The sequence below is a fragment of the Squalius cephalus genome, assembly GCF_949319135.1.
Source record: "Squalius cephalus genome assembly, chromosome: 5".
Classification (NCBI taxonomy): Eukaryota; Metazoa; Chordata; class Actinopteri; order Cypriniformes; family Leuciscidae; genus Squalius; species Squalius cephalus.
Window position 1 is genome coordinate 39,650,760 of NC_137126.1, and position 72,089 is coordinate 39,722,848.

The following is a 72,089-nucleotide window of genomic DNA, read 5'->3' on the forward strand; positions in this document are numbered from 1 at the left end:
CTAATATGAAGTTTTGCTCCACTGTTTTTAGTGCCAAAGATTGTGAAATTCAATGGCACTTTAGTGGTTTACTAATCCCAATTATAAACCATATTGCATACCTCTTAAATATTTGTGCATAAAAGTCTCACATGCTGTGCATCTTTTCAGTGTTTGAGGGAAAATGTTGAACAGTGACTTGGAGTGAAATTGGACTGACAAGCAGTGATTACAACAGGTTGCATGCTGTACTTGTCAAATCAATGTTGTTAACCTCATAAATATGCAAATAAGGATCTTAAACCAGGTTTTGCAGTATGAAGTCTCAAAAATTGACTATTCAAGACTAATTACAAACCCAGGGTAAAGTTTTAACTAAGGATTAAGTTAACCTAGGGTTAAAAAAGTACTTTGGGTTCAATTGTGAGAAACTCATTAGCAGATGCGCATTTAGTAGATGTACTGTATCCATTCAGTTACAAGCAGTGTACAAGCAGCATTGTCCAAGCAAAGTTACTTTTAAAAGTAATGCATTACAATATTGCGTTACTCCCTAAAAAAGTAACTACTGGCGTTACTTTTTATGGAAAGTAATGCATTATGTTACTTTTTCTCACCTGGGCTGGGCTTGCTTGTTTTTTGCTAACAAAAAAGTTCTATTTTTTGGCAAATGTAAAGGCTCTTTCACACAAAAAAAATTATAAATTAAAATGAAAAAGCCTCAGGCTGAAGGAAATGCAAATCCACACCTGTACAGTGGAGGGCGCAGTTCAAACAAACCTTTCAGCTGTGCTGCCATTCTGGATTGCAGAAGAATGGACACAGGAGATTGCAGCAAGAAAAAAAAAGAAACAAATGTTTATCAAATTATTTTTGCTTATTGGTATGGTTGAATTGGACCATCGAGGGTCAGCAGAAAAGACATTGGTTAATAAAATGAGATAAAATAAAGTATATTTGTGTAATTTAACATTTCATTACTGCATTACTACATTTTATTACTGAATTTCACTCTTTTTATTCATTTTAGGGAATACTGAATCTGTTTTTGTGCAAGTGAGATGAGTAAATGCCTGCTCACATTTAGTCTAGAACAGGGGTGCCCAATCCTGCTCCTGCCGATCGACTGTCCTGCACAGTTCATCTCCAACCCTAATCAAACACACCTGCCTTTAATTTTCAAGTGATACTGAAGACCTTAATTGGTTGCTTCAGGTGTGTTTGATTAGGGTTGGAGATGAACTGTGCAGGACAGTCGATCGGCAGGAGCAGGATTGGGCACCCCTGTTCTAGAACTACAATAACCAGCATATTTACACAGTGCACACAACGCCTCGGCACTTACAGTACTTCTGATTTCTTTAAACGTGGACAGGAGAGGTGTCAGTCGATAAATGGGAAAACAAAGTAACTTGCATTACTTATTTGAAAAAGTAACCCAGATATTTTGTTGGAAATTTAAAAGTAACACATTACTTTACTAGTTACCTTTAAAAATTAATCTGATTACGTAACTCCTGTTACTTATAATGCGTTACCCCCAACACTGATTACAAGGAAATTCCTTTTTCAGCTCACAAACTGCTTCAGTTTGTACATGACAATTTTCAAGTTTGTCATACAGACAAGGTCGAAGCAAAGACATGGGTTTCTCAATAAATTCTTGAAATCATTTTATTTTGCACCTCAAAACAAGAAGGGAATGAGTATGTGGTACATTGGGAATGTAGACACAGCTGTAGTTTTACATTTTCTTTTTTTTTGGTGTAAGCTCAGAGAAAACAAAATTGTTAATACAGTCATAATAATTGCACTTCATAAATCTAGACTGTAGCCAGTTTTTTTGCCTCCGCCAGAAACACCCCTGCCTCTCTCTCGAGTTTCTAAATTCAATTTACCAATGAAATTTGACTGACAAAAGAAATGCTAATTTAACGCCAGGGACCGCTGTGCCCATCCAATTTTTCTTTATTTCCCCCCTCTCTGTCCCACAAGGCATTAGTCTTCTCAGTAATCTAAGTGCAGTACATTCACAGGAAAGTCACAGTCGGAATAAATATTTCAGTGTTGAGACAAAGCTTACGAGCGGCCTCAACCTGGCTCGAAACCGCTAGCACAGAGCTGAGAAAAACACTCGTCCCCTCTCCTTCTACCTCAGTTCGAGAGAGGCACCACAATGATTGTTTTTATCGTTTCAAAAAGAGGAATGGTCAAGCGACACCTCTGATAGGTTAACTCCCCTCAGGTCTTCGTTTAATGGAGTCACTTGTACTTCTAAACTTCAAAGCCATGAGGGAAAAGTAATTTGATCCCTAACCAATCAAGAACAACATTACCAACAACAGACAGCTCATTTTCACAATTCCAAATCAGATTCATTTTGGCATGTCAGAATGTGTTTATTTGATGTTTCTTTTCAACAAGACCTGATCGGTCTAAACTTGTTAATGAGGGTGGTCTCATTTCAGAGCTTTCCAACAACCGATTCCTTTTATATATGCTTATTTGGAGATTTGATTCCAGTGTAGGTAAATAAATGAGCGTTCTGTTGTATAGTTCTCGAGGTGAATACACCGTGAGAACAGTAGAAACTTAAACTGCAGCCAAAGGAGAATAAAATCAAAAGAAATGACCCTTAACAAAACATTAAAAAACCTAAGCATTTTACACTCTTACTCCCTTAGCAGCCAATGCATATTATATACTACAAATATATATAAAATAAAACAACAAAAATAGGTTCAAGTCTTCAAGTTCTTTAAATACATTATATTCAAACGTCTAATTTCCAACCTGCCAAGACTTTCACACATTTTTACACCCCAAGCAGTGCAATTTCTATGAAAAATTACCATTTTCTCGATTAACGTCACCTAAAAGCACTCATCTAGTTGCCTTTTTGGTCTTTGAAATGTTGTAATGTGCGAATACCGTTACCTCTTACAGTGTTTTGTCAGCACAGGTTCAACCGTATATTTTATAGACAACCGTGGTGCTTAAAGACCATCATTCTTCATCAAGTTAATCCAATCAGTTACTTGCAGTGTGGGGAGGAGAAGAGGCCATATTTACTTCATTTAAACCATTGACTCTCACCAAAAAAATTATTAGTCTGATAAAATAATTCAAAAAGAAAAAAGATAAGCAATTGGAAAACAACCAAAAAAAATCCCTCTTAGTAAAAAAGAGAGAAAAGAAAAGAATCACAGAATCCACATTTAGGAACATTCCAATTCCCAGCCAGCAATTCTCTCCCAGCTCTGAGCTGAGGCGCACCGATTAGCTTTCCAGCATTCACCCAACCATGTTTGGATCCAGATCTCCCCCAGTCTGCTTTGAGCAGAATCACAAAACTCCACTGCAAATCTAGGCAATGGCAACAACTGCAGTTTGTGATTAAAGATTTTCCAGTCGCTCTTTATATTGGTCAACCCGGCTCTTCTTATCTGTAAACAGGGAGGCGGATATGTGCATGCTGGTGGTCCAATAGTCTCGGCACAGACACAGTCTCATATCCCTTCCCCAACATCTGCTCCTTGATGCAGGGAGGATGGATGTCATTGATCAGGTATTCCAGGGACTGCAGACTGCTGCTCAACACTGATGTATTACATAGACTCTTACTGGGCAAACTGCAACACAGACCACCCGTGCTGTCTATGGGGTGGTGGTGGTGGGGATGATGATGGTGGTGGTGGTGATGATGATGAGGGTGTTGGTGATGGTGGGGAAAACCCAGTTCCCTGTGCCCTGTCACCGGTCCAGCTGTGGTGGTAGCTCCCGGGAGCTCTTGTGGGTTGTAGCAGTCGCTGTCTGGCGTCACCAGAACGCTGTTCCACGGAGGCGCAAAATACTGGCCGACAGAAAAATTCCCATGCATCCCCACACAGTTCAAAGGGGAAGAGCTGACCTTGTCCAGTCCACCACTCGTACTGGCCGTCATCGGATAACCTCTGGAGGAGGATACCTGTGCCCCTCCGAGCATGATGGACCCTCCCAGGGCACAGGTTTCGGGTGACTTGCTAATGGCACCTCCTCCTCCACTCCCCCCGCTGTACATCCTCAAAACAGCCTGCTGCTGCTGCTGTTGTTTCTGCCACAACAGGTAGTCTATACCTTCGGGATACACCCCAGCCTTCATCGCCTCCCCATTCTGCCCTGGTAGCACCGTCCCTGAATAGGCCATGTTTCCCTGCGGAGCCACACTAGTGACGTAAGTCCCCCCTGAGGAGTTAGCGGTGCCCTGTTTGGATGGGCTGGGGTTCAGAGATCCTGTAGATGCCCCATTCTGACACACCTGCTGCAGAGCCTGGGCTTGGCAGTGCTGGTTAATCTGGTAAATGATGCTCTGGATGGAGGGAAGATTTGACTGAGGAGGGAGGTTCAGTCCTCGGCCCCCTGCCACAGGGATCACAGAACTGGCCACAGTGACATTAGGGGGGACCGACAGAGTGGTGGCCTCTGTCGGTTTGGGAGGCCCTGTGTGGTACACAATCTGTCCATGGCAATGACCTAAAGTGCTGCTGTTGGGAGGTGGATAAGGAGCCACTGCTATCTGCGCCGGAGACAACTTAGTCCTCCTGCCTTCTGAGTTTTTGAGGACGCCCTTTGTGGAGGGTAAGAAAGATGATGAGGATGATGAGGATGATGATGAGACTTTGACGATCGCTAACAGACCATGGTAGCCCCCAGTGTGGAGTTGGGGATAGGGGCTGTAGCGCTGTCCAGTGGTGTCATATCCATTCACAGTCCGGTTAAGGTGCTTGTGTTGGGGGACCCTGATGTTGGTGGGGAATATCTTGATAGACAGAGGGTTGTTGGCTGTCTTCTGTGCGTAGGCATCCAGCTCTGCTGCGCTGGGGTAGCGCGGGGAAGGCATGGGGACAGTCAGCTCACCTGGAAGACAAAAATAAAAGAATATCTTTAGTCAGACTTTGAAAGACTTGGAACACGAGTGTAGACTATATAGTAACTTTATGTAATGTTTGATAATAATGGAGCTATCAGTCAGAAAGCAACAGCCTGGACATTCTTTTAAAGAAGTCTTTGGCACTCTATAATACTGTACTTCTGTGCAAATCCCAATCCATTTTAGTAGGGACAAGTATGCCAAGCTTCCAGTAAAGACCTCCATCCCTGGTTGAAGGTCACACAGTCGTTGCCTTCAGGTGTGTAACAACTTTTGGCATCAACCTAAATGGTCTGCTCTTTTTGGTGGATCACATTACAACAGCAGTTCTGCCCTTTCCACAACAAAGAAAACAAGGCCCTTCCTCAACTTACATACATGATTTGTATGTTCTCAGCTACCCATCTAGTATTTGCCATTGACATTATATGTGTACTTTCTTAATTACAATCTTCATTGGTAAGAAAATGTCTGCTAAGAACAAAAAAGATGTAATTGTACAAGCCACAGATACATAATTCACAAATTATGTGAATACGGAATGTTTTAAATTCAGCCTCTCTATAGAAACTATATTTTTTTCTTCACCCAGTTCTCTCTCACTTTATATTCCAGTAGAGGTTTATCCCTGGATAAATAGCTTTTTAACTTGAAATCAGGCACCTAAGGCATTATTAAACCAGTGCTTTGTGAAATTAATTTGGCCTTTCTATTGTTCAAAATTGGGTTACCCTTGGAGACGGAAAGGAGAGCGAGCAGGAAGTAAGGAGGATAAAAGACTTGTTTAATTGCACTGACACATTTGAGATTTATAAGTAGCACCAGTAGGTCTTAGCCTTGGCCAGGCCAATTTCTCAATTATTCAATCAGACCATCTCCAAATGAAGAGACAGACCTACATTACCCCTCCCACGAACCCCAGAAAACTCTACCCACTGGGAACTCGTAACCGGGTTTTTTTCAGCCTGTACAGAAAAACTGTGAGACAAAATGTACTGCCCGAGCTTCGTCATAAAACATGATTGAGATATCCATTAAAAGCTGTGCTGCAAAACTCACTGACTCACTCCTATTAAAACACGAAGACCCACATGTTGGGCAGGGCAGGGCAGGAAATGATAAAAAAAACCAATAAGCCTTAATGTCTAATAGTACTCAGACAGTAAGACAAAGTGTCCTTGTAGTTGGACTCGGTTTTGGCTTGATCAGGGTTTTGAATCAGGCGTTTTCAGAGAAACCTCTGGCTTTTGGGATTCTGAGAAAAACGAGTTGGGGAAACAAGGAAAAAGAGCTGCGAGAGGCAGTGCAGAGGATGAGCGGAGGTGAAGGGCCGTGGTGAGATTGGATTTAAACGACATTATTCAGGCAATTTCATGGCTACTTAGTTCAGTGCTACAAAAAGGCAGAGCAGGAGCAGGCAAAGCACTCAATTTACAAGTGATAAATCAACTGCCACAAATGACTACCAACCCTCTCAAAAATTATATTTTTAAGAAAAGTGTGCACATTTATTGGTTGTTTTTATCATTCTGACTAAAATTAAACTGCCACAAATGACAGCGTCAGCAAATGTCAGAGTGTTTTTTCCAGAACTCTAGGGATCCAGCTGTGAGAAAGTTGTCACATTTCTGATTGTCACACTTTAAACATCCTTTACGCTCTCGCTTCCATTAAGCTGGCACAAGTCAATCACTCAAGAAGCTAAATCTACACCATCCATGTGCTCTAAGCCCTAAAAATCTAATAGCACATGGTAAAAGTAATTCCCAGGAGATGAGTGATGAAGTTGCATATCTAGGCAGAGTCGGTTTATATTTTATAATTACATTATATATTACATATGAAATACTGTTTTACATTATAATCATATACTGTAAAAAAAACCTATACTGTATAGAATATTTTGCACTGTAAGATTAAAATATTGTCTCATAAACAATTTCATCTTTACATAACTTTTTGTTTACATCTAAAAAAAAACATAAGCTTTTAAACAATTAGGCTAATATGATACATGGAAAAAGGATTTCAAAAGAAATGTGAACAATTTTCAAATAAACACTTTCTTTAGCTGCTGCTCAATCTTTTCCAGTGGATAGGACAAATCTGGTCCATTCCTCTACCCAAAACAGTTTTATTTCATGTATATTTATAAGATGTCTTGCTTGAGTGGCCTGCCTCAGACCACAGCATTTCAAATGGAATTGGAACCAAGACTCCAGAGAAGGCCAAAAAATGCAAAATTGCATCTGTTTGTGCTGCTACTGTTGTGGTTGACATACATCATCCTACTTCTTTTGGGTTTTAGACAGACAGACAGACAGACAGACACCTCCATAAATATATTCACAATATAGCATGGCCTTTCATACATTATTGATTTTTTAAAAATTACTTTATTGCTGAGTCACTGTCTGAACTGATCTATACATTTTGTTTTATTTATGACCACCTTTTTATGGATATGGATTTAAAAAAAATACATTGCACACATTGTTTATTAAAACTATCATTATTTATTTTCAGGCTATTTACTTAAGAATGAAAGTTAGGTCATATTTTAGGCCACATCCAAACAAACAACCTCAAACATTCACCGTCTCAGCCTAGCTCTTTTAGATCTAATAAGTCTTTTTAAAGCATTCCTGAGGCTCCAGAGGTCTGCAGAGTGTTTAAAGCGCGTATGTTAGCTGGAATCTTCTTGGGCAGCGGATGAAAGGATGCTCGTCTCTGCGCTGTCACAGTCTAATTGGAGGTGTTCTAAATGGGTCAGATGAAATGGGGGGCTGTCGAGCATCTGTCCAGCCCATGCAGGGCCAGCACATGGGCCGACACTTTCAACCCCCTCGGTGACAGCAGCGCCACGGCGCTTTGATGTTTCCCCGACAGCCAGCACAGAAGGGTGGGTGGGGAGGGTTTGTGCGTGTGTGTATGTGATACAACTAGACTGACAGTTTCCTCACTTCATTGGATCCAAAGAGAGAGAGAAAAAAAAAACTATGGATTTCAAAGAGGCGTCGCTGGTCCATATGCAAATAGACGGGCCAATTTTCTGATCTCCTTTACGTAAGGGGGGGTTGGATCGGGTGACTATCTTTGATCATCACATGGTTTAATTAAGGAGCCATGCTTTGCCATGTCACTCTCCCTTAGCCTTCTATCTCTCTCCTCCCTTCGCTTCATCTCGCTTCGTGATGGGTCCAAAATGTGCTAATTATCATTAAAGCGCAGCTAATGCTGTTGCTGCCATGTGTTTTTGGGTGACAGGTCCATATTTTCCATTCCTAAACTGCTCCGTTGAATCCTCTAGCACAATGGATAAAGCTGCTGTTGCTGTCTTTCTCTCTGTGGCCTGCTCTTGTTTGTCAACAGGCAAAAGCCTCCAGCACCCGACCTGCCATCAAAGGGTTTCACACTTCACAGGCCACGGGGATTAGATGCCTTTCAGACCCATAGAGAGCTGCTCCAACCCACAAAGGCCTCTGGCCATTACTGCAGCTATGAGCACAACGGAGGAGAGAGAAAGAGAGGTTTGAGGTAGCCATCACTGCTTTTCTCTGCTGATTCTTTACTAAACGATTCTAAATTATAATTAAATCCATGTCAAGGTTATAAACAGGCCCATGCGGCGTGGGTGATTCAAATCAAAAGACATACATATTGTCTTCAAAAGAAAACATCTGTTGCAATTAGCACATTCTCTAACAACTTTTTCCTCCGTGGAAATCAAGGATGCTAGAACTGCATGTGGTGACACACCAAAATGAAAAGAACGATCAAAATCACAACATGTTTTCATATTTTTATACAGATGCAGTTTAAAAAGATACTGAAACTGGCTCTAAATTACTTGCCCTGTTTGTCACAACTGTGCTTTAATAACTGAATAATTTCACTGTCACTGAAAAAAAGCATATCTAAAAGGATATATTTTATATATAAATAATTGTATACATACTTAACATACATATACCATTTTAGATTCTATAAATATTATATATTAAATATATTAAATATATTAAATATTATATATATATATATATATATATTTAATATATTTAATATATAATATTTATAGAATACTTATATATATATATATATATATATATATATAGTACTGTGCAAACGTCTTAGGCATGTTAATATCCCCCCCCCCCCCAAAAAAAAAGGTTTTAAGTCAGTTATTTATATCTTTTGCTGTAGTGTGTCAGTAGGAAATATCAGTTTACATTTCCAAACATTCTTTTTGCCATTAATTGTAATAATCCAGTGAGATTTGTGTATGTACAAGGAGTCTGACAACAGTCGGTATGATCTGATCTCACCATCATCGAGTCCGTCTGTGATTACATGAAGAAACAGAAAAAACTGAGACAGACTAAATCCAGAAGAACTGCGGGAATGTCTCCAAGATGCTTGAAGAAACCTTCCTGCAAAGCTACCTGAAAAACTATGCGCAAGTGTATCTGGACAAACGCCGTTTTAAACGCAAAGGGTCGTTACACCATATATTGATTTGAATTAGTTAATAGAAGTTAAATAATAAATAAATTTAATTTGTGATTTTATTTTTGAAAGCATTCTCACTTTACAGCATTTTAACACAAGTGCCAGTACTTTTCACAGTACTGTAGCTTTGCAGGAAGGTTTCTTCAAGCATCTTGGAGACGTTCCTGGCTTCCCGCAGTTCTTCTGGATTTAGTTTGTCTCAGTTTTTTCTGTTTCTTCATATAAATCACAGACAGACTCGATGATGGTGAGATCAGATCATCCTGGCTGTTGTCAGATTCCTTGTGCATACAGAAATCTCACTGGATTATTACAATTAATGACAAAAATAATGTTCGGAAATGTAAACTGATATTTCCTACTGACACACTACAGCAAAAGATATAAATAACTGACTTAAAACCATTTTTTTTTTGGGGGGGGGGGGGGGGGGGTGTGTGTATATTAACATGCACAGTACTATATATATATAAAATAAGTGTCTAGTACCCTTAGTTCCATTTAACACATATTACAAATTAGTATACAGTTGCAATCGAAATTATTCAACCCCCATTGCAAATCAGGTTTATTGCCAAAATGCACAGACTTTCAGCTGTTTACAATGAACAAATCAAACAAAAGTAATGGTCCAAAAAGTTAAGAGAAGGTTTCATCGCCCTTCATGAACAAAGAACAGGATTCAAAAAGATAGCGAAGGCACTAAATGTTCCTAGAGACACCGTTGGAAGCATAGTTCGCAAGTTGAAAGTTAAAGGAACAGTGGTTACACTGCCTGGATGGGGCAGAAAAAGGAAGCTATCAACGGCTGCAACCAGATTTCTGAGATGGCAGGTTCAGAAAAACCCCAGAGTGACTGCAAAAGACCTGCAGCAAAATTTGGTGGCAACAGGCACTGTGGTTTCACTCCACTCCACGACATAAACCACTACTGACCCACAAGCACAAGAAAAGTCGGCTCCAATTTAGTCGGCTCAAATAAGCCACAGAAGTTTTGGGATTCTGTTCTTTGGAGCGATGAAACAAAACTAGAACTTTTCGGCCCTATGAATCTATGTCTGGAGGAAGAAGAATGAAGCATATGCTGAAAAGAACCTCTGTCTACAGTTAAGCATGGTGGGGCTCGGTGATGCTCTGCGGCTGCTTTGCATCCTCTGGCACTGGAAACCTGTGGAAGGCAAGATGGTTTTATTGAAGTATCAGGGAATCCTAGGAGAAACGTCATGCTGTCAGTGAGGAAGCTGAAGCATGGTCGTCATTGGACCTTTCAACAGGACAATGATCCCAAGCATACCTCAAATTCCACCAAGGCTTGGTTTCAGAAAAAGTCCTGGAAGATTCTACAGTGGCCATCACAATCACCTGACTTGAACCCCTTAGAAAATCTCTGGTGGCATTTGAAGAAGGCGGTTGAAGCAGCAAATCCAAGAATATTACTGAACTGGAGTCCATTGCTCATGAGGACTGGGCTAAGATTCCTCAGAAACGCTGCCAGAAGCTGGTGTCTGGTTATACATCCCGTTTGCAGCAGGTCATAACAGCAAAAGGATGTTCTACTTAGTACTAACGATGCTTGCCATGAAGGGGTTGAATAATTTTGAGACTGCAGAAGTCATTAAAATTTTCTGTTGAATTTGGGGAAACCATTTGAAACATTTGTTGTGTTGAGCTATTTCAATTTCTTTTGTTTGATTTGTTCATTGCAAACAGCTGAAAGTCTGTAAATTTTGCCAATAGACCTGATTTGCAATGGGGGTTGAATAATTTTCGATTGCAACTGCATATACAGAGTATATATACAATTTTAAAAAATACATAATTTAAGTTTTAATTTCAAATTTACAAATTTAGATTTTAACTTTAAATATATAAATTATGCAAAACACAGTTTCATGGCTGGCAGAAATTATTTGTGTTTATGTTTATTATTACATTTATCTGAATACATCTCAATGTACTCACTACTGGCAGGCTAGTCAGTTCTAAGTGATTAACATCATGTTTGTTTATCATGATGAAACTTGCTTATAAGAGAGCACCAGATGGGCAAACGTTGAACTTAAAAACATGACTTGTTTGACTTGTTTTCTCACACTTCCCCCTGCCCAGATATTACACTAACATTATCCGACACGTAGGCCATCCCCCGAGTGAGTGCGAGTGTGAGATCTTTCATCAGCTCAGACCTGCGTGACTTATTGGTGCTCAATGTCTCTGATCACGCTTGCGAGCACAGCGCAGATGGCGTCCTGTGATAAACACAGACAATCACACCTAAACGCACGCACCCACACGATAAACTCAATAACAAATCCACACAAGAGACACGTTCGCAGCGTGAACATGCTACAAATGCAAACAAAACATACTCCAGTAAATGGTAGACATGAAACCACACACGCTATCACACACACCGGCTCAGTGGAGTGAAGCGTGTTGTGGTTGCTCCTGTTTGCAGTATGTATGTGTGTGTTGCGTATGCTAATGTGGGGCAGGAGTTCTAACAGGTGTCTGCATGGGCGACAGTCTGCAATGCCTCCTGGGCAAAATGCTTCACACTTGCTTCATCTCGACATGCGACAGCCTTGTACGGATTAATTATTTCCCTTGAGGAAGGAAGCAATCCGTTCTTCGCTAGCTCACAGAACAGGAGCTACCGTGTATGTGTGTGTGTGTGTGTGTGTCTGTACTCAATCCCACAAATACAGCAAGAGCAAGAGAGAGCAAACCGAATTACACAAGCCCTGTCCTGTCCATTTAATGCCGATTATTCCTCTTCACTTTACAGAAATGATCCATCGCGTTTGCTGGCTGTTTTGATGCCGCACTTTTACCAGCAATCTAATATCAGTGCTGTCCTCAGCGAGCATATTCGGTCATGCATTGTGCCTTTTCCCTCTTCTGGCATATGGACAAATGATCCCATCCTGCCAGGCACAAAGCGCTCTGGGAGGACGGGAGGGGAAGATTGCGGGAAACGGGAAGGCAGGGGGATAATTAGCGGAATGACCTCTGTCCTTAATCACTCGCGGCTGGCACTGAGTGCCCGTGTGTCAGAGCGCTAGTTCTCTAAATGCCATCTCTCATTACCGCCAACGCACTCCAACCAGAGAAGCCCTGCGCACACACAAAAAGACAACAGGGCCTGATCTCCGCAATCTCCCTGCCATCCCGCTGCAGTCTCCCATGGCAAACGGACACCTGCAGGCTGAACACTGATGTCCTGTCATGGAGTAGATGGGTCAGGGTGAGCGAGGCTAGGAAAGGCCTGGGTCAGCTTTGGATGCGGGTGGAACGGAAGCCATACGGAGAGCACACGTCCTTCACGGAGCCTGGACCGCCCTTGAGCGAGCAGGCAGTGTGGAGGAGGCATAATCCTAAATACTCAATTAACACTACTCTAATTAGCAGCAAGAGTGTGTGTGTGTGTGCTGGAGGGGGGCATCAGAGGGATACGAGAGAACGTGAGGGGGAAGAAACTACAATTGGAGATTCTAAAAAATGGGAATTGTCTATGTAGGCTGTCTATTTGTTCTTTAAAGCAATGCATCAAGTAAACGGAAGAGAGAAAAAGAGAGCTAGAGGGGCCAGATGTGTGCATGCATCCTCAGGGAGGCGTCTGCAGGAAATGATGCAGAGATGAAAGAGAAGTGGTGACACAAAATAACTGAATATTTTCAGAGTCGCATTTACAATTAACTTCACACGAAGAGCAGCACTCTACAGGAGCACAGATGACGTTGAACACTTCAGCCCAATGAATATGTGAAGCATCTTTAACAGTCGAGAAGTGAAAGAATAAATAAAAGGTTTGAAATGTCCAGCCGCGTCGATCATGTCTTCAGAAGTGGGAGAAAAGGGTTTAACAGCCGCTGGGTTTCAACAGAACAAAGAACACAAAACCACATCAGCTTTGGCTCAACATATATGGGTTGTGGCAAGGCACAGATAAACAGGAACTGATTCTGAGAAAAACACACACATACACTGTCAGATGCAATACAACATCCAGCAGGTTTACAACGTTCCCCCCTCCTCTCAAAGCCTGACTTGTTAAAGCGTAGAAGCGGTCAGACACTTAGACAGGCTTAGACAGGCACAGCCATCATCTTTATGTGCCAGCATGCATGCGTGTGAGACATCTGACCCTGGAAATTTTGGGCCAAGCCCAGTTTCTCTTCCACTGTAGTGGATTTACAATAAATCACACAATTGAGCCCCAGAGGGGCTGAATCCCAATTCACATAGGCTACTTCTAAGTGTGAAAACTGGTGATAGGACAGTATGCGCTTGAGTCTGTAGCAAGAAGGTATATACTTGGACAGACTACAGTAGTAGCATCGAATTTTAATATTAGCCCTTTATTGGGAATCAGCCATAACATCGGTTTATCAGCCAAGATTTTAATATTGGTGCATCTCATGCATTGCTACACTATAGGCATTGGACCTAATTTCCCCTCAAAATTTTGCAGAAGTTTTGCTAATGTGACTGCGACTTTAGCCAGTAAACTGTCGCAAACTAAAACTCTTGCGTACACAAAGGATTGTGGGAAATATTACAGTAAAAAAAAACATGTGTGGATAAATAATAGTAAATCAAAGGTCCTATGAATTTTCAGTGTCTTGGAACGTAGTAATCCAAATATTGCATACTGTATAGTATGCAAACTGGGATTCAGATCTGGCTTGGTTAAACACACAAAACAGTCAAAATACAACTCCAGCATGCACTCCCCAACACAAGCAGGTCTCTCTCTGTCACCCTCTCAGCAAAAAGGTTTCATAAAAGTGGGACAGTGAGAGAGCGAGCGAGCATGAGGGGCTTCTGGTGTCGTTGTATTCTAAACAATACCTGCCTGTTGTTAATGGACGTGTCATCTGCTCTTCTCTCACACTGATTACTCAGCGATTACTAACCCAGGCCCCCAGTCACCGTAACAACCGTTGCCGGCACAATGGAACCCTGAATGTGGCAGCTGTTTGAAGCTCTACAATTAACCCAGCATGCCTCTGTGTGCCTCTCCGGCTCTAATTGAGTGGAGAGCTGAAAGAACGCGGCTGTCCTCCCCCAGACCTCCTGCACCGCAGGCTCGGGTTCAGATCTCTACCCCTCTCAAACACACACGCTAATGACAATAATAGAGCAGGACTGTGAACCTGTCTGTCCAGACCAAGAGTCCTAGAGAGAGAGAGACATCTGAATTTGCATACACTGATAAATATAGGTATGCTAATGATTCACACTAATTGCTAAACGGATAGCACAAGTAAGGGGGGGGAAGAAACAATACCAAGATGGGCTGAACAGAAATTTGGGCAATACTTACAGAATTATGAGTAATAATAACTGATATGATGCAAGCAATGATGTGCTATGCAAGGAAATCTCGGTTTCTTCTGTCACTAAAATCAACAAATACGAGACGGCGGGGTAAGCTGCGCCACTTTTTACTTAAGTTGTCCTCCATGCAATGAGAAATGGTTTAAAGAGGTAAAACTAATACACCTATTAACATTTCAGGATGTCTGTTACGAACTGAAATAGTGATAGAAATATTACTTGTGAAAAAATAGGAAGAAAATGTGGTACATTGACATAGGGATATAAAGAATTAAAAACAAGTGTTGAGCAGACTGGGTCGGTTAAAATGGAAAAGCTGTCCAAAATAAAATCTAATATTTACTTAAGGCCACACTTGGCTCTGATTTGAATCTATTAATTTCCTGCTCCGCTCAGGGTGAACTGGCAAAACATATTCGGGTTACTTAGCTAATTCCCCATAGATACAAGCGAGTACCCAATCAAAGGTGAATCTCAGAGCTAATAAGCGCAGGGGCTCCGAATCAAATTAAAATGCACATGAATAATATGCATGATACTTGAGACCTTCTCAGAGGAAATAACATTTTAGGCAATATCCACCCGAAGACAGCGCGTGAAGTTTTAATTTGCATTACTCTTCAGCGTGACACCATTTAAAAGCCAATTCCAACATTTTAATTCAATGAAACGACACACATTGGAGATGCTCTCTCTGTTTGGTTTCACGCTCACACTCACGCACAACCCATGTCATTTTAAATGTCTGGAAATCTTTTTTCCTCACTCACCGCAATGTACTTGCACTCTGCCTTTCTTTGCAACCGTCCTTCCTCTCCTCTGCTCTTGCACTCTCATCTATCTCTCCATCTCCCTCTCTCTCTTTTTGAGTAAGCGAGTTTCATTGGGGTGCTTGCCGACTGGAATCACCTCAGGGCGAACACTTTATTATCTGCGGTCAAAGCGTCACTACAAATACCATTCTACACACACAAGTGTCACTTTGCATTTGTCTGCTTTCTGCCTGCATCGGTCCAGCAGGACCAGGCTGCCTGTACACACACACTCCAGATCACACACACAGCGTGGGAAAATAGACAACACTGATTCCTCTTCCTACTAGTACAAGTCCTGTCCACATTAATATAATATAATTCTATTAAATAAATGTAATATTAAAAGAATGAAAATATTTTAGGATAAAACAGGAAGCAAGTTTTTAGTGCTTAAAACTGTATTAAATGCAACATCTAAATGTGGACCTTTTTTAATCCTTTGTGGGTTTTGTGGTGCATTTGGGCTTTTTGTGCTGCTGTTGTTGTTATTCAGCACATAACAGCTTTTCTCTGCCCTCCATATCGAGACGTAGAGCACAAGGTACGAGAGATTATAAAGAAAGATGAATAAGAAATTCTCTAAGCTTGTGGCAGCGAGGGGAAGATAACAACCGTTCCTCTCCCAGAGGAGAACCCCACAGACCCCATCCACTCGCTCTCCTCCTAACGCCTCCGAGAGCCCCTCTTCATCATCCACAACAACGGAGACAGCAGGCAGCGAGCGCTGTCCTCTCCGTGCCTGTGTGGAATGCTAACCGTCAGCAGACATGTCAGGGGCATTGTGGGATGAGAACTGGGCGACTTTGTTTTCTCTCACACTTCATGCCACACGGCTCGCTGGCGAATGAAAACAAAGCACAAACAGAAGAACAGAGCAAACTGCAACGGAAAATCTCATACTGCACTTTTGTGTCTTCTAGTGTTTGTCAAAACCAAAGAAATTCTAATTCAAAGAAAGACTCAACAATCCGAAAAGTGTTTCAACTTTATTTATTTATTTATAATTATCTCAATATGAACTCACAAATTTTAGGGCCCGATTTATTGGATGCATTTTCCCATTGGATTATTTAGAGATCAAAAAGGTCCAACAAAGAATCTTCCCAAAAAACAAACAGAGAAGTCGTAGTTACCATGCAAATAGTTCCCATTAAAACATTGCCAGTGGCTTTAAAAGCAATGACTCTTTTATACAGTTTCAGATTCGATTGTTATCAGGGGATGAATAGTTCCTTCATTCAGTGCCCATAATGTTGTCTGCAAAGAGCTTTGAAATGGTACCAAATATTTCAGATTTTCAAATACTTTTTTGCTTTAAATGAAATGTTTAAATATTTGAAATCATTCAGATTAAAATTTCTGAAAGGAAAAAAATACTTTCGAAACCAAGGCCACTGAAAAATGAAAAGTCATTACTGATCAACTAATTCTTGATACCATTTGTTTTGCTGGTATTTGTGTTAACATGTTTCATCTTCATGTTTTTTTTGTCGACACCTGCCTTAAGACAGATTCCTTGTATATCAAAGTTCTTTTTTATCTCATAGTCCTGCTCCTTTCTCTCTAATGTCCTTGGTTCTTATCCTTCCCGCCAACACACATCACGCCCTACTCCTCTCAGTCTCTTCAAATGTTGTTTTGTAGGAGTTTCTCTATGCTGAGGTCTACTGTTAGCCACCCACGAAAAAACAAAACATGAAGCGGTCCATTTCACATTTAAACATCAGACTCGTCTGACTTGAATAAATCCCTCATGTGCGTTAGAATTTCTGGGGTCACAAAATCGACATTGAGGACAGGCTACTGCTCTATCTGAAGATCTTCCTGGGAGAACGAGAGTGAAAGGAGAGTTGTAACGGCAAGTGGCGGATAAAATATTCAGCAGTAGGGGATTTTTTTTTTTAAAGTAATATCCACTTTAAATATAACTTAAGCCCTATTCATTGCATTTGTGGTAGGTATAATTTCAGATTTTTTTTTGTTGACATTTTGTTCTTAGTTACATGTTGACATGTAATACACTTACAGTGGAAGTCTATGGAGCAATTGGTGTACACACAGATGCTGTTGATAGAGCTTTACTGGTATGTAACCTAGAATATTCCTTTTCTCATCGTGTGGTGATAAAAATGTTCTCCGAGTGATAATTAAAAAGAACTGAAAGAACTGAGGAGCAGGACAGGAACACACGCTCCTCCGTCAAATACAATCTTGGAGAACATCACAAGCTGCTTGATGGAGCTAAAGATAATGAAGTGATAACTCATAATGCGAGCGAGGAAATGAAGAAAAAAAAAAAGGTTCATTTTCGCTTGTCTCTGATAAGATGACCTCTTTTCAACTGCAAGATTCGTATCAGGAAAACTTTCAGAAACAATCATTCACACATACACACACACTTTCTAAGATACACGCACAAATGCGCAATGTGTGGTATTCAATAATAGAATATAGAATTCAATTGAGATTAGAAAGACGAATAAGATCTCAAAGGAACAGATAAAAAGAACTAAGGGTGTACAGTATGTGTGTGTGTCCTGACAGGCCGAGGGAGATCTCACAGTGCGAGTCTGCAGGTAAATAGAAAAAGAGGGCTGCCTGCAGCTAGCCTGGAGCAAGTCTCAACCCTTCTGCTCTCTCATTTAGGAAACAAGGTCTCCACAGCTTTAAAATGAATATTAAACACCATACACACACAAGTGCTGGTAAAACCATACTAAGCCATTGACCATTAAGCCACAAATCAGTGTACTAGTAAAAATTTCACAAGACGGCCAAATCACTAAAGGGATCTCATTGGCACGCTACAAACAAGATCTATTTTCATCTCTAACACTTGTTTATTTATATCTAAACACGTCTTTGTTTGCTTTTTGACAATGTGTCTGAGAATATTAGACCACAGAGACGTGTAAGGACAGGAAACAAGAAACCCAATCAAGCACACCGAGTCTTTCATATTAATGCTTGTGATACTAATTTGCAAGAGAGACTGTTAGTGCACATACACTCTTTACCCAGAGGAGAGCGAGTGTGTCAGGCAGGCTATTCTAATTGATGTTAAAGGTCCCAAAGGAGCAACAATGTTAGTTTAGCACGTCATGTACTGTCTTGACTCTCTCTCTCTCTCTCTCTCTCATACACACACACACACACACACACACACACACACAAACCATGTGAATATGATCTGTTCATCTTTCTTCACTAATCTCCTCTTTCAAAACACATTACATGGCTGCTTTTCAACAAGCAAGACAGATAGATGGACAGACAGGCAGGGAGACAGAAAGAGAAATGGACAAGATAGAGAAATATCTTCTTCATATTCTCTATTTATAAAAGAAAGAGAAACGGATAGATTGATAGACAGAGAGAAACAGAGATTAGACAGAGAAATATGTATAGAACAGACAGATAGATAGATAGATAGATAGATAGATAGATAGATAGATAGATAGATAGATAGATAGATAGATACACACTTAGTGTGTGTGTGCGTTCATGTTCTGCATCTTCTAACCTGTCTCCTGGCCCCCAACAGAAGGTCAGTTTCCGAGTGTGATCTCATTTCCTCAACTACTCTAGAAGTCTTGGACCCCCTCCACCTCTTTCTCCCCTTCTCCTGCCCTCCCTACCTCTTTACAACCCATACGTACACCTGGGAGGCCCACGCGCCAGCTTAAAGGGCATCTCGCTTACGTCTGCCAAATCCATGGCAACAGCCGCTAGCATTCCAGGCCCCCTTCTCCACCCTGCTCTGCCCTCTGTGCCAATGGCACCCAAAGCCCCAGGATGGGCACCAAATGAGTAGCAAGGCTAGTGGGTCCCCAGCAGTGCCCGGAAATGAGCCTCTGGGTGTGTCTGCAGGTTGCTGGCAGGGCGATCAGCCAATCGTAACCCTGAGAGGCAAAGAAGACTGCAGGATTGAATACAAACAGCACTAAAAATCCTTTGACTGCCACTGCCTAGTCAGTTATAGATGTTAATATGAATGCTAATTGAGCATCATGGGTAATATAAGCTCTAAAAGTGCAGCAACTGAAATAAACAACTCTTACACACCTCAGAATCATGAAACAGTGGAAAAGTTCACTCAGGATAAATACAAATCCCCGCAAACAGTGGGACCCTTTACCTGCACCTTGCAGTAAATGTGATTTATTTCTTGTACGGTGAACCCTGCTGGACTGGAGGAACATTGCACTTCTGGAACCAAATACATTCTGGCAGAGATCAACATCTCATAACCCTTCCACAAGCCTTTAGCTATTAATGTGAAAACTGAAGGCTCAGTCCAATTCTGATGTCTTATCAGTATGATGCTGACTTCTGCTTCTCACATGGTTCAAATCTTTCCCATCAGGCCTTCGGAGGTGATAATCTCTCTCTACCGGATTGGATGTTGTGACCCTGCAAATGATGTCACAGTGCCATATGTGCATCTGATTGGCTGCCAAAGCCTGCTGTGGCTCAGGGCAGAGGGAGAAGAATGTTGTGATTGGACCTGAATCTCTCACAGACACCTCACACAGGTGAGCGTGTGTAACAGACCAAGCATGCACACATAACACTATGGAGAAAATTAAACTGCAGAGGGAAGGAAGGAAAAAAGAAATGAAAAAGCAAGATAGGAAGAGTGCAAAAAATAAAAATGAGTGAAACAGCCCAGTAAGAAATTTTGCATTTAAAAGACGTCCAATAGCCGTCCAAACACAGCCCAGACGTCTAGCCTAAAACAAGGAAAAATGTGGACTGTCAGTGAAAATTTAATAGACGTCTAAACCATAGCCCAATAATAGACTAGTCATCAATTAGATAACAAAGAAATGAAATGAGTGAATAAATGAAACCAAACCCTTTGTAATCACTGTTTACTTTGCTTACATGATGGAATATCATACATCTCGCAGGTTATTTTGGCAAGACGACATGTAACCAAATTCAAGGTTATTTTGGCTAGAAGTGGGTTGCTCATAGCCGGACTATATCGGGTCTATAGTTAACCTAGAAATGATGAAGTGATGGCTATTGCTTGCTGGGAGAGTGAAAATGAGCAGGAAAAACAATGAAACGGCAAAGGAAAAAAGCAAACAAGAAAAGAAAAGAAGAGCAAAAAAAAAGCAAGGAAAAGAGCAAAAGAGAAAACAAAAGTGCATGACTGAAAGAGAATGAAGGAAAGAGTGAGAGAGAACAATGAAAAACAAAGAAAAGGGCAAGTGATAGAAAGAGAAAGAGGTAGAAAAAGAAAGACTGAGATAAAAAGTGAAAGAGAAATATTGGAAGAGAAAAATAACGTAACAGTAAAAGAAAGAAAGAGAATGAATGAAAAACAAAGGAAAGTAAAAGAGTTGAAAGAAAGAGTGAGGGAAAGAAAGTGTGAAAGAACGAGCTATGAAAGGAAAGTGGGCAGAAAATCCCCCAGAATGCATTGCAGAGGTCAGTGTCGGAGTGTGTGTGATGTGTCCGGCCCCGGTGCTCCAGTCCCCAGGGCGCTCCGTGATGAAGGGGGATCGGCCCTCCGCTCAGACTTTCATGTCTCCATCTAAGCTACTGGCAGACAGACACTGGCGGGGGGCTGGACGACAGCTACAAATGTCACCCAAACAGGGAGATTTAATTAGGAATGACAAGCCCTGACGTGTGAGAGTGCCGCCACATACCCGGAGAATTTAGGCATGCTGAAAGCGAGCGGCTGTGATTTATAATTTAACTAATGCCTGCCGTTTCTTTTTCATTTCTTGGCTAGAAGGGGGAAAACTCAAAAGGCCTCCTCACTGAAGCTAATCTAATACGATATTTTTAAGGGCAGGCGGTCAACGGGCTTCTTAAAAAGCATGTTGCTCGCTCACTCTTTCTTGGTCTCTCGCTACCTCCACTTTGCAACTCGCCCAGCTTTCTCTCTCGTTTTTTTTTTTCAAGCTTTTTTTTCTGCTCAGACAGGGAAAGAGGTGTGATAATGAAAACAACCTTTCCTATCTCCCGTCTCTCTCTCTCTCTCTCTCTCTCTCTCTCTCTCTCTCTCTCTCTCTCTCTCTCTCTCTCTCTCTCTCTCTCTCTCTCTCTCTCTCTCTCGCCCGCTAAGCTCCATGCACTCTGGGGAAATTGATTGTCTGGCGGGCCGATCTGAGCGCTTGCAGCTGATGCTGGAGCCAGTTAAGTCCTTTTTTTATTGAGAGTATGAGATATTTTTAATGGGAGTTGCATCAATGAACTGTGCAGGCGCTCAGCATCTGCATGCAGAGGGGGCTTTTACTTTATAGTTATTTGAATACCCTTTCAAATCCTCTCTCTCATGCTGGATCTGAGAAGAACCACCTCATCATCTTTCAGACATCAGCCCAGAATGTGTCTCAGTCCAAAGCCTGATGACACCTGTCTGTAGCCCCAGACCAGACGGTGTGGTCCATGTGTACTGAAACCACAGCGCAGACACAGATTCTCCAATCAATGACACACACAAAGGTCTTTTACTTATTGTTATGAGCTTGTGCTTTACTGCAGCAATCTCTCAATCAAAAGCAAACTGATGCCAGGAAGAGTGCCTGTGTGTGTGTGAGACAGAGAGAAAGAAACTGTTCTTTCCCATTGATTTCAGCCTCAGACCCCCACTGACTGCTTCTCAATAAGAAGTCTAGAAAGGAAGTGGCTAAATCCTGCTGAAATTGGAGGGAGGGAATCAATTTAAATCAAGCATGGCGGTCTCCATCTCTTCTGCCCTCTCATTCTTCTTTTCTTTTTCTCTCAAACATGCTTTTTCCCCTTTCTTTTCCATGCAAAATCATTGATCTTTGAAACTTCTTATTCATCAGTTCATCCATTTATCAGTCTACTCATTCATCCTGCCATCCATCTACCCATTTGTCCATCTGCTCATTCATCAATCCATCCATCCATCCATCCATTTGCTCATTTATTCATTCATTCATCATCTTCTCATTCATTCATTCATCCATCCATCATCCGCTCATTCATTCATCCATGACTGGATCCGGAAAGGTACCTGAGACTGGATTCAAACTACAAACCTAAAGCGCAACCACGCTACATGTCAGAGCGCTGCCCACGAGGCCATCAGCTCTGACCACTCATTCATTTCAATTATACCAGTGAAGCTCTTTCACTTCTTGTTTTCAAACTTTGCTCTCTCACAAGACATACACACTTCTTAAAACATGAAGAAATGCAGCAGGCACCCATGCTTTCCCAAAAAAGCTTTCCTTTTAACCTTTTCCTGTTTGCCATGAAGGAGAAAGCAGAACGATGCTACGCTGATCAGTGAGCAGCATGAGGACAATGCCATCCTATTACCTTTAAGCTGCTCTGAGCTTAGAGCTGAACCTAAGGGATAGTGGTTAGAAGTTGCATGTTCCTCTGCTCATCTCCTGTCCTCACAGTAATCAGCTTGTGCATATGGAATACTGCCACGGCAACAAAACAGAACTGAATGCATATGGACCGTTCTAAAAGAAGGACAACCCCCTCTTCCTCTCTATTCTTTCCTTTCTTCTCTCCTTCACATTACAGCAAGTGCCCCCTCAGTTTAAGTCTAATCTGAAGCTTTAAGCAGAGCCCTGGGATCTTCTGTCGGAATAAAACAAAAACAGTAGGCTGTGCTTTACTTTCTTTAATCTCGGAGCTTGCCAGAACGAGATTTGTTGGTCTGAACCTTGAACAAACATGGAGATACACATACTAATATACACAATTGTACAGTGTGGCAACCAGAGGACCTGTTCAACATGGGTTACTCGTGCATATGTGTGAAACCGACTTATGGAAAATGAGCAGATTTGTTTCAGCATGTGTATATTTGCATATGGGTAGGTCTGTAAGGACATCCACCACTGCAAATGTTTAGCTAACCTGAAGGCCAGGGTTGAGTAACAAGCCTTGAAGCCAAGCCAGGGAATCTCTGCGGTAAAGTCTTTAAATTCTTGTTGATCCAATGGCTATTGAACAACAAAGACAAGACACTACAAATGTTTCATATAGTCCCAGACATTTCTCACAGAGCAGCACTTAGAGAAGTAGAGGTTATGTAGAGTATAATGGAGTAGGGTAGAGTAGTGTTGTCAAAAATATCGATATTTCGATAAATATCGATACTGAAATATCTGAACGGTACCAATACTAATTTCCCAAAGTATCGATACTAGCCGAGCTGTCACTTTCACTTCTCTCCAAAGGCGCGTTGACCACGCGCACTCGTCTCATTCGCTCTGGTTAAATACCAAAAGTGAAGTGAATGGGGCCGATCACACCTGACGCGTTTTTTGCAGTGAGAGGCGCCTATTTTCAATTTGTTTCCAGTGAGCGTTCTGCGCGCTGTTTATGCGGCTGCTGCGCCTCGCGGGCCTTCCGTTTCAGTGATGAAAGCTAGTTGCTTGAACGCCCGGAGAGTGCGATGATGGAGGATAAACTTGTGGTGCTCTCGCGGGTTACCAGGAGCTTAACGACTTCATGAACCTTAACTACCACAATGTTAACAGAAAGTAAATAAGTTAATAAAAGGCTGATTTGACGTTTACTTGACTGACAGGACAGCTGTTTCAGTGGTTGCCTAGCAACATAAAAAACGCAGCGCACTGCTCGTTCTGTGCACCTCGCGTTTTCGAACCTGAAAAACATGTTAGGTGTGATCGGGGCCTAATATAGTAAAGCACCTGAAAGACCGACACCCGGATCTATATAAATAATTTCGAGAGGTTGGTAACTCTTCTCATTTTAACGTTTCTGAAACATTAACCAAGATGGCCTAGTATTGTTGTTGATATGAGTGTGTGTTGTCTCGTTTTTTCACCGTAATTCTTAAAGTTAATATAATCTGACTGAGGAATCTTAGACAAGTAAATATTTTAACTGTGGTCAAATGTAAATTAACTTGTGCTTATTTAACTTTATTAAAAATTTGCCGTCATTAGCGATTATCATCAATTTGATTACACAGATACTAATTAAACTAAACTGAACTAGACAATGACATCTCTGAATTCAATACTGAAATGCCTTTAACTGAAAATTGAATGTTTAATCTTATTATTATACATTAGGCCTACTGACACTCTATCCTACAATTTGATACTGTTAAGTGATTTGACACAATCTGTATTTTTAAAAGCACTATTTCTTTTGCGTTTAAATCTGTTCATCAAATAACGTTAATGTATTAATCAGCATTTATGCTTTTGAACAAGTGCACTACCTCAGGACATTTTTGTTCATGTAAAATATACCTCATTGTCGTTATATTTAGCTTTAAATAAAAAAAAATACCCCCTTAATATTGTGGTAGTTTTTTTTCTCCGTGGTATCGAAAATGGTATCGAATATCGATATTTTTCAAGGTATCGTATCGAAGTTAGAAATTCTAGTATCGTGACAACACTAGGGTAGAGTTAGAGTAGATTAGGTTGATTAGTTCAGTATAGTAGGGGATTTTAAACTAGGGCCTGAGGGTGTGCTATGATACCTGCAAAACATTTGAGAATTTATGGGTTTTTTTGGGGGGTTTTTTTGTTCCACAAAGATTCAACACAAAGTGCGCACATCCAAAGGGCAAAAAGCTCAATGAGGGTGCTCAACCACAAAAAGGAAGAATAGTTTGGAACACCACAGCTCCAAAAATAGAAAAATATTTATTTATGTTCTTGGCACAGGTTTCTTTTTAGGGCTGTCAAAGTTAATGTATGCAGTTAAGATATTTATTTATTTCACTTTTTTTTTACAGCACATTTGACAATATTACTATTTAAAATAAAAATATTACTGGTAAAAAAAAAAATAATAAAAATTAATTGGTACATGTATTGTTATTATTTTATTCTACTAAGAGCAACAGTATTTAACAGTTTAGAAAAATATCTGCATAGTTAAATAAATATGTATTTTTCAGATAATGTTTAAACAATTTGCTCAGTACAATGACAATATAAAAGTCAATTATTCAATCTGTTTGTTTTTATAATAAATGACACATATTTTTCTCACACAGTATACATCAAAATACCACTACAGTAGAATGGAGTATAAAATACTAAAAGAGAAGAGAATTAAGTACAAGGACCAAAGCCAATAGGACTCGAATCAAGGTTGCGAAAAACAAGATGTTAACTATTCATGTCTACACAATGCCACTGTGAGCAGAGTGAAGCTTCTTGGTGCATGAAATGAATGTGATGTGATTTCAGGGCTCATGAATGTGCTTCATCATACTGACATAAAAAAAGCTCTCTTAATAGAAGAGTGTGAAAGAAAAGTCTATCGTCAAAGTTAATTTAACTCATCCTCACTGTCGTCAGTGCCTAAATACACAGTCACATTTAATTATTCAATCTGAGTGTTCGGTCTCATCATAAGGAAGTAAATCTAATATACTGTGTCAGCAACCAGCAAGCCAAACCAGTTTGCTGTCAACCATTTGTATTTGCCATTTATGATAAATGTAATCTAAAAAAACAAAAAACAGAAATGTAAACTCTGAAACACAGGCTGCTCACATTTGCGGTGGATGTGTTGCGTTGGCTCAAGACTCTTGCTGCTGCTGCAGACGGCCGTGGCGTGCTGGGGTGCAGGGTTCTGCCTCCTCTGCAGACAGGCCAGCATGACTGCGCAAACGCAGGTACGATTCTACAGACACCGGTTTGCCGAGGCCGACCTGTAAAATAAAATTGTTCAAATGCTTAATAAGGTAGTCAGAAGATTAAGCAAGAAATAAAGGAATTACACTCATTTAAATGGGGAAAAACAGTATGATAAAGTGTCATCTGGGAACCAGGGGACATGCTTCTGGCCACATTTATTGTAAATAAAAGTCATAATGTTTTTTTTAAATAAAAAATACAAGTGTAAATATTACAAATATCAATATTTTTCAAAAGAACAAATCATCTAAAAGTGTAAATATTAAAAGTATGAATAAAATAAATATTTATATTTGTTAAGTATAAAAAAATAGAGTAATATAATATAATAAATAAAAATAGGAAAAATATCAGGGAATGCAGCGAGCCAGATTCATACTTGCAAGCACTAGGCCATGGCTCCAACATACCGTGTATGTATTTTTAATTTAGTTCTTTAACTCACACCTGTGATACACAGGAGAAGAACACACAGACAGAAGTGCTGCATCTCATGGGAATCTAGCAGCACCGTCCTTCCTGGCCATCCCACAGCACCCATCCATCAGCAGCCTATCACTTCCCTCAGTCGCAAGAGGAATAAAGCACCCATCACTGCTCACAACACACACGGTAGAAACAAAACCCTGCACTGACCTGCTGCTGACAACACTTTCTAGGTGGGTTTTTTTTTTTTAAATGATGGGGATGTCGAAAAAGAGAGTCTGTCTGCAGATCAGATGGTGACTGAGACGGTATTTTGTCCAAAAAGACCTCGAGGCGATTTCCTGGATTTTCTGCTTGGAGTGTAAATGTCCATATTGTGTGTGGGTGTATGTGTAACATGCTGATGAGTCGGGTGGGGGGCAAATGCCAAGCGCACATCAGGGCCAGTGATGGGCGTAATCAATCTCCCCCCGGGCCATAAATCTCTGGATGCATTCCTGCTCTGCCTCCCTCCATCTTCAGTTCTTTAGCTCCAGAGGAAGAAGAGAAAACGGGGCGCGCTGCCAGACAGCCGACACAGGAAACAGCAGCTCTGTTGGAGAATGCGTAATAGGACCATCTGACTAAGTTTCAGGCAGCACTGCCGCCCACCAGTCGACAACCAGACTAGCAAAGAAAGTGTAATAGTAAGTTACAGGAACAATCCTGCTGGAGTAACTTTAAGTGAAGTGCCTTGCTCAAGGGCACAATCAAGGGTTCAAACCTTCAACCTTTTGGCACAAGCACAGATCTAACCACAAGGCTACCTAGAACAGGACTTTGATTTCAGCACAAATGTGCAAGCATATAGAATATTGAAAATGCTTAACGACTGACAGTCAATAAAGAACAATGACCTCCTGAACTTAATACAGACATTAAGGTTCATTTTCACCTCTGTTTATAATATGGAATATCACGGCTCATATGATTGTGTTTGTTCCAAAACACCTAACTGTGAGGCACATAAAAAATAAAAAAAAAACTATACAAAAACTAAATGAAAACATGTTTTAACTGAAAAAAAACCTTAAATGCATAAAATAAAAATGGACACAAATTAATTTTAGATTTAGTTGAAACCTTTACAACCCACCTACATTAAACATGTAAATACTTCTATAGCAATAATAATTGCAGAAATCGAAACAAATTTTTAAATTATACCATTTAGCGCATTAACTTTGGCAGCCCTAAAATACTATAACCAAAATAAAAACTAAAACTAGAAAACTACGAAACAATTAAATAAATTAAAACTTAACATTGACTGATTGAAGACTGACAATTACTAAAGTTAAAAAATATATTTAAAGACCAATAAAATGGAAATAAAAACTTCTTATAAAAATAAAAATATTCAAAGCCATAATAACCCTGGTGAAACGCTTAACATGGTTTGCCTAAGTAGGTACGACATGTTCCTGGCTGGATCAATATCCTTGTTTGGAACAGCATTCCTGTCGACCAATCAGGTTTTAGGATTAGGCTTATGGCTGGGGTTAGGGGCTTGAACTACATTCTTAATCTATTATCCCTGTGATTGGTTAGGGTCAGGGGTACAACTAGGGCTACAATTTATAGGTATTTTGTTCCAGCACCAACAAAAGATCTAGGAACATGTCCTCCTTGGCTAAATCAAGCCATGCCAGAGGGCAACTATGTAAATTACAGCTCTTTAGATGGCAACATGATTAAACTGATGCAGAAACATCTTGAAGCTTAGTAAGAACGCCTGACAACCCTTTACCACCCATCTTGTCAGTCAGAATTTCTGAGGGAACAAATCCTCAAACTGTGAACAACAACCGAAAACATGCAATCCAAGAGTGTGCTGAATCGCTCTATTTTATTGACATGTGAAATCTGTGTTATTTAAAGACCCAGGCTCATCGGTAAACATCTCTATCTCTCTCTCGCTTTCTGTCTCCTCAATGGCTTTCTGTCACAGCGGGGAAATGGATTAGCCCTTCCTGAGACTGTTTCCGAAAATCTGCATGTGAATGCGAGCAGATGATGAGGAACTGAGCAGAGAATGAGAGTGAGATCGACAAGCGACTCAGGTCTGCCTGTATGTCTGTCAATATTTATTTGTAGTAAACACGCATGCACTTTGAAATTGTGTAGCTATGTCAGCTAACATATGCTTATCGATGTATTTGAGCAAATCAGCTGCAACACCAATAAAATCCCCACCACCATAGACTCATCATTGTCTCCCTTCAGTCAAAAGCAGTACCAGCTCAACACGACGAACAGCAAACGCTGGAAGATTTCTGCAATTGCACTTGTGTGTCTGCTTCCTGAGATACGAGCCACATTACAAATTTGCAAATTCTCTTATCACTGTTTTTTTCATAAAACTAGAGGGTTTATAAGCTGTCATTGGGAACAAACCTCACGCATTCCTGAAAATAGTGAGACATTTTCTAGGAGATATGATTGAACTCTTGCACCACTTCAAAATTAAGAAACAAGTCATGCTTGTATAGCTAAAACCAAGACAGCATGGATTTGGTTTGTTGTTATTTAGCATATGATTTTCATCTTAAGCCCTACAGCCACACCGAATTCATTGATGTCCCTCTAACCTCCTAACAAAGAGCAGAAGGTTTCAGTGCAATAAGATTTTAAAACTAATGCACTTTACAATGAAAAAGAAATTTCACACAATGAATGTTGTTTTAAAAGTTTTTAAAATATATATATTTTATTTAGCATTATATAGGGATGCACATATTTAAATTCTGACAGATACAGATAAATATTTTAATGTAACAGCAATATCAGATAAATGTTAAACCCCAAAAAAAAAAATATATATACCGTCACTTGTTTAATTTTGAGATTTACTAAACTATAGCAAGTGTTATTAACTCTTTCCCAGCCAGCGTTTTTGAGAAAAGTTGCCAGCTACCGCCAAAAATGTCATGCCCCCCAGAATATTTTGTTGTATGAATATCTGGACATGCAATATACCAGAGAACGAACAGACCCTCTGCTTAAAAAAAAAAAAAGCAACATTTTGAGCAAAAAGCTGAGAAGATACGTCTGGATCGGATTCAGAACGAGATCCTGGGTCGACATTTCATACGGTAACCTTAGGCAGTTTTGATTTATATGCTGTTTAATGTTGATGAACTATGGACATCGCTTGTTTCTGCTTCTTCTTCGCCTGTGTTTTGATTAGGAGATTCAGTAATCTTTCAGAATATGACTAACTCTGCCCCCTACTGTATAAAAGTGCAAAAACAGAAAGCCAGAAATTTCCGGCAATAAGCAATAAGCGAGGAAGCGCTGTCTCATAAAAGACGGAAAATTCCATCAATGGTGAGCAAAGAATTCAATTATCATTGTTTTGTTTTTTTTACTGGAAAATTAGGTTCAAAACTTTGAGCGTTAGATGATGGCAAAGGTCATCTGAATCTATTAATAAAAGAACATATAAAAAAAAATCCTAAAAAGACAAATAAGCTGGTAACTAGCGCAGTGTGAATCGTCAAATTTTTTTTGTGTATTACATGTATATAAAAAAATTGATGATTCACACTGCGCTAGTTGCCAGTTTATTAGGGCTGATATCCAATTTAATGTAACTGCAAGTCTATAATGTTCTGGCTGCGACTGGGTGATGCTACGCAGCATTTTTTGCTTTTAATGTGGATAGACAAATTACACTTACAAATTTTTAGAATGAAAACACTCCAACTGTGACATGTAGCTTAAGTCAAAGTAGTCTGTGCAAAAATCAGTCACCGTAATTAAAGTGGTTTTGTATCTGTAACAATATACAGTTTCAGGTAGACACGCACTTAGTTTGTCTGATGCATGCCGAGATCTCTGGCGAGCGAATTAACCTCACGCTGGCCTGAGCCCCCTGAATTCTCTGAAGTGCACTTCTGTGGGGGAGCCGAAAAGATCGATAGGACCGAAAGTGAGGGGAAGGTGAAACGAAAAGGCGTTAGTGAGGATAAAAGAACCTAAGACAAAAACATGTTGGGTAAAAGTTGATTTACTGTCTATAAAATCCTCCATTATGACCAATATAGACTCGGGCTGTAGGGATTCTATGTTTATTGATGTTAAGGAGGGAGAGAGGAAGGAGCGTTTGCGTTTGTCTGCGATATCTGAAGGCTGAGGGGACGGATAGGAGGGGGGATTCTCTTCTTAATTGAATGGTGACCTGCCAGCTCAGTGTGAGTGTGTGTGTGTGTGAATGTCTGTGTGTATGAGACAGAGAGCCCCATGCAGTGCTTTTAAAAGGCCTGTGCGTCTCCCCTCTTAATAAGCCCAAACAAGTTAATCCAATCGACACACCCAGACCCTTTTCTTCAGCTTTAACAAGCAGCCACTACAGTCCCCCATAATCCCTCACACACACCGCACCGCTGAATGGAAAGCAATGAAAGAGCCCATTAGAGGGACAGACAGAGTCCCCGACCCCTTAACTTCACTACAGAGCACACACACACAATCTTAGACACTCAAACACTACTATATAACAACCCCACAGACATGCTGCTGAACATGCTGAGCAGGCGACATTAGAAACAATCAGAATAACTCAGTCACACACACACACACACACGCACACAAATAATGCAACAGGACAAGGACAAACGAGAATGCAAAACACTCACAAACAAACAAACAATCCTTCAGAGGGGACATCTGCAGACGGGCACGCACAAAGGGACATAAATCCGATGACTGCTAACAAGACGCGCACGCATAGGAGACCCGGCGCTTCCTAACAACACATGAATGCAGGAGAGGATGTAAAAGCCATAGAGCGAAAACAGTCCTGCTGACAACAAACAAACAAGCAATATATGCACGTTTTTCCACTATACATACAGTCTCACTCAATAGCTAACAATATTCGCACACAATATCCACATCTGCTAAAGAGTCCGCCTCCATTCCAGGGTTAAACACAGGTCAGCCATTGTTGCAAGCATAAGCAGATGGAAGATGGTTTATTTTGCAGCTCGAAGAATGAACATAAACATATTGCACACATTAAATTCTTGCCTTTTTTTTTTGCTCTCCACACGGCCTGTAAATGTGAGCTGGATGATAATACGATGAAGTCTATCTCTGTCACAGCACGTGAAACCACACGCCTGTTATCTTGAATCACGCTACAATAGCTCACATTAACGCTGTCACGTCGGTGGCTGAAGCACCAGCTAATTGACCGCTGAGACGAGACGCTGACGTGTGTGCACATGGAAGAACTTCCTGTCTAAAGCAGTGCTGATGCATTCACAAAATACATGCATTCACAATAACACAATACAATGACATTTGGACATTTTCAGAGTAGCTTATCCATCAATAGCAATAGGGTGACAATCAATAAACCTGTCGTCGCATCATACTTAGGAAACAATGTTCGACTTTTTTCGTAGTTTGATGCCAAACAAAAATGTCGAGCATTCAAAGTTGCCAATGACAAACCAATATCTTTGCGGTTTAAATAAATGGGATGCACTGATATTACCTTCTGTCTGAAAACGACTATACAGAATATACAGATAGATAATTATTTCCATGTAATGGCCACATAACTGATAAATGACCGATATTACATTTCCACTTTGTCTAAATCAATTAAAGATAAAGAAAAACTAAAATCACGCATTTTAAATGCTACAAGTGAATTTAGGCATCACATGAATATAACGTACAGTATGAAAAATGAATATTCACTGTGAGATTACCTTTTCCATCATCTAACGCTCACTTAAACTTAATCTTTTAATAAAAGTAGCCTTATGATTTCATAAAACTTTCACATCTAAATGCAAAAATAGTAGCAACATAATAGTGAGCATGGACAATTCAATATTTAATACTGGAATAAATAAATAAATATATATTATAAAAATGTGCAGGACTTATTCTCTCTTTACAAAGCATTTAAATACAATGAATTGTAAAAGAAAGATTGCACAGCCCAAGTGTAAAGGTCCCACATCTACATAAAGATGCATCGGAGCAGTTGGTTGAACGTAAAACTGCAACAATCAATAGAAAAGAACAACTAAACTAAAATAAATACTACAAAAATAAAAAAAGCACAGCGCTGGCCATCACCCTGTTTGTCACACATCTGAACTCATTCACATAACACAAGAACACTGTTTAGGATTAACACAAAATGAAAACAATGGCCTATTCTATGCACAACACCCCCACCTCCTGAAGGCATTCATTTGTTAGTGTGAATATTCAAGTGTCTTCTCTTGCTGTATTTTGTTCATTGTTTGTGCTGTTTAAACAACAGCCTGAGGGGCTGAAGTCTGAAAGATGAGCCGTTGTCATTTGAGGGAGGGCGAAAAAGACAAATAATTAAATCATACACGCTAATGTAAAAATGTAATGTACCATCAATAGTTCAAATCGATAGAAAATAATTGAAGTCAAAAAGTTTACACATCCATGTACGGTATCAGTGTTCTCTGAGGACACACTCCAGTATCCCAGAATGCACCTGCAGGCCTGCTGACCTCAATTTCCATTACCACTGAATGAGGAACAATCAATTACTGGGAAAAATACATTTTGCAAGCACAAATAAGTATGCAGTTGGGACTTTTTATTCTCACCATAACAAAACTATAAATGATAAACCAGACTGATGTGAGCGATAAAGATAAAAACTGTGTATATAAAATATAAAACACAATGTCATTCAGTCATGTGGCCCAGCCACCATAAAATCCACTGCCACTTAACCTTCAAAACATAGGCTAAACATATATTTATGTGCAGGGATGTACACACACACACACATTCATGCTTTATCAGACATCTTTCCTCTAAGATTATCAGTTTTCTGTCCAATAATCAGAGAGAGAGTGAGAGAGAGAGAGTGAATAACGGCCCTGCCTGGCCCTTGTGGCAGGAAATATCCGGCACCTTCCATATCACACAGCTGTCCTGATAAAGACCCGCTTTATCATTCCCTTTCCGAGGGACATGAGGTAGTGAAGGTGAGGTGTGTGTAATTCACATGCGCACGTGTATCTATGTGAAGGTGGCCACTAAAGAAGGAAATGTGTGTGGAATGGTAATCTTTTGATAAGTCTCAGATATGTGTATACGCTCACAGGAGCCTTCAAAGAAAGGTATCCAAGTTCATCGCTGCGGAGACATTTGGGCGGCTGTAGTCGGCTGACAAAGCTGCTTTGCAAAATGACATACAAAGCAGATCGCATCCAAACACACGCCAACTCTACCTGAGACGCTCGTGTAATCGCCACTGGTGTCACTGGTGGATGCTTGGGAGTTCACTTAGGTTATTATTAAAAAAATATTATTTAAAAATACACTAAAATAAAAATATTGTATTAAAATAAAAAAATATTTCGGTGTAGTAAAAAAATAAATAAATAAAAATGGCATAATGGGTTCATTAATTTTTTTTTACTGTATACATTTATACTGTCAAATTATAACACATTTATTGACAATATAAATAAATAAAAAAGTGATTCAGAAAAAATATTTGAAAAAGTTAAAATAAATTGACAGCATAAATGAAAAATAAACATAGTTGAAAAATAAATGTTAAAAAACAGGTTTAGAAAAAAATTATAAAAAACGATTTTTTTGTGTGTGCAAAATGTCACAAAGCAGATCACTTCCAAACACACGGCAACTCTGCGCTTGTGTAAATCGCACAACCAGTGACTTCCACATGTGTCTGTCATTTTCTCAAAGAGGGTTTCGTTAAGTCTCCTCCGCTAGTTTTGAAAAACGCTCTAGACAGCGTGACAATCATAAGGTCAAGTGAGGCTTGGGAGATTCATCCGAGACTGAGTTTATGATCCGATGAGGCCAAGAACACTGTTTATCCTGAGGACCATGTCATAAAATCCTAGCACAAAACAAACACCAGGCCTGAAACCCCTCATGCAGGCATTCGAGAATAGGTGCAGTCATGCAAAACCCTGCTTATGACGAGACGTGCCCTCTGACCTCTCTCTCTCTCTCTCTGGCGTGGCGCAAGCGCACACACACGCACACACACACACACACACACACACACACACACACACACACACACACACACACACACACACACACACACACACACACACACACACGTCCCTAAGCAGAGTTCAGCATCTTAAATTACTGCCTGCCCTTTCCCTCTGTGTGTTGCCCTCCTCTCCTGACCCCTCCGCTTCACTGACGGGGAACTGTTCATAATTAAATGTTAATCTAAAAAATAAAAAAAAACCTTCCTTCTTCCTATCTCTCGCTTTCTCTCCTCCACATTTTTGAGAAGAGATCTAGTTAGAGATTGCATTAGCATGAAAAAGCAGGCTGGTAATTGTCTTCACCCAGTGGAGTGATCTGTAGCTCGGTGAGCAGAGAAATCTGAGGATTAGTTTAAAAAAAAAAAAAAAAGCCAGCAGCAGCAGCAGCTCTATCTCTGCTCAGAGCGCAGATGCTGCCCACAGCCACAGAGTCTCCGATTAAATTACACTGCGAAAAGGATGTGACCATTGACTTAAAAAATTAAATAAAATAGACCAGTGGGAGACTAAAGCTCGACCTCCGTTTTAACTGCCAAGCTTATCCACAAACCCCTCGTCTCGCTAATCTATTAATATGCATTTCTGCTGAAAACGAGGGAAGGGATTGGGTCGGTGGTTAAATGTGGTTTCGAGATATGGCATGGTGTATTAAAGGGGTAAGATATCCTAAAATCACGCCTGTAGGCCCTACTGCCCTCCTTTAATCCCGGGTGTCACATTTTAGCTTCTCTGCTTGCCAGATCCACACTTCAAACACACAGATACCTAGAGGGAAAAAAATATTGCTCAGAGGTTGCTCTTTCAAAGCTCAGGAGACTTAATGTTCTCAGTTGTTTTATTCAAAGAAATAGTTCATCCAAAAATGAAAATCATGCCCTCCAGAAGCTCACAAATCTCATTTGCGTATGCGCATATTTCAAACTTGGAAGGACTGTTGCGGCATGTTTGATGTGAATGATAGCAAATGACGCTGGTTGTCACGTGTATTGAGACGCGGCATGTCTAAATATGCAGAACCGCAAATTAGATTTGATCACACTTGACTTTTATGCTGCTTTTGTTTCATTTTTGGAACCAGAAAGTCTCATTTTGTATTCCACAGATGACTAAGTAAATGATGATGACAGATTGATTTTCATTTTTGGATGAACTATTTCTTTGTCTCAGAAGTTTCTCCCAAAACACAAATAAGACATACATAATTATTAACATACAGTAGGAGAATAGAGCTTTGAAATCAACATGGAGAGCATAACCTAGATCAGCGATTTTCACACTTCACAAAAAGGTTCAAAGAATTGTGTAGAACTATGTATTAAACCTCTAATAAAAAAACAAAGTAATGGGTTAAAAAAATGTGTGTATTAAAACGTATTAAAATATTTCAGTATAAGTTTTGTAATTAGAAATAAACAAATGGGTTAAAAAAAAAAAACAGTATTTTCACAGTATAAATGTGTCTTTCTAAATGAAAATCTATAGCTGGAGGAACCTTACAACTGGATAATGTTTAGTGGTCCGTGACATCAAAAAGTTTGAAAACACCTGATCTAGACAATAAACCTAATTATTGGAAGAATTTGGTATGAAATATTTGCATCACTGACTTCTGACTGCAGACAGGTTTTTTGGCAAATCTAAGCAAAGTGTATGATACTGTTAACTACAGTTCTTTTAATGTCATTGCTGTTTTTTTTTCAGCTGAGCTGTGAAAAAGATGTTTCAGTCTTCGGAACCATCCATTCATTTTGGCCTTGCGCCACATGCACATCAGGGATGAGAAAAAGCACTTCCACCTCCAAGGCAAAACTTCAGCCGCCCAATAATCTAATATTTCATAAACTCCTTTATTCCTCCTCACAGACTTCCTTGAGATGAAACATTTGCCCTGCGAGCAGTGCAGAGAGGAGTCTGACTCGCTGTGGGATTAATGGCGTTGTCAGGGTGGAAGTTAAGGACCGACAACTGACCTTCTCCTCTGCCCAGAACTCAACGCGCAATTAGCTACATTCACTGCACCGTGCAAGCCCACAACAGAGCGTCTCGGCTTACAGTTTACATAGGAAATAACAGGGCAAAAGGGCGGTTCACACGTGTCTCGAGCACTTCTGAAGACCTTGAAAAGCGTTTTTCCTTGGCTGCTCCTTTGAATTTACCGTAAATAGACCAAAAGAAAGGATCTGTTTGTATGGCAAGCACAGCGTGTGTCCCGTCGGTGGGGTAAGCGGAGCTGACGAGAGATTGACAGATAGAGTGTACAGGATACGGGTGAGGAGACTTTGTGTGGAGATATACGACTCCCTCTCTGATCGGCAGTCCCTGACCTTCCGATGCACGCTCCTTAACTTCCTCATTAAGCTGTCACACAGCATGCCAAAAACAAACCAGAGCTCAATACATATCTTCCTCCCATTCAACCACACAACCTTCCTCCTAAAAAAAGAAGAAGAGACAATCGAACCAGTGGACGACTGGATCGCCTTTCAGCATCTCAGCTTGCCCAGCCTGAGTAAATGTGCTCAATACTTGCAACGATTAAACTGGCCGTCCCGTCTAGCCGTAGACAGTCTGCCTCTGTCCACGGCAATCATACCCTATTAGAATAATGATAAGATATCCCGTCTCCATCTCCTTTCCCTTCCTCTATGCTTTCCTGGTCGGGTCTCTGATAGACATTAATTCTAGTTTCATCTATAAAGCCAAGCTCATGCATATTTAACAGAATCTATTACTTTAGGATTCAATTATAAAAGACTGTCCCTCTTAAATTTTTTATAGTCTGCATAATTGGTTGCAGGGCCCAAACAGGACTTGAAAAACCAGAGTTTATTCATAAAAATAAAACCGGGCAGGACATTAAAAAAACAACAACAAACCTTCAGAAGTCTGTATAAGGGTACACACAGTACAAGTATGTGCTTGGTATCTCTCACAGATACAAACTGACAAACAAACAATTAAACCGCCCAGACCCGACAGATAGAGATTTTCCTTTTAATTGGTCCCCAGGGCTGGAGGGACCTCTCGTCAAGAAAGGACACCTCCACAGAGTCTGGACTCTGGATTTCTGACAGCCTTCAGTCTGAATGGAGATTTAGATGACAAGTGAGAAATTTAGCCTAAGAAATTATAAAAGCCTGGGAGCATGACGTTTCGTCATGTCCTTAACAGCATGAAGGGGCTTTCATTTCACGCTGACAGAGATTTGCAGTGACAAAGCCACCGGAAATCATTTGTTTTCAATAAAAGTTGGTGTTTTGTGCTGACTTGAGCGACAGCAAACATTGCCAATGTGACAAAGTTGAACAAAGTTCTACTCTATGCAAATCGTCAGTGATGGGATGTGTGACTTCTAATGGCAGTAGGGAAGGGTAGGGTTATCTATCTATTGTGTGTGTGTGTGTGTGTGTGTGTGTGTGTGTGTGTGTGTGTGTGTGTGTGTGTGTGTGTGTGTGTGTGTGTGTGCGTGTGCAGTGACGGAAATGGCTGAGATTCACTAGGGGAAAAGTAGTTGGAGACTTTTTTTTTTTTTTTAAACCATAGAAGCAGAAAATCCCACTATATTTATGTATGAAATTTGCATAGCATTTGGAGGCTATTACATGTATAAAAGATGGAAAAAATGGATGCCCATCAAAAATGATATAATTGCATCATATTTAATATTTCAAACACTTCATTTCCAAGAATGCATTACCTGCGTTGAATTTCATTTCAGCAAATTCCTCATTCCAATTCCTAAATTGCAATTTTGGAATTGGAACAAGGCACAGTCTATCAAGGGCATTTCCCAACAAAAAGAGGAAAAAAGAGGCAGAAAACTCTGGATGTCATCGTCCCCCAAATTAGCACTGAAGGGACATTCCCAGAGCTTGTCCCCACCGCCTGCCAACACTCGGGCGTATCTGCGCAGGGGGAAATATTTCACAGCATATAAATTAAGCGTGTGAGCGAGGCCGGTGTGCTAAGCAGCACGCAGATAGGCCAGTTATTCACAGCTCTGCTGGGACGGCGGCGTCTGCAGCCTCCGCACGCTCCTATCAGATCGTTTGTCACCAGCGATAGACAATTTACTACACAAGGCTTTTTCAATTTATTCATTGTGCTGTCACTGCAGTTTTCTCCCCCGCGCTGAAAGACGCCATACTCTCAAACGAACCCCGTCTGACGGAGACAACCTTTGAGCCGTGTCTATTTGGACACGCAGATGCATACACCTGCTGAGCCTCCCTCTTTTAGTGTGGACAAAAACAAACACTGTCTGTTTAAATCTTCTTAATTGAGAGTAAAGGAGAAGAACTCAGGAGACACAAAAGGTAGATGTCCCTTTCCACTCTCTTTCTCTCCCTCCCTGCCAAACCTCGGCTTCTAAAACAGTGTGATAAAAGCATGCGAGGTGGGAAGAGCACATAGAGACAGCAAACATCCATCCGCCTTGTCTCAAATTAGCTCCAGGCTGGCTTGAGGAGATAGCCAGTGAGTGCTTCCATTAAGAGCAAACGAACCCCTCTGTGACCACCACAACCTTCTCTCCACCAATCTCTCTGAGGCTCAGAGGTACCCACAGCTCTTCTGGGAACACCAGAAAGATAGCAGGGCTGTGCTGGAAAAAGCAGAATTGTAGTATTTTTGCAGGTAAAACCTTGTCATCTGTAAGACTGAAATCCTCAAACACAAGTAAAAAAAAAAAAAAAAACACTATTACAGAATTTGTTTAACTGTATTACAGTACAAAATGACTGTATGAAGAATCAATGTTGAGAATAATGGACAAAAATCTGACACATGTAATATGTAAAAATGTCATAAATCGGCATGAAAAAAATAAAAATAAAAATAAAAAATCAGAAAAAGCCCCCAAAACTAAAACTAACAACTAATATATAAAAAGTCCTATTTACTTAAATTGTCATTATGCAAAACATGCTATTTTTAATAATAGTAGTAGTAGTAGTAGTAATAATAATACTACAATACTATTATTATTATTTAAAAAAAGCCTGTACTACTATTATTCACATAGGAACAGTAAAAAGCACATTTACTAAAAGACTTCAAAATAATAATAATAATAATAATAAGATCTGGGTATATTTTTGTGAGATTCACCAGGGATTGTGAACCTGGTTGGGCATAGGGCCAGAGATAGGTTAAAGTCCCTCTGGAACATTTTTCTTCAAGACACTACTAGGACAAAAAAGTTTGGAGAGCTACAGAGTTGCTGTCAAGCTATTCATTTGAAAGATTTCAGCATCTCCGAGTTCAGCACCACATAACCTTGCTGCTGGATATGTGAGTCTCTTTGATTAGTGGCTTTAATGAGCCACACAATTAGATATGAGGCAATAAAGGGCTCGTTTAGAAGCGGTGTGGTCTCTGACGGCTGAACCGGAGTTAATTGAGATTTACGTGACAAGATGCTGCAGCAGCAAACAGCCTTGGAGAACGGTCAGCCTAAACTGTGAGCTATTCGGGATCAAAGAAATGACCAAGCAGATAAGAGAGCAAAAGATAAGCCTGCTGACATGCGCTTGGCATCGTATTTTGTATTTTGATACTAACTTGATGGAGAAAAAAAAGGCTGAGCACTTTGTTTTCATGGGTCTTTTAGCATTGAAAAAAAAAAGGCATCAGTGGCCATGAGAGTCTGAGCAAGAGAGGTTAGGGCCGCTGCATTCATCCTTCATGTGAAGCCAATTCCATTAAATAACAGCAGAGAGGGCCTCCCCAAGGACCACAGTCCTCGTCATAGTACACTGATCAAGGCAAAGCAGCTGTCACAACAGCCGAAGTTTTAGAACATATAATCACACAGAAATAGACAGGTCTTAAAAAAAAATAAAAAATAAACTATTCAAACGTATTTGAAAGAAGTCTCTCATACTCAGCAAGGCTGCATTTACTTGATCAAAAATACAGTAAAAACAGCAATATCGTGAAATATTATTACAACTTAACTGTTTTAATATATTTTTCAAATGTATTATATGTAATATTCCTGTGATGGCAAAGCTGAATTTTCAGCATCATTACTCCAGTCTACAGTGTCACATGGTCCTTCAGAAATCATTCTAATATGCTGATTTGGTGCTCAAGAAATATATCTTAAGATCAATGCTGAAAACAATTGTGCTGCTTAATATTTATATGGAAACCGCAATACATTTCTTTTCAGGATTCCTTGATTAACAGAATTTCAAAAGAACAGCATTCATATGAAACAGATATCTTTTGGAACCTTATACATTTCTTTACTGTCACTTTTGATCAATTTAATGCATCCTTGCTGAATAAACTTATTAATTTCTTCAAATAAATAAATAAAATCTTGACCTCAAACTTTTGAAGATCATGATGTACATGAAATGGCATTCAAAATACCTTACTGAATTGAATGGAATAAACAACAGGAATAAAATGATAATACGGTGGGACTTATATTTATTTTTGACTGGATTGTGAAAAGTGACACCTACACTATGATATCACTTGTGGCTTTATATGACCAGAAAAGTTGTTTCAAAGGAGAAAGTTGAAAAGATTATGAAAGCAAACATAGAATAATATGCAGTTAAACAACTAAATAGGGCCCATTTTGATTTCATGTAAACAGAAGTATTATGTCTTAAATGGGCAGCACAGTTTTTCCGCAATCCAAACACAAATACAGACCTCAGTGTCCTAAAAGGCCAGTTTATGGAGATTTCAGCTGCGCAGACAGATCCAGAGCTTCTCCAGTGTCTCGCAGGAAGAATGATGTCAACTGTGCAACTATCTCAGATGTCCCCTTTGAAAGCCCTGTTCCAGACTTTCTCTCTCTCAATAGGGGGAATCTGAAAAGGGCTGAGATGAGAGATAGATGTGCTCAGAGCCTGGGTGTCTGGCCCTCGTATAAAACACACAGCCAAAATATCCAGAGAGGGCACCGTTTGTACGAGGGACAAGGTGACCCTGTCTCCCGGGAGCCTGTGAAATGACACAATAGACGCCTCTCATCTCTACACACACACACAGACACACACAGACACACATATCCACAAACGCCAGCCACTATCACTCTGCCGAGGAGGGAGTCGGCACAAAAATGAAGAATGGATGGGGGACACCGCCCAACTCCACCCCACCCCAGCACCACAACCCTTGAGCCCCTATTCAGGCAGAATCCGGTGACAAGCCCCCTGCATACACCCCACAGACGGTGCCGAATTCCACCCTCCACCCTGAGCCTCTGCCACAGGCCCGACAGATGGAGCGGCTATTGATCGAACAGCTCGCACCCTCCCCGCTCGCTGCATCCATCCCCTGAGGAAACAAAGGGCTGGAGAAGTCAAGAGAGACGCCTGAATACGGGGAGCAGGGCCAGGGCAGCCGCAAGAGTGGGCGGGGGTGGGGGTGGGGGTGGGTGGGCAAAATGCTTCCACACAGCTGAGTTATGCAGCAAGTGTCTGGGGCTTGGGAGAGCGGAGGCATTTCAAAGCTTTGAATGCACTTTTATGATCCAGACTCGGAGGAGACAGGTTGTGTGGAGAGCACACAAGATCAGCGGCGGCTGTGTTTGCACGGACATAATGGACAGTAAACACTGCCGGCGGAGATGATACGGTTGCTGACGGACAGAGCATCATCAAAACAAACAGCTCTTTTTATCAGCAAGCTGGGAAACTTCACAAATATTTAGACGGATAAATTGTTTGGCTTAACGAAACGGAAGAACATGATATCATGACAAAAAGAAAACTCTTTTAAGCACTTTTAAAGGGATAGTTCACCCAAAAATGAAAATTCTGTCATCATTTACAGACCCTCGTGTCTTTCGACTTTTTCTTTTGCGAAACATAAAAGAAGATATTTGATGTTTGATGTACAAGATGTTTTTTTGTCCATACAAAGTCAATTGTCATCAAAACAGTTCGATTACCAACATACTTTGTAACCAAGTAAACTTTTGTACTTAAAGCTACACTGTGTAGGATTTACTCCCATCTAGCGGTGAAATTGTTTATGACTACCAACTGAATATTACTTTCTAGCCCCTCCCATTCCGAGGGCGTTTTAACTCCTACGGTGGCCGTATTATTTCAAATCTGCCGGCAGTCGTGACTCGCGAATAATCTCCCCCTCGTATTCGTCACGGTGCCACTGAGTGTAAAAACGCGAAATGCGAAGCTTGAATTTCCAGGTATGTCCCTCTTTGTCTAATGTATTTTCAAGATGGATGCGCAACATGGCTGCCGCCATTCGAGCGACTCGCTTGTATGTATTCTAAATGGCAGATTATACACTTACGAGAATACTTAAAGGGGGGGTACAATGGTGTTTCATGTATTCAGAGTTGTTTACAGTGTTAAAGAGATGGATTCTCATGCTTAACATGGCCAAAGTTTTTTTAAAATATTTTGGACGAATAACGGAGAATTTCTGTGCCGAAAATCTTACTTCCGGGTTGGTACAAGTTTCGGCTGTTTTTTTTTCGACCGTGGATCTAATGACGTAGACCAGAGTGGAACTCCTTATATGAGCATTTCTCCCGGAAAAGCGCGGCCGCGCACACGTCGACTAGAGGAGAGCGAGACCGCGCACATCAACGCGCTTCAACAGGAAATCATCGGCAGCGCTGCATAGTGTCTCCAAAGTGTGTTTTTGGATGTGAGGGAAAGCTTACCAAAGAACCCAGCGTTAGGAACAGTGGATGCTGTTTGTTCCCTGCATTTCGACGATGAATGTTTTATAAACAAAGCCCAGATCGACGGATTATCTCTATGGCTCTGGCTTCGCCCACACGACCCGCCTCCAGACGCTCGTTTTTTTCCGGAAAGACTCGGTACAGCCTATCTTTTCTGTTATAAATATAATAAAACTAAAGACTTTTTGGAGATATGAAGGATGCAATACTACTCTATAGGTACTCAAGATTAACAGGAGATTGAGTGAAAATGAGCATTTCACCCCCCCTTTAATTAGGCCTAGTTGGTTGAAGTGATTACACATTAATGAGAATGTATCATTTTGAAAGAACAAAGTGTTTTTTGCTAAAAATCAACTTAATATATTACACAGTGTAGCTTTAAAAAATAACTACACATGGAATGTAAAAATAAATAAATTAAATAAATAAATAATACTATCATATCCTTTATGCTGGTACTTTTCACAGTTCAAATCCTGTCTACAACATCCAGTTGAATATGCTTTGACTAGGAAATACATCATATTAAGAAAGCTAAATGAGTTTTGGAATCTTGTTATGCTGTCTTTAAACATTTTATAAGCCATATAAAAAGCTCACTCTGTCTAGACTATCTGATTTAAGTTCCTTTTCCACTTTTTCCATTTCTTCCTTTTCCACTTCTGCATTAAATAAAGATATACATATTAACTGGTCTGAAACTGTGGTAACCAATGGATTCTCCACATGAGAAGTTCTGCACCCCCTTTTCTGCCTTGGTTGGGAGTCCTGCATGGTGAAAACATGTTTTTCTGGAGAGGAAATTCAATGGAGCTTCATCCCTGAGCGGTCCTTGGGAGAAACCCCTATCGAGTAGCACCGCTCTGTGCATCACTGCGCCCAGCCAACCCTGTCTGGAGCTCTCAGCCCGCTGGATCGAGTTTCCTCAGGTGGGGACCCGAACACCTCATCCTAATTGGGAGAAGGGGGCCAAGGGGAGGCGAGGGCATCAGCACAAAACAGAGCGATTCAATATGGGGTGAAACCATAAAGTTCCTGAGAACCGATTACCATTTTGTCTTTGAGTAAGACGCCTGACCTCGTTTTGCTCCAGGGGGATTGTTCTTGCAATTAGTGTACCGTGAGTCACTTTGAATTAAAAATGTCTGCTTAATGCCAAATAAGCAATTAAAAGAAGCATGTTTGAACTAATATTAAGTACCTCGCTTCATCGTAAAAATGTTTAGAGGCTCTGCACTGTTTTCCTCAACTCACTAGTTTTATACTTCTTAATGCCTCCAACAAGGCAGCACTTCATTAACAGCGAGAGTCTTTTCGGCAGAAATGCCTGCTGGTTTTGTGATAAAATGAATCCGTGGCCTTGTTTTAAAAGCTCACATGAAAGGTTAGCATTGGTTTCTCAACTGTCTGCTGTTTGACATGAAAAAATAATCTCTCCACATAATTAGCGGTGTTTACTACAGCAAGTTTCACTATTACTATCTTTCATACTTGTGGTTAGAAGTTTGTTCAAACCACTACTAAACCAAAGTGTCATAGAAATGAATGATACCTCAAATCATGTGATGTGTTGTTACTTTTCTAAACGATTAGACTTACAATTTTCACCTGGTGGACAATTAGGCAGTCAAAACACCATAGAAACCACCCAAAACACCTTAGCAACTGTGTAAGACACCCTAGAAACCGCATGGCAACGTCGCAAGCCCTATAATAGAGCTTGCTTAGTGGAGAAATTCTGATTCCTATGCCTCACAGGACACATATGATGTTAACTTTTGTAAGCGGCATGTTTGTTCTAATGTCCCTGTTTTTTTCCACTGCTGTTTTGCCCTTGAGCGAGGCAATGAACTCACATGATTTGCTCCAAGGGCGCCTGAACACGGCGATTCTGCATCTCCTGGTCTAAACCCATGACCTCAGTGCAATGACCTTTCCGAAAGAACGGAGACCACCCAGTGACCTCCCTCTATTAAAATAAAGGTTAAAGCGAGTCATGTGGACTTTTTTCCGTCTAGCAAAACACACCGAATGGGCCAACGGGTTAGATGAGAGCGAACAAGCAGAGGGCCGGAGGGATATCAGGTAAAACCAGCAGCCTGATTTTACAATCACCTCGCCATCTGCATGTTGCTCATCTATCACTCGCTCTCTGACAGATTAGATTTCTAATATTGTGCGCATTCAGAAAGCTTCGGTTTCTCCTTAACAAAGAGAACGAGCCCGTTATGTTCCCCCCGTTCGCTCTTTTTCAGAGTGGTCTCCACAGTGCGCTCTCAGATTCCAGAACACAATGCTGCTCAGGTCTGGCTCGGATTTAAAAGATTAATAGCCCTCTGTCGTGACAGAAATGCAATCGTCTGAGTTTTCTGTGACAGCAGGGAGGGGGACGTGCAAAAAAAAAAAACGGCGAGTGTGAAAACCGAAAGAGAGAAACTATTGTCCACAGTCACAAATGCAGCTGATGAGGACTGATTGCTATCGCTACTCTCTCAAGTTTGCCTGTCAATCAAAGCCGGCAACATCAATGGGACGAATTTGAATGATAAAACGAAAAGTCACAAGCGGCAGCATTTCGCTTGTCACCGGGGTTAGCGAACGTGTCGACGTGAAGGAGAGGGGAGGGGAGAAGTTTGCACAGAAATCGGGTTTTGCCGAGAAGATGGCATCTCTGCCCTTCAATCATAACACAAAGCGTTACCACCGAGCGTCTGCTTAACAATCCCAGATTCAATACCCAGCACAAGTCTGTCACTCGCACGCGCAAGAGAGAACAGAATGGGCCTGGCGCTGCAAGACACGTCGTAAGTGACACTCAATGGGAGAGTTTCATGGCTTGTCTCTGCTCCATCAGTGCGGATCAATCAAGCGTTCCCCAATAACCAGCAGCTGTCACCTCGCAGGAAACATCAATCAGATGTCGTTCAAAAATAAAGACGGTAATTAATCTTAGAAAAGAACGTATAAGAGTTAGTCGATCCACACGGGACCAATCAAAAGTATACTTTAAGCATACGATCACAACCATATGTCACAAGAAATTCAATTCACTCCGTCAAGAACTTGGAGCTTCGAAGATCAAAAGCCCTTCAAAAACATCACTGGTCCAACATCTAGAGGAATTGATGTAAAAGTGTATGATAAATGTTTGATGCGCAGTGGATTTGAACCTAGAGATGGGGCCAAAGAAAGCGAGAAAGTACATTTTGAACAGCTGTTCTCACTACACTCCGTTCCCAGGAGAAATTCTCCTCCGGTCTTCTTGGTCTTTCTCCCTCTCGCTCCCTTTCAGGCCGAAGGACCTAAAAGCCTTTCTCCTCACATCAGAAAACTGACTGCTTCAACGTGGTTCCTTTCAGCCTGATTCTCCCATCTACTTCCACAATGACTAGAAGGACGAGGAGGAAAGAGGGTGACAAGATGAGCGAGGCAGAGGGAGGGAGAAATAGAGTGAGATATCCCTGCAGGCTCTCGTCAGTTCCAGGCCATTAGCTCTCCCTCACTGGGACTTTGTTTACAGGCGGACATAAATAGAATTCTCCTCCTTTATCTGAAGCGCCATCCTGTGCCACTGATGAGGGATGGGGCTTCAGACCGGAGCCTCTCAGACAAGCGGTCAAGAAAAAGGCGCTATGATCTAACAGCCAAGAGATAGTGCGCATTAAGAACTGGTCACACAGGGCTCGTCTTACCGTGAGGGGGAAGAACTTCACGTATTCACAAAAGAGCGCAATGCGCCACACTAACTAATGGATGTCGCCTACACCGAAACTTGCAGACTGTTACTAACTTTAGGTGGAAACTAGGAGTCACGACTGAAAACTGTTAGAAAAAACAATTACACTATCTTGGGAACTTGAAATGAGAGTATGTTCTGAGTATTTATGACTTTTCACGTAGTGGTTTATTTGAATGGTCCTTTAAAGGGAATTGGTTAAAAGTAGTGAGTAGTGAACAATATTTAGTCGAATAATAGAAAAACTAGCATTGAAAATGTATTTTAACATTCGCTTCAATGAACAGGTTAAAAAATTATTAACTGATTAGTTACACTGGAATCATTTTATTTAATTTTTTAGTAGTAAAACAAATATTCAATACTGTGGTTTTTAAATCAGTTACAGACTGCGAAATGTTGCTTTTTTTATGGTCGCAAAATATTGTTCACATAATTTGTTCAATATGAAAAGGTTGATTTAGAAAAAAAAATAAAGTCAATGGATTGCACAACATTTTCACAACATGTTCGTTTTAGTTCAATTATGTTTTTTTTTTTTCTTATGCCTTCAAATACGTTTTATGGAAAGTGTCCATAAAACGTAGCCCTAACAAGTAATTCATTTCACTGTTACAGTTACAGTCCGACAAAATCATTCAAAAGAACAGTTTCAAAAGTTTCAGACATCACTATGGGAAAAAGAACCGCTCTACACTTTAGTGCTGAGTACAAACCACTTCTATTAAAAACGTTCTGAAAATGATATAAGTTGACAGCATTACTTGGAAATCGGGATTAAACATGAAAAATCATACAGAGGAAAAAAAGAAAAATTAGGAACCATCTGCTGCTCACATCTCTGCACATTATTGGTAAACAGGCACAGAGGGAGTGTGTGTGTGCATGTTTGGTGTAAAAGCACATAGCGATGCTCCGACACACTCTCATATTCCTCCGAGAGAGACAGACACACGCGCAGACAGACTACTCCAGCTCCACTTCCACAGTTACTGCCCACAGCAGAATCTGATTGGCTGAGACAAGATGACAGCTGGACAGATGTTCCAGAGGAGGCACACATGGGAGGTTAGAACGTGTGCGCTGTGTTTTCAGCATGTCTGCATTCTGACTCCATGAACAGGAGAGCTGTCACAGCCGGTCTCACAGACGGATCCCATGGAATCGGCGCGGAGCCGCTTGAGCGAGGGACAGGATGAGGAGAAAGAATCCAAACCTTCCAAAACCGCATCCGTCGACTGCAATTTCGTACGCCAGTCATGCGGGTTTTAATGCGAAATGCAAATCAAATGATAATGGCTTACTTTAAAACTAGTCCTGCATTTACGCCAGCATCTCATTTGTTTCAGATCTATGAACCGTCAAAGAGTTCAGACTGATATTTATCAATAATTAAGCCATATCCTCTAACCATTACCTATCAATATAAATAACTTGTGTACATTCAAACACAAGACAGATAAAAGATCAGCAAATGTGCCCAGCGAAGCATAGTAAACCATCACCAGTTCAAAGTTCTGTGTTTCTAAGACTACTAGACAACTGCTAGGCCAAGCTACACTCAGAATAAGCCTAAACAAATATAATTCTGAAACAGTGTTACAATTCACAAATTAACATTTCCAACCATACACCACTGAAGAATCTGCTTATTTAAGATGGTTCAAACTGCAATTAAGGTGTTTCCAAGCCCAAAAGATATCAAAACTGAAATGTCAAATTAAAAGCAAGAGATCCTTGATTTTTAACCAGAGTCTAATTTAGGCTTTGAGGCTCTCGGGAAGCTCCAAATTAATTTCATCCCAACCTGGAGAAGCAAGAGGAAAGTCTTCAAAGCTGGAGAGATAATTGGCCGCACACAAATTATGCCTGAAACTCGGCACAAGCTAAAAGAACATCAATGCCTTTCGTTAGGAAAAGGCTGTGTGTAAATTGGGGTCAGGCTCAAGAAGCACACATGCACGCGCAATCAAGCATTCAGCGGAGGTTGCATATGTGGGGTTTTATAAACAATAAAAACTCTTTCGAAAGCCTCTCCTTCTCGGCAAGTCAGGTCTGGAGATAAAACACTCGGCTTTGGGCCAACCATATCTGCCAGACCTCTCATCTCCCTTAAGCGGCACAGGCAGGTCATTAGTCCGTGGAGGGTCAGCAGTTCCGAGAAGAGTCTGTGTCCCGCAGTCCTACAAACCACGAACCTGCAAGTTACGCCTACAACAAGTTACGCCTCCAGTGAAAAAACAAGCATGGATGTCATTGACCAAAACAATCTTTTGAAGTAAATTATTGGATGTTTTATGTATGAAACGTTTGATGTAAGGCTAACTTGCTTAATTAAATTTGCTTAGTACAAAAATGCTTAATTAAATTTTGATTTGCCTTTTAATTATTTAGGGGTTTGAATGAGTTAAAAAAAAAATGCAGGAGCCCAAAAAAGCTAAAGTGAATGGACAATAGAAGGTACCGGGACATGATGGTGTAAGGCTAACTGCTTTCGAATCTTATGAAGTAGGAAATAACAGTGATTAGTAAAACATGAAATAAATTATATAATCAAATTAATACAGAATTATGGTAATTATAGCTAAAAACCTACCCCCAACCCTAAACCTTACCCTAAACCTAGCCCTTCCATAAAATGAAAATTTACTGTAAATTTCACAATTTAAATACTTTAAAGACTGAGAAAAACAAACAAGATGACTTATGGCGTCTGGTGATCTATGTAATACAATCGGTATGCCTTATCACTAGGTAAAAAGCGAGGAAAGTGAAGTAGAAGAAGAGCGGTACTATTGATGACATCAGCGAATCCAGAGGGAGGGGATCTGATGACATCATGAGTTACTGTTTCACTGTAGACTTGTAGTGGGGGGGGGGGGGATTTATAGTACTGCGGGATGCAGTCGCATACACTTGGCAGTTCCACCAACCTAATCAAAATGTTGATAAAACTTAAGTCCACAAAAAGAACACAACAAATGAGCCAATAAGGGTGCCATGTCCTCATCACTCTGCAGCAGAAGTCATATAAAGGACCAAAGTTCTCTGGGAAGAAGTCATCTACAGTTTTTCGAGTAAGCAGTAGGCTAACTGATCAACAAGGCTGATAATGCAAAAGTACTTTGAAAAGGTAGCCATTTGTGCATTTTAAATATACAAACCAATTATTTTTGAACCTGTTTGTAATTAAACAAACCAATGAACTGACATGCTAATCGAAAGTTTCCCCAGTGCTTTTCTTCAAATAAATATGGATTTCACTAAGGGAATCTTTTCATTGAAACAAACAGTTCAAATGAACCAATACACAAAAATGCTAAATTCAATTTTGATTTGCCTTTTAATTATTTAGGGGTTTGAATGAGTTAAAAAAAATGCAGGAGCCCAAAAAAGCGAAAGTGAATGGACAATAGAAGGTACCGGGACATGATGCCAGCTGAAATCTAATCCACACAAGAACTACAGCATCTACCATCTCAGGCTGACAGTTCCAAATTGATGCAATTCTAGAAATATTTCTATTAGTCTCACAGCAAACGGGCAGTACACGAACGCCCGGCTACTCGTAACACCTGCCCGCCATTAGGCAAGTTTCAGAGGATTACAGAGGACACATAATTGTACATGACATCTTTGAGAGATAAAAGTGATTACGATGGATAAAAGGTTGGTGGAGGGCGACTAAAAATTGCTTAGCAACCAGTCATTATCCCTCCCCCTGAGGAGAGCGAGGTGACGTCCATCCGTATAACCCACCCCAACAAACAATTACAAACAGTGATAAAAAGTGGCACAATAGCTCTTGACACACAAATAGGTTAACACAATAAAGCTGCCTATGCCCGGCTCACTCGAGGGAGGAAAGCAATTCCAGCAGCAGGCAGGAGGTAATAAAGCAGGAGGTTTGTGTGTGTGTGTGTGTGTCCATCCAGTCTTAGTCCTGAGCTCCTGTGCTCGAGCAGAGTAAGGCATGCAGAAAAGTAGACGCCCGAGGGCCTAATATCACTGTTGGTTTAGAACCTTTTGACAAGAGCAATAACACTGGCCAAGAATGGCAGAAACCCCAGCCTACAGCGGCGGAGCGCTGTACAGAAATAATGGCGTTACATTAGAGGCTTGTGTGCGCTTTGCTGTTCGCCACTGTCTCTGAACAATAACATTAACATGGGGGAAAAGCCCTATGCAATGGCTTTTTCAATCACAAACCTATCGAAGGAGTGAGACATTGTATTCCGACCCATTAACGTCATCAACAATTAAACATCTACGCCTGGCAATGTGTGATACAAATCTCTAGAGTTTTTATTATAACGCGTTGCATTCCCAGCACACAGCGTGAAGTCGCCAGCAGGGGTGTGGGATTGCTAATCGCAAACGGCCGAGGCCGAAGGCATTGTTTCCTGCAGTCGGTGGAAATTTCATTACCTCTCGAATACACTACAAGCTGACTAACTGCCTTCATGAAACGCATGGCATGAACAATATAGATTGCATAGTATTTGAAGAGATTCATGACAATCTAAGTCGCCGCCAATGACACTTTTGTTCATTGTCACTCGCATTCAAATCGTAACCCGCTTTGAATGCGAACAGAATCAACTTTTGTCTTTGTGGCCACGGTTAAGAGTATAATTAAAAGTGTTAAACATTCAACCACACCACATGACAAAATCCATTTTCCCTGGCAGTAAACTAAACAGGATTTGTAAACAGGTCACAGTCTAAGGCTCTCACTACATTTTAATAGCCTTAATATGTTGGAAAAATAACGCAAGCACACATTTTTTCCCCCCACTTTAAAGGCTGCCCACCACAATGTTAATAAATAAAACTCAGAAGCGCAGTGGGAGTATGATATTAGTCACACCCTCCGTCAGACAACCTTGCTAGCAAATAGAGGCGAATAAATACGTCTACACTATTCATTGTACCTCCACAAAATAATTTTGTACGCAGCGATAACAGATAACGTTTCACATATCATTTGCTGTGTATATGTCTCTTTCAATAGCACTAAATACAGAAGATAGGCATTCTATTGGAAAGGATAATTGGAATGGAGAGGATCCTTGGAAAGGATAATTGAGCTTTGACTTCCAGGGCAGTCTGTCTTACCCTCATGGGGGATTAGGAGAACTTTCCACTTCGTGAGAACACCAGGCACTCTGTTTTGTGATGCAGTAAGCCCATGTCTCATGCATGTGTCATGTCCTATCAGTGAGCTCCATATGTTTAAACAATAACACCATTCTTAATAATAACAGGGTTGACATAGTTTAAGGGTCAACAGGAGCATTGTAATGATCCAAGATAAGCTATGGATTTCAAGTCAAGAGAGATGTGTTGTGAGATGACAACACTTGTGTTGTGAGAGATTGTGAGAGATGTAACACTTGTGGTGAGCGTAGACTGCAAATATTACAAATCAGCACAGGAAACACAAACAGGCCTTAAAGAAATGATTGAAGCAAAAGTTACAATTCCATTGTCATTTATTCACCTTCATGTTATTCCAAACTGTATGTATTGTATAACTGTATCGCAGTTCACATTAAGTTATCGCAGATCACATTTTTCTTCAATATCGTGCACCCCTAATACCCTGAATACAAAAAATATTTTGAAGAATGTGAAGAAAAAAAATGAAAGCATATGATTACCAAGGGTTGTTCAACTCCAAAAGGGGCAAAAACATTTTTTAAATGAGTTTGAATTGAGATAGCAAACAGGGTGCAAAATTGTAGCTCAGATTTTAATGTAACAAAATTATAAATGTTTTAAACAGATAGGAAAATAAAAATAGTATTTTTTTTTACTAGACACGCAAAGTTTGTCAAGACAAAACTTGAATGTGGACAAAACACTGTGAGAAAGTTTTTAAAAGAAAGAAAAAAAGTCTAAAAAGTCTCATTTAGAAGTTTATAGGCCTTATGGGTGGAGAGAACAGCACATAGATGTATGCTTTTATTGTATGTAGAAGTGCAATACAAACGTCGCTTTTTGTGTTTGGAGAAACATTGTTTTTTTGGGTGAACCATTCCTTTAAGTAATGGAGAAAAATATAGTCTAAACACCGCAGCTTTGGATTGCAACGATGGTTTCATTACAGCATGTCACAATGATGAAATGAACCATGGGATGGTATGAGAATCAGGATATTACCCAAATCTTTCGCAAAAATGGGGTAAAGAACAAAGATATCTGCAACGGCATATAACAGAGCTACACTGAAAGCATTTCGCTGAATTATGCTGGCAGAGAAACAACAGTGAAGGGAGTACAAAGAAACTAACTGAAAACACTAAGCCGTAACTCATGGAAATTGAACTGCTCCCTTTACAAGGAGAAACAGGATGCACTATGAATTCTCCAGAAAAGTTCTTTAAAAAAAAACACACTCCCGTAATTCTCAATGACTGATGCCCAAGCAAACTTTTCAGTCCTTTAGGAGCAGCGAGCAGGGCCACTTTCCCAGCATCCCCCACTGTCCACCAGCAGGAAATCAATTTACCCAGGAGGCCGATTACACAGCCGCTTGTTTTTAGGGAGAACAATTTGTCCTTCAAAGGGGCGCTCTTTGAATATGATTCCTGTTCGCTAGTGTGATTAGCTATGAAGCAGAGAGGATGTGAAGCTGTACACCATTTAATCTGCCGTTCTTCCACTGCACTCAGAGCCATTAAATGACAAACATGCCACAGGTAACTCTCTAAGCCTGAAAGGGGAAAAACAGCTCCTTCAAATGCTCAAAGAGTTTGATGGGACTTTCAAGCGTTCAAGAATATAGCTGTGATCCGCACTCAAAATTCACTTTATTTCACATTTTTCACAGGGGAATAGGCTAAAACAACAGACGTTTCGGCTCGCAGGCCTTCTTCAGTGTGCTAAATTCTCGAATCCCTCCACCGACTATATAAACAATTCATTAATTACATTGAAGTCATCAAAATTGGCCAATGTTAAAAATCACTCACTTAATTAAATGTGTTCAACAGCAATTATCCACACACAATATGATCTTGTTAAACGCATCAATAATTTTCATGAATCACAAGACATGATTTTATACTAAGCACAATCAGAGTATCCCACAATCAAAAAAACTTTCAAGTGTTTCACTGTTGCTCCATCCTCAACAGAATGTAAAAGAGGAGATTCTGGCCTTTCCAAAAAAAAATCTGCTGATTCCAGTGTTTTGAGAGCTACGGAGAAGGCAAAACCTTCAATAAGATCTCCTTGAAGTTGCAGAGATGCCAGAGAAGGAAGGACCTCGGAACGGCTAAATCAACAAGCTGCAGCCCAGCAGCGTCTCATTTGGATGAGGATAAAGCTGGTGAAATTGAAACTGCAGCAAAGCAAAGGTCAAGTAAACAACAACCACACAAGTTATCCTGAAATTCCATTTAGAGTGGCGCATCTTGACACCATTTCCATGCTTGGATTTTCTTCCCGACACTTTTAATCAATATCACCTACGAAAGCAACACGGGCTGAGCCTTTTATGTAGCGACAGGGGAGAAAGGAATGCCATAAAGAAGAAGGAATCAAACAGCCTCCACCGCAGGTGTTGCGCGTTAACAGATGTTGGGAACATTAGCATTGTACGTACGGCTAGGGGAATGGAGTGGGGGAGAGAGGATAGGAATTGTGGATTACCAGGGGCACAGAAATAATAGCTCTTCCGGAACAATGGCACCTCCTTAACACTCAATACTCGCAGGAGGAGCTCTGTAGGAGAGCAGTGAGACAGGAGCATTCACAATCCATTCACCGCACTTTCACAACTAACAAAGACATTTTCTTTTGACACTCTTTTCTATTCTGTATTTCTCAGCACCCACGGTAAATTGGTCTATTCATTTTTCAAAGTACCAGTGATTTAAAAAAATGCACAAGATGGAGACCCATTCTTTTGGTGAAGGTAAAAGGGACCAGTAAGTTTAGACACTTTTTATGTGTGCTATCTGGGTACCAGGGCTTCCATTTTGAAAAATACCATGGCCGACAGCTGAATATGGGACAAGGTCGATATCAGGTCCCGCCTCACCCCACACCCTCCCCTAACCTGGGTTAAAATTCAACTGAACCTCAAAAGAAGACAAACATATGGTTTAGATGGCAATGACCTCTTGAACATTACCAGAAAACAACAAAAAGAGAATTAAACAACACACAAATCCCATAAACAAAACCAATCACCTACACGTGCATGTTTCCTTCATACATGAACTTACTATACTTCAATCGTCCCGTCAAAACTAGCATATAAGAATGAGGCCGTGCCCCAAGCCTTGAGAGATAGAGAGATGTTTGCACCTAATGACCCACTGTTTGGACGCTCCACAGACATAAGTTCAAGGACCATGTCCTGCCCCATCCATCCAACTAACTGCTCTACCAACCCGCCTGAAAAAAAGGAATGGGGGTTAAACGCAAGAGTGCTTGTATTAGGCCACATGTTCATTTCAGCTCTGAAAGATGTTACTGTAAAAGCCTATGGTTAAAGAACAGAATGTGTATGCAGGCTACTCACTGTTATCAATTTCTAGATAGAAAGGTTTCATTATACTACTAGGACTATACTAGCTGAGACAATACCTAAAAACAGATTCATATATAAGGCAGGAAATTAAAGTTTTGCTAATATAACGATATTCATGAGCGAAGCCCTCGCTCTCCCTGGTTTTAATAAGAAAACGGTCGAGTGATTTCACCCCATGGCCATCAATCAATCAATCTACATACTTATCTCTATATTCAAATGAACAGCGCACACTTCTTTAATAATATCCTTCTGAAATTAAACTATCCATCAACATCTGCGGCAGAGGCAGAAACGGTGAAACGGGTACGAGTTTAACTTCATACCTCTGGAAATTCGCTCTTGATTTAATCTCATTAAGATCTTTCCCGCTCAATAAGGTAAGCAGAGGTTGAATTGAGCCCAAACAGCGTTTCTCCATCAAGAGAAACCTTTCTGCTGACGGTGGAACAATAAACAGTTTTTTTTTTTTTTTTTTTTTTTTTGATGGCTTTCAGGGCATGAAATCCTTCCAAAACATCTTGCCATCAGTTTTCTATCGTCAAACTGTTCGGAATGACTTTGTGTGGAAAGTACCTACAGCACACAAGGAAAAATGCAAGTTTGACTCAAATCTAATAACGTGTGCAAATGTGCCAATGTGATTGAATCAGATGTGGAAAAAGTCAACAAAAACAAGAAACTGACAAAACGGAAAAATTAAATAAGCTATGAAAAATGAGAAACAATGCTAAGACAATTCAGTGACCTAAATATTAGACCATACCATCTCGCCACCAGCTATCTCCCCCTCTCCCCCACGCACGCTCGGCTCAGTTGAGATTAGCATTATGCTGGAAGCTCTATTTGTTTAGGTGAGATCGAGCCACAGAGCTAATACCGGGCCAATTTGCTCAGCGGGTCACGGATGTGCAGCAGGAGTAGGAAATGAGGCAACTCTGGCCCCCGGAGGTGAACTTTTCCACTCGTACATCACTGAATGTTTTATTCAATAGAGTGGTGAGCATACTCCTTGACAGGTGCTGTCTCCACGGGTGGAGGGAGTCGCAGCCCTCAGAGTGAGGGACTCTGCTGGGGTAATGAGGCTGCCAGGCCCCGAGGAAGACCACATGCTGGAGCCGAGCTAAGAGCCAGAGCCCTAAGCCTCCAGAGTGATGACTTGCAGAGTGGAACGTCCACCATGGAGCAGCGGGCCAATCGCATTAGTCAGAGCAGCGGAGAAATGACGGGGGGCCTCGTGAGATTTAAATTGTGATGTATGGGGGAGAAAAAAAACCTCTCTTTTCTGACAGACAATCAATATACATACTCACACCGGTCTAAATATAATGTTTTGTTTTTTTTTAATCAGCTACTTATTCTGCAATGTTAAACTACTTGGACTGCCTTTAAGAATAAATTAACATTTTTAAAAAATGCCTCATTTCAGGCTGTTTTGCATTAGATATTGAAGCATAAAAAGCAGCAAGGCTCCAGCTCTTAAGATTTAAGATTTCAAACATTCTTAAAAAATAAAGGTTGCAAAATGTGTTTTTTTGCAGCAATACCATAGAATAACCATTTGGGGTTCTCCAAAGAACCATTCGGTGAACAGAGAACCATTTTTTATATCTAAATCTAAAGAACCCTTTTCCATTAAAAAATAAACTTTTGTGTAATGGAAATATTCTTTAAATGCTATAGGGTCTTCATGTAGGGAAACACTGATACTGATAAATAACCTTAGTTTAGGAAATTCAGGGTGGGCCAAACCCACACAAGGGACCTGGGGAAAAAAAAAACTTTTTTGCCAACTATTGTTGTTAATCTCAGAAAGACTGCAAATAGTGGGTTAAAGTCTCTGATAATAAAAACACAACATTTGTTTAGGCCAACTGATCTGATCTACCTTCGTGGACAAATAAAACCCAGGCTGCAGTTTAGCCAGTATCAGAGGCTTCACCGATTAGATTTCATAGAGATAGGATATGCAAAACGTCAGTTCTTGGAAACTGCAAACGATGCATGGAGAAGGAACAGCTGACATCCGAGTGCTAGGATAATAGCTTAACATGAAAAGCCTGTTGACGCCCAAGCCCGCCATCCAAATGGGCCCTAAACAAAGCATTTTAATCAATCAAACTTTTCACATCTTGCCATGAGCCCCTCCTGAAAGTCAAGCTTTTACCCAAAACATTTCAGGGGGCCAGTGCTCCTGAGGCAACCTGAGGTTAAGTGCCTTGCTCAACCTTACCCTTCACTTACCAGCCCAGAACTTTAACCACTAAAGCTACCGCACTGCTATTTAAATTCAGTAGTTAGAGATTAAGTCATAAAGGAAATCATTGACACACTCTGTGCCGCAACTAAGACGAGGAGGTGCTGGAAAAGACTTTCACACCTTTTATTCAGATCCTCTCGCCTGCCATCGTGTTGTAACCAGATTTTATGCTCTGAGCGCATTCATCCTGTCAGCGTAGGCTACTCTTTAAAAACAACCATAGTGCACATCAAAGCGCGTCCTGGAGCCATTCAGTGCCCGACACCTCAATTTTTACTGCACTTCCTTTATTTATTGCAGGTAAAACCTTGAAACAAAGGTTGTATGTTCTGCCAGGGGCCTAAAAGACGCCACCCGATGTAACTTCACACGATCAAATGACGACAAACGTGGAGCGTTATTCAAATGAAGCTAATCATTGCTGAAAATCACCATCCAGTCAAAGGCGATTCTGTTGCTTATAGCCTAGTCAAAGTTGCCATCACACATGATTTTGCATTATAGAGATTTCACTATTTGCACTGTAACTATACACTTCTTTGATAATTTAACGCTCAAAGGGAGTTTAACTGTGTATTAAACTGTTTTTTTGTTTCAACAACTACAAAATCACTAGGCTATCGTCCCTAAAGTTATTGTTATCAATAAAACTGTAGGTATGAACCACGACTGCTATTTTAAAAATATATATTTTTAACAATACTTTTTTAAAAGATATAACATTTTTGAAAGGGCACTAGGCTACATTAATCTACTGTATTAGACTACTGCGACTTGATTGAAGTGTAGGCTACGTCTCGAAGAGCGTTAAATTGTGACAGCTGCGTACTTAAAAAACAGTAGGATAAAAGCCTAATTATGGGTAAAACAATAGGTCTTTAACATGCATATTTTCATTGAAAGATCAATTAAAGCTGAAATGATGAGTAGGGGAGAGTATATTTACCATAAATCGCTCTGTGGTGCTGACTAGATTTCCATGCAGGTTTGTGATGACAGGACTGTGGGAACGTAAAGCGGCCGAAAGAACAGAAGAGGGCAAACGAGTGGAAAAAAAAAAATCAATAATATCTCATTCTGTTCTTAGATGAAGTGGAAAAATGTATAATCCCTGGTATATTCAGTTGACTTATTATGAGTTCCTTTTATATGCGTTTTTCACGCGCGTAAAAAAAAAAGGATAAGTCATCCAAAAACAGCTTCTTCTGCAGGATCGTTGGGCAGTTTTTGCTTGCCTTTAGGTTAAAATGTCTTATTTTTTTAACGAATCCGATCTGCGTTTTTGTTAAATAGGCGACAGCGGGTCAAGTGAGGAGCTGTTCCGTCCTCACAAAAAACGCCGTCTGTCAACTGCGCTCCGTTAACTGCGTTTTGAACTATCGTAAATGATTCCGTCGGTCAGGATTTTTCTTTACCCGTTTACTTACTGGAATAATCTCCGAGTAAGGCTTAGTAGGAAATTGCAAACTCCAGCAATAACGACAGCTTTTCTGCTGACACGAATCCGATAAATAAATAAGTGCTTTGCCAATTAAATAAACTGCGATTCGCAAACGTCCTTAAATCCAAAACAGCGAACAGACTTTGGCGTATACAATCAAGAGGAATGTTTTATCCACGGAATATACTAGAAAGCCCTCGTTGTGTTTAAGGCGATATTCCTTGAAAAGAACAGCAGGTGCGGGAATTTAGTATACGCCGTTTAATCCTGGGGAAAAGAGAAATCACCGTTCACTTCCAGCGGTTTTCTTCATCCCCTTGCTCGGAAACCTTCCGTCGCGATTTCAACTCCGACGTCCGTCTAATTATTCCTCTGAAGGAGTCCAAAGGTTGCAGCTCTTGTTCATATTAATATCAAGCAAGAATTAATTAACTTAAATCAATAATTTGTCAATATTCCGCGTCTATGTGACTCTCTCATAGGCACTGCGCCTCACCCCCTGCGCCGGGCTGCCAAGACTGACAATAACCCGGAACGGTGCAGACTCTCACGGCTCCACCGACCGCCCACCAGCCAATCAGCGCTTAGGGGGAATTTAAATATTCCCACGGGTCGGCCAATCATGGGTAAATGAGGGCTGTTACCACGGTGACGCTGTCAGCGTCCAAACGTCAAGTTTATCATTTGAGAAATTATAAACGCTCAGGGACTGGACAGTGATCTTGTGAAACTGGGGACGGCTTTAACAACGGTTATAGGCACCCGCAGCAACCAATAACAACAAAAAAAGGTGAATTATTTATTGACATACACAACAGGGTCAGTTAGAAATATTCTTATAGGATAGTATACTCGTATACCTTGACCCCATAAAGGCTGTATTCGCATACATTTGTAGGCTTGTAGCCTTACTGTGGTAAAGTAGGCTGTGTGCCATATATGACCTGTCTATTCGTTAATATCGAAGTAGGCTACTACTAAATAGAGTACTATTTCAAAAAATAATCAAAGTACTAGAATATGACTTTTATGCAGTTGCCGTTTCCGTCCACCGTTTCTTGCATAGGCTAAGGCCTTATCTCGTTTTAAAATGCTGCTTTTCAGCCAGTGGGAATTATCCAGTGTAATATGACATTTGACACATTTGTTTTGTCTCGCGCATACATAATTCATTAGCTTTATGCGCGCTCATGCAGCCAGACTGCTCGCGTTCAATCTTTATTGCAAATTGCGTCCACTCTAATCAAACTTGAGCAAACACGTGCGGAATGTTAGTCGAGTCATCTGCCTATGGAATCAACAGATAAAATGCTCTCCCACACGCATGTCATAGCTGGAGCTCAATTGATTATTACCGATGGATTGTTCTCAGAGAGATGAGATTGCATGTTACCAGGTAAAGGAAAGAGTGGAAATGAAAGAAAACAATAATTGGGCTACAGCTATTCTAATAATAATAGCTAAAAAATAGCTGTATCATAATAATAATAATAATAAAAATAAAAATAGCTATTCTAATAATAATAATAGCTATTTTATTCTATTCTGTAAAAATAGTTTAGTCTTTTTCAAAGTATTGCAACCTCTCCCTTAAGCTTCAGTGAATCTGACTGTCTGACATTGAAAACATCAGAATTATATTAAGAAGGCCTGATCCTATAGGATGTTCTTATAGGAAGAAGCTGAAGGCCTAAGGAAGAATTCTGACTGGAGACTGCAGCTCTGACTAATGCCTTTCCATGCCTTTCACATCTGAAATCAGCCCAGTCATCCCTGTTGGGTCAGTTTGAAACTAGCTTAGTTTTTAATCAGTATACAGTAATATGATATGGAGTCTTGTTGAGAACCTGAAAGATAAAAGGATTTTTTTCCAATGATACTTCTGGTTTACTATCTTTGTGGGGACTCTCCATAGACTTAATGGTTTTTATACTGTACAAACTGTATATTCTATCTCCTTACACTAACCCTACCCCTAAACCTACCCATCACAGATAACTTTCTGCATTTTTACATTTCCAAAAAAACTCATTCTGTATGATTTATAAGCTTGTTTACCCATGGGGACCTCTATTTAGGTCCCCACTGTGACATGAGTCCCCATGAGTCTGTGCATTCAGGTTGAAGTCCCCACCAGGATAGAAAAACATGAACACACACACACACACACACACACACACACACACACACACACACACACACTCACACACACAATATCTTTAGTTTCTATGAAAAACTGGTTGTTTTGTCAAAGTACACTCAAAGCTCATTGTTTTAGACAAATTATTTTGAGTATTAACGTGGATTTGTGCTTGTCACAAAGGTAAGTTCATAAATGGGGCAAGTTGTGACGTTTCATATGTTGTAATTTAATATTGATAATAATTATTGTTTATCAAAACAATGGTTTGATATTTTTTGTACTGTAAAGTTGCTCTTTGTTGTCTCAAGAGTTGTTTTGTTTTATAAACACAAAAAAAGCCTTTTCCACTGAGACAACATGCCCCACTACAGGTCAACATGTGTTTATTATCATTAATTTGTTTTTTTTTTACATTGCAAACCCAGACAGCAAAATAGTGTCGGCCCAGATCAGGGCCACATCTGGTGCATGTGGATTCCACGGGCACCAGATGTGGGCCTTATCTGGGCCGTTGCTGTCTGGGAAGACTTAACGGTACAGAAATAAACTCAATTCAGAGTAAACATATGACAACTGGCCCTGGTCTCTCCAATGTTATTTGTGGCTGTGGACAAAATCAGTGCATGTGGGTGAAATAGACTTACATCTTTCTGCTCTCTGATGGATGAGATTTTACTATACAGAAAGATTGTCTCAGTAAATAGCATTTATACTGTATGACTCACCAGCTTGCACAATGGCAAAATGTCCCATCTGTGCTTTGGATAAACTGCTCATTCTAACAAAACTGTCACTTGACATTTCTGCTGCATTGAGGAATTGAATCTGAACAGAGGCAACCCTCCTTTACCCTCTTCCTTGATCTTTCTCTCCTCATCTTGTCCTCAGCCTTATGTTTCGGTTTGTTCCTTTGGCGAAGTAAGGCAGTTTAATTGAGCAAGGTTCGAGGCTTCACAAACTGCAAGGTAACAGAAAGAAATCGATGGAAACAGAGGCATGGGGAAAAGAGATAACATTGATTTATCTGCCATCGATAGGGCTGGATCACTGAATTCCACTGCCAGGTGAAACGTGTGCTGTCTGCCAACAGGATCTGAAAAGGTGTCAGGTGGTCAGAGGACACAGAAAGAGAATGAGGGAGCGAGAAAGAGAGAGATTGAGAGCGAGAAGGCAATGTGATGATGGAGAGCATGGAGGAGGGCAAGGGCAAATAGATATCAAGCTGAAAAAAAGAGCTGCTGATGTGATCTGATGAGATTGAGAAATAGGGAGTCGGGTTTAGGGTCATAGGTATCACACACACACACACACACACACACACTGCAGGTGGCTGATGCCGCTGTGTGGCCTCAGGCTCAGCAGTAAAGGTCAAAGAGAGATGTATGTTTTCCATGGAAGTCAGCAGCACAAGTGCACTTAATTGTGGTGTTTGTTAATTTGAACACATTTAAAAGGCAGAACCTCTAGAAATTATATTAATATAATTAAATTATATAATTATATTATATATTTAATTATATAATTCACTGTACAGCACTTTGGTCAGTTTTATGCTATGTGTAAATGTGCTTTATAAATTAAATGTACTTACTTACTTACTATTTGACGGAGTTGTTGTCAATAGAAACTACCTATTTAAAAATGATCCAAACTATCATTTTTCATTTCAGTCCATCTCAGTGGTACTACTCCACTACTACTACTCAAAACTGAATTGATAATAGGCACTGTGTCATATCATTACGCCTGCTGCACCCATGGTACGGCAGCAAAGTTTCTTGATTAGTACACAGGAATGAGAGTATAGTTCCTAGCCATATCAGCCTAGAAAATCGCAACTGTTCATTTTCCGTCGGTCTTAGTACACGATGTAACTACAGAAGAGTTTTAAAGTTTTAAATAGGAAAAATATCGAAACTCTTTGGTCATTTTTTGAGAGAGATGCTAATGGTCCTGTCCGATTCAATGATCTATGCTAAGCTATGCTAAAAGTGGTACCGCCAGACCCGGAGTTCGGCTGAATGGATTCGAAAACGGTAAAACTCAACTGTTTAACTCTGGGGGAGTTGTAAAATGAGCCTATTTCCAAAAAAAGTGGAGTATCCCTTTAATGGGCTATTATGTGCCACGTAGCATTTTCAATTTTGTGTCTCTTATGACTGACAAATTACGTGTCTCTGCAAACTTTGCACCTGGATAGGACACAGTGTAAGGCACCATTGTGCTCCTAATCTCTCACTATTTAAATAGTTGCCAGTTTCACTTTATAATCTTTTTAACGTATTATTTTATCTTAATAACACCCTTTCACAAGAAAGGGAGACTGTGTTATATGGGGCTCTCGTTAAGTATGAGTGAAATTTTACAATAGGTAAAGTTTGCATTTAAGATGGAAAATGGAGATAGGGCGTTTTATTGGGACAATGACATTGTGTTCCCTGATAGTCTAACCGAAGAGCTGTACTGTGGTGGATTTTGGCTTTGTGTGTGTTAAACCTTTGGGTGTGAAAGCCCACACTGGCTCCGACGGGTCTGCTTACCTGAAGAATCTGTTGGAAGTCATTTACTCCCCCGGCTTTCCAATGCAGAACAAAGGGACAGGTGTGATCCAGGTAAGATAACAAAAGGGATATTGATGAGATAAGGCCATCCTGTGAGGAAAGGTGAATTCAGCCTGGATTACCTTTATCTGTGAATTTGAAGGGAAATTATGCCACCTGGGCTGAAAATAAAGCAGCTAAAATGTTTCTAAAGCTCAATCTCCTTTTAAAATGCAAAACAACTCCAAGTCACAGGCACCGCATGGCCAGAAAACTGAACAAAAGATCACGACACCAAGCGCTGTGTCCTCCCACAGAAAAGACTCTTGCAGACACCAAGTGTCTCCGTTGTGACAGAAGCCACCAGTGAATTGCCAGTTTTCTCTGTAATCAGCAGCTGATTTGGACAGAGCTGCCAGAAACAGGCCTTTTAGGCTTTTTTCATCATGCCGTGTGTCAGCATCATGCTTGGCTCTTTTAAAAGGACTTTTAACGGAGGACGGAGCATTAGTGTGCCTGACAACATGAGAGATCTCTGTGTCTGACAGCAAGTGTGAGGTAGTTAGGGTGGAATGGTTAACATTAATGAAGATTATGATAAAAGTCTACATGCATTTTTTGTACATGCAATGTATGGAAGATGCGGTACATTCAGTCACTGGCTCTAAAAAGCTTTTGGACTCTTAAACCCAAAAATAAATATTCTGTCATCATTTGCTCACCCTCATGTCATTTCAAACCTGTAAGACTGACTTTCTTCTGTGCAACAGAAAATAAAAGATTTGCAATATCCCTAAAAGTTTATCAGCTTCAAGAACAGTGCAAGTGTGTCCGTATATGTGTGTGAGTTTGGTGGGAAAGAGAGCGGGAAAAAGAGAGTATGTGCTTTCCATACATAATAAAACGTAATTTTGTGGCATAGAAATAATTTGTCATTTTTATCATGTTGTTTACTATATTTATCCGCTTGGTCAGTGTCGTTGTGGGTTTTGGTTCTTTTGCTGTTGTAGGCTGTAAGGACCTTTGAAATCACAATCAATACTGTCTATCACTTGATGGCTTCTCTGTCAAGTCTTCGTCGTCGGTTAGGAACCTGGGTGTGCTCTTTGATACCAATCTTTCATTTGAAAGTCACGTTTCTAGTATCTGTAAAACCGCATTCTTCCATCTTAAAAATATATCTAAATTACGTCATATGATCTCAATGACAAATGCGGAACAATTAGTTCATGCGTTCATGACATCAAGGCTAGATTATTGTAATGCTCTACTGGGTGGTTGCCCTGCACGCACAATAAACAAACTACAGCTGGTCCAAAATGCAGCAGCTAGAGTTCTTACCAGAACCAGGAAGTATGACCATATTAGCCCTGTTCTGTCAACACTGCATTGGCTCCCTATTAAACATTGTATACATTTTAAAATATTGCTGATTACTTACAAAGCACTAAATGTTTTAGCTCGCCAGTACTTGAGCGAGCTCTTAACGCAGTAAAGTCCTTCACGTCTATTGCAATCTCAAAATTCCCGGCCAGTTGATAATACCTAGAATATCAAAATGGACTGCTGGCGGTAGATCCTTTTCCTATATAGCACCAACATTTTGGAACAGTCTTCCTAACATTGTCCGGAAAGCAGACACACTCTGTCAGTTTAAATCTAGACAAAAAAAAACCATCTCTTTGAGCTAGCATACACATAACACATTATCAACTTCTATAATTCAATGTTAGGCTGCATTGATTAGGTCAGTCGGAACTGGGAACACTTCCCATAAATCCCGATGTACTCGTTACATCATAAGAATGGCGTCTAAGCTAATATTAGTTTCTCTGTTTATCCCGAGGTTTACAGCAGTCCGCCGGATCCAGGCCGTATCCAGATCTGATGAAGGACATGCGCCTGGACACAACGACAACGCAGTCCTGAAGTGTCAACTAGTCTCTCCCCTGTGAAGGCCCCCTTCTCCTTCCCTTTACCTCTGTACAGATAAAACGTTGTCAGGATAATTCCGGTTCACGTGACGTGGCTACACGGAAGCGCTAAAAAAATTCTGTATTATAATTTAAGGCCAGACAAGTAATTTAATTTGTAAAGAAAGACTACACGCCTGTGCACATATTCAAACGCGCATTCCTATAGACTAAACACATAATACGCATGTGCACATCGTCAGCATTTTCACAGATTCGCGTTTTTGAAGTTTACGCGGAGATGATAAGCTTGCACCTTGGAACCTCTTTGCGTTCTCGAATCACCAGGCACTGTTGTTGTGCGAATGAGCGGGCCGGAGCACCTTAAGGGTTTTCTGTTAGAACGGTGTTCTGTTCTGAAAAAACAATACATATGTTGTTCTAAATTAAGATAGGCCTATATTAATTATGATCACATGTTCACATTAAAACTAAACCAGTGATTACTTTGTTAGGGCACCTTTCTGAACTTGTTGGTTTGCAGATGCCACTTGATCTAATGCAATGAAATACTGACATTTTCATGGGTTAAGTGTACCAGTAATTTTTGTAGAAACTGTATATGGGTTCACGTATGGCTATTTTAAGCAATATTGAGCACTGAATTGCACTTTCCATTATGATCCATGATCGGGTGATTTTAGGAGTGCACTTCATCATTATTGTCCCTCGCTGAGGTCAGATAAAGGAAGACTGATCATGTGTGATTTTGGAGAACATTCTGCTCTGACCAATTTCACACCTCCTTTCTCACCTGATACAGCACCATTAATTCTGACAGGTCCTCTTTGCCATCTGGGATTTTAAGTGCCCTCTTCTGCTCTCTCTCACAGAGCGTCATCATCTCTTTCCATCTCTCAGTCTTTTAAAGATGATAGGTGCAGGCTGAGACGGATACAATAGCAAAGGTGCAAAGTCCAAACTAGGAATGTTCTGCCCTGCTTTGCCTTTGGTATCTACTTCTGCTCTGTTTGAAACGGGCATCTGATCACTTTCAAGAAGAAACTTTGGTAACACTTTAGATTAGGGAACACATATTCACTATTAACTAGTTGCATATTAGCATATTGGCTGTTTGTTAGTACTTATAAAGTACATATTAATGCCTTATTCTGCATGACCATATTCTACATCCCTTAAAGGGATAGTTCACCCAAAAATTTAAATTAGCCCATGATTTACTCACCCTTAAAGGAGAACTCCGGTCAATTTTAACATTGAGTAAATTTGTAAATTTGGAGTGCTGTCAGTACAGAGAACAACGACAAAAATCGGTGTTGCCTACACCGTGTTATCCTCTTTTTAAAATTTGCACCCTGTTGACTTCAATGGGGCAAGTTTTAAACCTGCTTTTAGCCTCTTAACATCCTTGATGTGTCATTACAAGTGGCCAGCCATGTGAGTGATTCCTTCAGAGTGAACACGGGTGAATCTGACTGCAGTAGATGTGAAAGATATTAATAAAAGTGATGTTAATTCAGCCAGCGCACATACCTGTATTTTCTTCCTGTTTTCGGTCGAAATCCACAGTAGTCGATTGTTGAGTTCACGCGCATAGGTTTTGTTACCTATGATCACGCTCGTGAACTCGACAATCGACTACTGTGTCTGGGAATACTGAAACGGATCCGAGCTCAGTAGGACCACGCTGGACAAAATGGATACATACAAAGGTTTGAGAACTATATTACAACAGTGGATATTCCCAGAGATACTAGACAGAAAGCATTACTACTGCATTTGGCAGGAGAGCGTGTGCACGATATCTATGACACGTTAGCAGCGGAGCAAGATAAGTTTGCAGACGTTAAGCAGAAGCTAGGCACGTATTTTGCGCCTAAAAAGAACGTCCAGTATCAAGTATATATGTTGCGAAAGGCAGTGCAACAGCCGGGCGAAAATCTAGACACATACTGTACCAGACTACGCATGCTAGCAAAGAACTGTGAATTTACAGACGTAAGCCACGAAATTAAAGCACAGCTGATCCAAAGCTGCAGTTCAATCAGGCTGCGTAGAAGAGCGCTCAGAGAGCCCGATGACTTTCTCGAATATGGGAGAACGTTAGAACTGTCAGAGCAACAAGCAGCCGGCATGGAACTGGGTGTAGCTGCATCATTGAATGCGGTGCATCAGAACGGGCGAACAGCTACCAGCCGACGCGCCAGGGGAGCCAAGCACAACGTCCAGTGCAGGAATTGCGGAGGAAAGTATCCACACGACGGAGACTGCCCAGCAAAAGGAAAAGACTGTAAAGCATGCGGGAAGCTAAACCACTTCGCCAGGCAGTGCAGGTCAAAGCAAAGAACACCTGGAAAGGACTATGAAGTGAAAAACAGAGACAACAGTCAGCAACACAGAATCCACAAGAAAGTGTATAACATCACCAGCACAACACATAGCACCTTGAAAACCAAAACGAGGCTAGGGGGTACACTCTAAACCGGAAGTTCAGTGACAGAGCGCAGCGAGCGTCTGTCAGTCATCATGGCGGCACCTGTGTGGACAACAAACCTTTCATCTCTTCCGGAATTAACAGTGGACTATTTTGAAAAATGGGCAAATAATGACTGCAAGATTCCCCGGGCTGTTTTGCTGAAAGGTTACAGCAACTGGATCGAGGGATATGTGCACAATGTGGAAGGTAATGCACGGAGGATGACGGCTTTTTTTCTGAAATCAACATTAGCTAAAGTTACTTTTAAAGTTAGCTTGTTAGCTAGCTAATACAACAGGACGCGACAACATTACAAGCTGATGCTAAGCATTGTTAAGATATATTAACCACACCAGACTGACTGTTATTTTGAGTGTTAAAGGGGGGGTGAAATGCTCATTTTCACTCAATCTCCTGTTAATCTTGAGTACCTATAGAGTAATATTGCATCCTTCATATCTCCAAAAAGTATTTTGTTTTATTAAATTTTTAACATAAAGATAGGCTGTACCGAGTCTTTCCGGAAAAAACCGAGCGGCTGGGGGCGGGCCGTGTGGGCGAAGCTTAGCTGTGCTAACGCGCCAAGCTAGTGACAACACACAGAGACATTTGTTCAACAAACAGTTTTACTCACCGTCCGGTTCCAACGCACGACCGCGAATCTTTATCATTGTGACTGCTCGATCCTTAAGCATTAGACGATCTGCAAATCCGTAGATCTGGGCTTTGTTTATAAAACAATCATCGTCGAAATGCAGGGAACAAAAGTCTTACACAACTCCGTTTATGCTCAGGAAAACAAACTGCCACGGGTTCCTTAACGCTGGGTTCTTTGGGAATCTGTGCAGGGTTGTCTTGCCCTGGCAACCAAAAACACACTTCTTTGGTGACATTGACTTCCCAAAAGCCGGGCAGGGCGCTTTGATGGCGAACTGCTTTCACTCTCTTGCTCTGGTCTACGAGTGCGCGCGCGGCCGCGATCTTACCGGAGAAGTGCCCTTAGGACCCATATAAGGAAATTCCGCCCTATCTTACGTAAGACAGAGCCATACTCGAAAAAAACTTTCCGAAACTTGTGACAAACCGGAAGAAAAACAAAAACAAAAACAAAACAAAAATTTTGGAACAAAAATACTCCTTCAAACGTACAACTTAGTTTTTGAAACTTTGTCCATGTTTAGCATGGGAATCCAACTCTTTACCAGTGTAAAAAACTCAGTATGCATGAAATAGCATTTCACCCCCCCTTTAACAATAAATTATTTTACCGACAGTCAAGAGCAAGACAGTCAGTGTGAGAGCGAAAAAACAAGGCACCTTACAACATTCAGGTATCATGACTGTGGATAAACTGCTCAGTTTAACTTGGTCTAGATTAGCAATGGTTATCATAAACAGGCACAGGTCACGTCTTGTTTATATTCTGCTGTAAGACACGGCTAGCCACGGCAGGACGTTAGCTGACCAGGCTAGTCTAAAGAGCTACAACTCGCTTAACGTTACCCCTGAATCAGCCCCTCGCTCATTATAACTAAAAAGGACCGGTTCGTGGCTAATCAAGCCATGTCTATTTAGCCAGAAGGCTTAGCTAGCTATCTCTATGCTAGTTAACGTAAATATGGCTAACGTTAGCGTAGTTCGCATCGTAAGCTAATGTTAATATCTTACCTTGAAATGGCGACCGGGATCTCTTCTTATTTTGTGAATCCATTCAGGGCAAAGTACAGGATCTTTTGGGAAACGATGGAAGGTTTGACCTGTATAGGATTTCTTTCTTTTGGAAGAAGTACATTTGGGAACACAACAATGTGGCGGCATTGTAGGTAACGTTATGACAGTAGCCTACAGAGGGCCAACGTTACTTCCGTCCACCACAGCCTCGTTTTGGTTTAAGATGGTGACGTAGGTGATTAAGGCGAATGGTGTGAAGATTGCAGCAATGATTGATTCCGGGGCTGCAGTGAACATTATTAGTGAGTCGATCCTCAGTACACTGAGACCATGCCCGCAGCTCAGCCCAGCTGATATAAAGATATTTCCCTATGGAAACAGTAAACCACTGCCCATAACTGGTGCATTCACATGTAGCAAAGAGACAGACAATAGAAAAACCATAGCTGAATTCTATGTAATGAAGGGTGATAGCTGCTCTCTGCTAGGCTACAACACGGCTAAAGAGCTAGGCCTCATCAAGATCATCAACACTGTGCAACACTCTGCTCTAACCAGCCAAACATTAGCAGATGAGCTAGTACAGAAACACCCAGAGCTGTTCGAGGGCATTGGCATGCTGAAAGACTTTCAAGTAAAGCTTCACATTAACAATGACATCCAGCCAACCTGTCAGCCACATAGGCGAGTGCCTTTTCACATCCGACAGAAGGTCGAATAGGAGCTGAAACGGCTTGAGGATGACAACATCATTGAGACAGTCACAGGCCCTACGCCATGGGTCTCCCCCATTGTGAAAGGATATGGACAAGGTACCAATACCAAAGATACCAAGCCAAAGGATACGGACAAGGTTAGAGTCTGTGTCGACATGAGACAGGCCAACACTGCCATTCAACGTAAATGCCACATCACTCCCACCATGGACGACGTAATCCACAAGTTGAATGGAGCTACAGTCTTCTCCATGCTCGACCTGACTGCCGGTTACCATCAGCTAGAACTCCACCCAGACAGCAGGTACATCACAACATTCACCACACACCTTGGGTTGAGACGCTACAAGCGCCTGAATTTCGGGATATCTTCAGCGGCAGAGGTGTTCCAGAATGTGATCTGCAAGGCATCAGAGGGGTGAAAAATCTGAGCGGTGACATCATTGTGTATGGTAGAACCCAGAAAGACCATGATGACAGCCTCAGAGCTGTGTTCCAGAGACTGAAAGACAGAGGGCTCACACTCAATAAAAAGAAATGTGAGTTCAACAAAGCTAAACTCAAATTCTTTGGGTTCATTTTTTCAGCAGGTGGAATCTCAGCTGACCCCCAAAAAGTTGCTGCCATTCAGCAGGCGGATGATCCACAAGACCCGACTGAAATCAGGAGTCTGCTTGGCATGGTGAACTACTGTGCACAAGAGCAGTGAAAGTAGCAGAGGAGTATGTCAACTTTGTGGCTGAGCATGCCACACCCAAAGCTATGACTCTCAGTGAGATTAAAGATGAAACACTAAAAGGTCCAAAGGTCAAATCCTGCAAAAGGTCAGTACCCATATCAGAGACAACACATGGCACAGAGTCACAGGCGACACACAACATGACAGATTAGTGAGGAGCTCACTGTGTCCCACACCGATGACATCATACTGCGAGGTACAAGAATTGTCATCCCTGCATCCCTCGAGCACAGAGTATTATAGCTGGTCCATGAAGGACACCAGGGCATTGTAAAGACAAAGACATTGCTCAGGTCAAAGGTCTGGTTTCCTAACATAGACCAGAGAGCAGAACTGACTGTCAAGAACTGGTTAGCATGTCAAGCCAGCACGCCTATTACACAGTCAGAACCCCTGAAAATGTCTGAATTGCCAGAAGCCCCCTGGCATAACATTAGTACAGATTTCTACGGCCCACTTCCGACTGGAGAGTATCTATTAGTCAT

At 40.8% G+C, this 72,089-nt stretch overlaps 1 protein-coding gene across 2 annotated transcripts; it reads right to left on the reverse strand.

The window, feature by feature from the left end:
• Positions 1-1,630: 1,630 nt before the first annotated feature.
• On the reverse strand, positions 1,631-59,745 carry fam222aa (family with sequence similarity 222 member Aa). Of its 2 annotated transcripts, XM_079873171.1 has the most exons (4): positions 59,673-59,745; positions 58,891-58,945; positions 26,055-26,212; positions 1,631-4,875 (listed from the first exon to the last, which is right to left on the reverse strand). In XM_079873171.1, the coding sequence occupies exons 3-4, from the start codon at positions 26,158-26,160 to the stop codon at positions 3,422-3,424; spliced, it is 1,560 nt and encodes a 519-aa protein (XP_079729297.1). In that variant the 5' UTR covers positions 26,161-26,212; positions 58,891-58,945; positions 59,673-59,745; the 3' UTR covers positions 1,631-3,421. The 2 variants fall into 2 exon arrangements, with proteins under 2 accessions (XP_079729297.1, XP_079729298.1); XM_079873172.1 differs by lacking the exon at positions 58,891-58,945 and having other exon boundaries at positions 59,673-59,723.
• Between the last annotated feature and the right edge of the window lie 12,344 nt (positions 59,746-72,089).

Excerpts from the sequence above, each read along its gene's own strand:
- fam222aa (XM_079873171.1), bottom strand. The coding sequence starts at position 26,160 with ATGCTGGCCTGTCTGCAGAGGAGGCAGAACCCTGCACCCCAGCACGCC. Across the intron at positions 4,876-26,054 it reads GCAACACATCCACCGCAAAT|GTGAGCTGACTGTCCCCATG; the intron begins GTGAGCAGCCTG and ends TTTGTCTTCCAG.